Source organism: Diprion similis, chromosome 10 (genome assembly GCF_021155765.1).
Source record: "Diprion similis isolate iyDipSimi1 chromosome 10, iyDipSimi1.1, whole genome shotgun sequence".
NCBI lineage: Eukaryota > Metazoa > Arthropoda > Insecta > Hymenoptera > Diprionidae > Diprion > Diprion similis.
In genome coordinates this window covers 6,261,978-6,323,458 of record NC_060114.1, presented here as the reverse complement: position 1 = coordinate 6,323,458, position 61,481 = coordinate 6,261,978, and the positions used below count along the sequence as shown (strand labels likewise).

General features: G+C 36.4%; 7 protein-coding genes across 8 annotated transcripts in view; all 7 read right to left on the bottom strand.

Annotated features, from left to right (window-relative positions):
* Window positions 1–21,264: 21,264 nt before the first annotated feature.
* On the bottom strand, window positions 21,265–27,362 carry LOC124411097 (UDP-glucosyltransferase 2-like). The gene is made up of 4 exons (XM_046889977.1): window positions 27,272–27,362; window positions 26,159–26,991; window positions 25,489–25,717; window positions 21,265–22,624 (listed from the first exon to the last, which is right to left on the bottom strand). Exons 2-4 carry the CDS (start codon window positions 26,981–26,983, stop codon window positions 22,113–22,115), a joined length of 1,566 nt encoding a protein of 521 aa, XP_046745933.1. The 5' UTR covers window positions 26,984–26,991; window positions 27,272–27,362; the 3' UTR covers window positions 21,265–22,112.
* Window positions 27,363–30,455: 3,093 nt separating this feature from the next.
* Window positions 30,456–33,221, bottom strand: LOC124411098 (UDP-glucosyltransferase 2-like). Its single transcript, XM_046889979.1, has 3 exons — window positions 32,353–33,221; window positions 31,696–31,924; window positions 30,456–31,064 (listed from the first exon to the last, which is right to left on the bottom strand). Exons 1-3 carry the CDS (start codon window positions 33,160–33,162, stop codon window positions 30,553–30,555), a joined length of 1,551 nt encoding a protein of 516 aa, XP_046745935.1. The 5' UTR covers window positions 33,163–33,221; the 3' UTR covers window positions 30,456–30,552.
* Window positions 33,222–35,597: 2,376 nt separating this feature from the next.
* Window positions 35,598–38,417, bottom strand: LOC124410816 (UDP-glycosyltransferase UGT5-like). Its single transcript, XM_046889463.1, has 4 exons — window positions 38,353–38,417; window positions 37,201–38,015; window positions 36,914–37,142; window positions 35,598–36,172 (listed from the first exon to the last, which is right to left on the bottom strand). The coding sequence occupies exons 2-4, from the start codon at window positions 38,011–38,013 to the stop codon at window positions 35,658–35,660; spliced, it is 1,557 nt and encodes a 518-aa protein (XP_046745419.1). The 5' UTR covers window positions 38,014–38,015; window positions 38,353–38,417; the 3' UTR covers window positions 35,598–35,657.
* Window positions 38,418–39,282: 865 nt separating this feature from the next.
* Window positions 39,283–44,037, bottom strand: LOC124410814 (UDP-glucosyltransferase 2-like). Of its 2 annotated transcripts, XM_046889462.1 has the most exons (4): window positions 43,918–44,037; window positions 40,471–41,285; window positions 40,175–40,403; window positions 39,283–39,970 (listed from the first exon to the last, which is right to left on the bottom strand). In XM_046889462.1, the coding sequence occupies exons 2-4, from the start codon at window positions 41,281–41,283 to the stop codon at window positions 39,459–39,461; spliced, it is 1,554 nt and encodes a 517-aa protein (XP_046745418.1). In that variant the 5' UTR covers window positions 41,284–41,285; window positions 43,918–44,037; the 3' UTR covers window positions 39,283–39,458. The 2 variants fall into 2 exon arrangements, with proteins under 2 accessions (XP_046745418.1, XP_046745417.1); XM_046889461.1 differs by lacking the exon at window positions 43,918–44,037 and having other exon boundaries at window positions 40,471–41,351.
* A 3,232-nt stretch (window positions 44,038–47,269) lies between these two features.
* Window positions 47,270–50,027, bottom strand: LOC124410818 (UDP-glucosyltransferase 2-like). Its single transcript, XM_046889465.1, has 4 exons — window positions 49,806–50,027; window positions 48,481–49,295; window positions 48,185–48,413; window positions 47,270–47,796 (listed from the first exon to the last, which is right to left on the bottom strand). The coding sequence occupies exons 2-4, from the start codon at window positions 49,291–49,293 to the stop codon at window positions 47,285–47,287; spliced, it is 1,554 nt and encodes a 517-aa protein (XP_046745421.1). The 5' UTR covers window positions 49,294–49,295; window positions 49,806–50,027; the 3' UTR covers window positions 47,270–47,284.
* A 2,450-nt stretch (window positions 50,028–52,477) lies between these two features.
* LOC124410817 (UDP-glucosyltransferase 2-like) lies at window positions 52,478–54,419 on the bottom strand. Its single transcript, XM_046889464.1, has 3 exons — window positions 53,569–54,419; window positions 53,278–53,506; window positions 52,478–53,069 (listed from the first exon to the last, which is right to left on the bottom strand). The coding sequence occupies exons 1-3, from the start codon at window positions 54,379–54,381 to the stop codon at window positions 52,558–52,560; spliced, it is 1,554 nt and encodes a 517-aa protein (XP_046745420.1). The 5' UTR covers window positions 54,382–54,419; the 3' UTR covers window positions 52,478–52,557.
* A 6,109-nt stretch (window positions 54,420–60,528) lies between these two features.
* The window catches only part of LOC124410819 (UDP-glucosyltransferase 2-like), a 2,460-nt gene continuing 1,507 nt past the window's right edge, over window positions 60,529–61,481 (bottom strand). The window contains exon 4 of the mRNA XM_046889466.1: window positions 60,529–61,267. Coding sequence (XP_046745422.1) covers window positions 60,756–61,267 — 512 coding nt within the window. The 3' untranslated portion in view covers window positions 60,529–60,755. The remainder of the gene's footprint in view (window positions 61,268–61,481) is intronic.

Here is a 61,481-nt window from a genome sequence, read left to right as displayed (position 1 = left end):
CTGCAGTGGTGTGTATAAAGTAGGACGAAGACACCGGATTGCCGACAGACTGCACGGCTGTTTATTCCCTGGGGTTGAATTCCGCTGATTTAGGGTCGAGCCGAATGGGAACTCGCCGCGGATAAAGACGCCCAGACTGTCGTCTCCAGCTTTCGACGATCTCATGACTCTCCCTCTGTGATTAGGGCTGGAATTTCCGCGATTTCGGAGGTTGGCACTACTGGCTGTCTCCTAAAATAACCGGGTTACCAGATCGAAGAGCGTGAAAGAAAATGCACTCGATTATTGATTTGAATATTGATTATGTTACTCGCATAAAAATCCTTCATTTGTAATAATTTTATCAGGAAATAAATGTAAATTTAATTGAGTATTCGTAAGCTATTGATTATATTTGTTAGCTACAGAGATTGTTTTGAAAAACGAAATCGTAAGGTACTGGAATTATAAACGAAAACTCGAGTGTCGATGAGTCGTTTCGAAATTCTTGAAAATCTATTGGTCTAGTTCGATCTCACTATGATCACTCGTTTTGGGAATCTCGAAAGATATTTTTGACTGAATTTTTTTTTTTTTAATGTCGGAACTTTCATTTTTTGGTCATATTTGAAGAATGAATATTTTTTTTTTTTACCACACTTAACCAAATTTCACCAGGATTTTTTGTTCAGAAGTTTGACATTTCTATTCAGATGTGACGTGTTTTTGGTGAAATAATTGAATTGATTCAGTTCTCGCAGATTCCGAACGAAAGGAGTAAACTTTTATTCTACAGTTTTTGAACTCAACTTTAACTGAGAAACAAGTAATTTAGTAAATCCTGAAATAAAAGAAGTCTCAATTTGTCAGAGAACCTTGAAATACTTCTAATCCAGTTAATCTCATAATCACTTCATCGCCTTGAGGAAGTATTGATTTATTCATTAAACGTGATGAGCTCAATTTGACCAAAAACCCAAATTTCATTCAACTAAAAGAAAAAAAGATTTTGAGTCTATACGATTCACTGTAGCATTAACGAAGACGTCCACATAATCCAGCTACTTTAAAAATATTTTTTCAATGTATAGCGACGTGTTTTTTCATTTGATTACATGCTTATCAACACTTTTCGAAAATTTGTTTGATGGAATTAATCAATCCAAACCATAGCAAAAGAAAGTACATGTTTGGCTCTCATGTCACATTTACAGCCATTTTCAGTCATTTTTCGAAAAATTCTTCTCAAATTTCAATTTCCCCGTTTGATAGATTAATTCCCAATCATGTTATTCTAATTTTTGCCTTTTTTTTCGACAGTGGAATATTAAAGTATTTTGTTCTGTTCTGAAAGTTTGAGGGGATTTGGATTACTGTTTAAAACTTTTTGGCGTCATTTCCTTCAGAACTTGTAAATTTAAACGGATAATTTGCAATCTTCATGCAATTATGAACAAGTTTTGGCAATTTTTACTGCTCGAGGGTATTTATTTCTATTTTCACTCTTAAGTTTCTGCCATTTCTGACCGTAAATAGGACCATTTTGTTAGTTTTAGTAAAAATAGAAGCCACCGTTTCAGAATTTTTCAAGTACAGTTTCGTCTTCTTAAATCCATAATTCTGAACACATAATCAGCAATTTTCGGTTTTGGGTTTCTATTTTCCGGTTGATTAATCTTCGGGAGCGAATAAATAAATCAGAATCCCGTGGAAAGATCTTAGCGACAGGTGTGCCAGGATTTGGACTCGAAGTATCGGCTCAAGGGTTAAAAATCACCTCCGGAATTTCTTACGTGCCATTTTCAAAGGAGAAAATTTATCGCCTCATGCCACCCAGGAATTGTATCGCGCGGTTTAAGAGTCCTCTAATAATGGGGATTTCTTGCCTCGAGGAAGAAGCTGGCATATAACTGCCAACAGTAAAATCGAGAGATTTCGCTGTCTCTGGATCTCTGAGCTTCGCGGTGCGGAAAAAAAGGGAAAAAGGGTGGAAACCTGAAACTCGAAAGACAGGAAAGAGATTTAGAGGTAAACGGTAGCCTCAACGACGCCGCAACTATTCACGTCGACTAATGATAACCCAAAGAGCAGCTGCAAACTGTCTTTCTTTCACTCAAACATCTGCGCATGTCACATTCCATGCCAACCCTATCAAGTCTCGATCTCACCAGTTTTTATTCCGTTTAATATTTTTCTAGCGATAGTAGAATTGTTAAGAATTCAATTTTTTCGAATTTTCACCTTTTGATTCGACAATTTTTCAAGTCTCAATATTACGATATTCTTAAGGTTACTAATTTTTTTACAAATCTTGGACAGTTGCTAAGTTATCAATGTTTGAAGATGAGTTTCATCACGAAATCACTTTTCCTTTTTGTTTGTTCTACTTTTTTCGACACTTGAAGAGTTTCAGCAGCCTCAGTTATTGTTTAAATGCTTCAAAATTTGGAAGAGATTTTTTTTAATATTTTCAACTCTGTTTTTTTTCAACATTCCGTTATTCAGACATGCTTTTGTCGTATTATGATATATTTATTTCTACAAACACGTTGTCACTATGTTTATAAATAAATTAAAAAAAAAAAGAAAAAGATAGCGTAACGACTTCGCGATAATTCTTCAGAGATTTAAAAAAAGTTTGAACCGTGAAACTGTTTAATTATTAATCACTCAGAACCGTCGCATGAAAGAGTTACATAAAAAAATGTGAATTATTCTAAACGCTCATTTCAACCGAAACAATCGCGATGAATTTAGAAATGATGAGGTCAAAATCTGGTTGAATTGTCAAGGAATGCTCGATATAAGAAATGCTCCACGTGCATGTACTACACACACCGAACATGTAATACGACCCTGAACTTGTTATTGGGTCACACTTGGAGTGTTGAAGATGAATAAAATAAGTACAAGTGGAATAGGAATAAAAAAAACTCCTTCGTGTAGATAATTCAATTATATCATCAACGCGGACAGATATTTATAGAAATGCAAGTAATCAAGATGACTGGGTCAAGGATATGTCAATTAAGTTTGATTTAATCAAAGAAAAATTTATTGTGCCGGAATTATGGATGATTGTGTAATTTTAGACGGAAATCGCCATTTATACATGTCTTGTATTAGTTTTTTTAATTTTTTTATTAAAAAAATCATTTATTATTCAAGAATCTTATGTGTTTTAATTTATTAATTTCAAACTCGACTTGAAATATTTACCGACAGTCACAGACTTTCAGTTAATATTATTATCAGTTCAGAGATTCGCGACTAATTAGCGGAGGAAGAACAGTTACGGGGGCGAATAAAAATACGTCGTTAAGCTCCTTTCCTTATCCTCTTTACTCCGAGAGGATGAATGTTATAGCTGCAGTGATGAAGATAATTTCTTAGCTTACAATCGCTCGTTGCGCAGCAACTGAAATTCAGCCACACTTCTTCGCTTGCAAAAAACTTGCTTAAATATTGTCCGCAATTTGGTTAATTTCACTTATTTTCTTCAAGATTTACTTTCGTATTTTCCGTAACACAAGCAAGATTTTTCAATTTACACTTTAATTGAAAAATAATTGCGAGCTGCTTCCGTGAAACTAATTTTTTATACAGAATGTTTCCAAGTAAACGCGGAAGTACGTTTGGTTGCCTGCTACCATCAAGGGGAATAAATATCGGTAAAACAGACCTACCGAGTCATAATCACTTTAGTCGAGTCAAGTTATATAATCGCTTTAACGTGGCTCCGGAACGCGATCACTGAATGCTTCAGCGTGGGTTATAAACAATGAAACAACTGCTCGGCCAAATCCATGCAAATTGGTAACAAGTTCAGTCCCAGCTCACTGGTTAAGACTTCAACCACGCTACCTATCGGTAACTCGGTAGGTCTGTTTTACCGATTTTTGTTCTCCTGAGTGATAGGCAACTCAACATACTGCGGTGCTTACTTGGAAACATGCTGTATGTGAAAGCTTTTTTAACTTGTGAAAAGAGATAAAAAGAAGTTGTAATCGAAAGCGCAGAGTTCGGGAAATAAAAATTATGAATATATATGCACAGCGTTTACTTCGCATCGTTGATTCATTATGAGGGAGAATCACATTATCCGGGGTTAAATACCCAGGCAAAATCCTTGTAACGTCGAGTATCACTCGACCACGTTACTTAACTACGCACCGTTGCGTTTCATTACTCACTGCTTGATACGACAGGGAAACGCAATTTCGAAAATTGATGACGTCACGGTAATTGAGTTCGTTTCTGGTCCCGATGAACTCCCCCTGGGAATCGACGCGCTGAAATCAAAATACGAGCTGTGCAACGCCGACGCGATCGGCCAGGTTAATCTTTATCTATGATCTACTTTTGAATAGTTCGATGTGGATTATTTAGCGAATAATTAGTTTCGTTGAAATTTTTTTAATGAAAAATGCAAGTAGTTACTTCGTATCAAAAATTGTCAAGTATGCTCCAAAATGGTCGTAAATGATCACATGTAACAGTCAAAAACACATTGAAATAATCAAACACAATCATTTAAATCAGTTCTAAACGTAAGGATATTATGGTGAATGGTAAAAATTATCTAACGGTCTTCGAAATCATCCATAATCGTGAAAAGTTGTGAAAAATTATCATGAAATTTACAAATTATGCAAAATTAACAAGTTCACTTGGGCTAAAATGGTAATTTGATATTCGAGAATTGCAGTCAGATGTGCAGCGGAGAATGGCAAACTGTTTAAATTACGCTATTACATTATTAACGCTTCGATTGAATAATGAAAATTTGGGTTGGGATAAAAAAGTGAAATGACCATACAATATAAGGGTGAGAAATCGAATGTTCGCAGAATCTAATATCTAATTCGTAGAATTTTTGAACTATAGAATGGCAAAGCATGTACGTGAAAGTGAAAATTTAGATTTGTCAAAGCATAGAAAGCCAAAATATAAAGTCTTTCGAACAAATAAGAATAGCTAAAAACTCTGTCTAAAGTTTCTGTTTCGTTTTTCAACACTTTGCCTTTCCTCATTTGGACTTGTCTGTATCTGGACTTTGTACGGCAAGGGTGTGAGTGAAAAAAAACGTGAAATTCTGTTTCACAGAATCTGAAAATGTAGAAATTCGAAATATAGGAGAGTCAAAATGCAGAAGAGCAAGATGTAAAAAACTATACCATACAATTGTCAGTATGAATAAGAATACAGCAATGTGAAAAAAACAAAATTGTCCGAATGCTCATGATTGTATAATTTTCTTTTCTATATTCTACCTTATTCTACATTTTTTATTTTTTATAGCCTAACTTTCTTCGTTTCAAAATTCTATGAAACAGATTTTTCCGTCTGTGAAAACTGACTACCAAAATTTCCATTTCTAGAAATTACTTCTCCACACGTTTCTACTCTTGTATACTTTCACTTTTTTCCTTGTAAAATCCCTCGAAATAGATTTTCGGATATCTGGAAACTCGATATTCTAACCCTTCTATTATACAACTGAATTCCAAGCGATTCACTTTTCACCTCCACCCTAAAAACTGTTTTGCCGTTCGTTGAGCCAAATCTAAAAACCAGTCAACCCTGTAGAGAAGATCGAATAACGTCCCCCCCCCCCCCCCCCCCCCCCGTCCTCCACTCCGACTTTCAACCCTGTCCTGAGTGACGTTTGGCAACTTCCGACAGTTTTGGGTTTAAACTCGTCAGCGGTTCATCGTTGAGCTGCAAATCATCCGACTCAGTCAATCGGCCGAAAAGTCCGACGTCTGCCTGAGCTGTGCTGCTGGATCAAATGTTCCTATCGTCGATATCCAGTAGGTACGTCCCATATTCACCCTCATCCCTCGACGAATTCGCAGGAGTGGCTTCAGGGCTTTCGTCCTGCTTTCAAATCCTCGCTGTTCTGACGAGTACAGTCTTATCTCGCTCGATTTCTACGCTTGCCAGCTCGATTCACATCCGATATTCGGGCGTAAAAAAACAATATGGCGACGAAACAGCGATCAGCTGATCGGTGTAATTGAATTTTGGGAACAAAGGTACACAAAGATTTTGGTATTGACGTTCGCGTATTTTGGGAAAACATTTTTTATCTAGTTTGTAGATTATTATCTCTGCAAAAAAAAAGTATGAAAGATAAAAATTCGTTATTATAACCTCTCGACATTTTTTACCCGTAAGTTTTGTTAACTCGTGATCACATGTTTAAAATTTGATTTTGAAGTTCAACACGGCTGGTGAAGATCAGGGATTGTCATTGTTTCTTTTCCAACATTTCTAACTGTTGCAATCTTGTAGCTTAGAATGAATTCCAATTGAGACAAGATTTCACTCGAGTGATGCGAACTGAGTGGGAAAAATCTGAAAGCTTTTTTCGAATCATCTCGATAACTGTGTCTCAAAATTTTTGGCAGGATTCATTTCGGAATGAAACTTGAAGTTGTTGGTTTCCAAATGGCTGATGCATGATGCAACGGATGTCATAAATCTTGAAGCTCCGTCTGAATTTCGTGAAATCTGATATTCAAGTATTCTGTTGACTGCTAATTTAGAATTTGGAATTCAATTTGAAATTTTTTTTTTAAATTCAGCGAAAAAAATTGCTCCGAATTTAGTAACTACAAATTTTCACTGCAGGTTAATTCCGAATTCAATGATTCAAATCACCGTAAAGAAACAAAAAAAAAACGTGCCATTTTTTTAAATTATACTCTTCAAGAGTGCTTTAACTTAACTTTGACTTAAAAAAAAAGCTCATTACTTTGATTTTATTTATCAGAAATTTTAAAAAATTGAAGGCTGACTTTTCTCAAACCAGGTGTCTCGTCTTTCGATGTTTTATATTCTACAGGGAAAAATAAGAAAGACAAATTTAGGCCTGAAAACGAACGTTAAAGTCGAAACGTTCATCGTATCGTTAATAAAAAAAAAAAAAAAAATCCCCTACGCAGCGCACGGCTCAATATATTATATTTCAAGATCCCGAAGGAATTTTTTATTTCAGTTCAACCGACTGTCCAAAATCGTCGGCACCGGAAACCGTGTCATTACGAAACATGTTTTACACCGACCACTACAACAACGCCACGTGTAGATAAATTTTGATAAAAAAAAAAATCACTGAATATACGTTAATGAATAAACTTTATGATAAAAAAAAGGGATGGAATCGAATAAAAAAAAGATTAAAAAATTCTATAAAAATTCTCGCAATTCGCTACTTTTCTACTCATTTACTTGGATGTAACCCCTTAAAAACAACATCCCGGGTGGGAAATAGCAGCGTTGCAGCCGTTGGTTTGGAGTCAGGTACGAAAGGAATGGTGAATAACTTGTTAGCCTTGAACTTTAGACAAAGATTGACTCGCGAGGTTTTGCCTCTCTGCACACCCATCTAAATCCTGAATTGTCCCGGGTTGTTGAAAGCGTTCAATGTACTTTCATTTGTGTACACGGAGATAAGATCCTTCTTCATTCCTTTCATCATATTTTTAAGTCAATCTATACCTACGTTTGTCAGTTTTTCTTTTGCTCGTTTGAATTTCAAATATTTCGATCGCGCAGAATTAATAGCTAATTTATTACTGCAATTCTTGTGATGAATTTTAGCCGTCCGATTCAGGATTTAAAATTTTTTTCAATATACAGACTCTCTGAAAAAAGAAAAGCCTTGACTTTCTGACTTTTTTGTTCAATTTGAACAAAAAATATCGAAATTTTTGCTATCTTGTATTTCTTCATAATCGTAAAAAAATATTGACACAAAATAAATAATTTCTGAGTATTTTTGAATCGCTCGGATTTTCTAAAATTTCAAGAAAATTATGCATCATACAGAGAAAATAAGGAGAAACGAATCCCGTTACAATATCAATATTCAGGCTCTGAAAATCTTGGAACAAAAAAGTTTATCCGAAACTCTAAAGCCTGCAGCAAGTTTAACAAAACACGTACAGATGAATAGCAATAAAATTTATCAACAAGATTCGGGGAGAATCGTTAAAACTTCTAAGACTTGACAAATTTTTCAATGCTTTGCAGATTGAGTGTGGAAAACGGGCGCTATTTGAAAACTGAAAGTGATAAAGGCTTGAAAAGTTTTCGCGTTAAAATACTGCTATAAACATTAAACATATATATATACATACATAAGGGGCAGTCCATGTAAACACAATAAAAATTTGACAATGAATTTTCTTTTTTTTTTTTTTTTTTTTTTGCAAGGACAAGTTTTTTTTCATGATGATTTAACCCCTGAAAACTCTGCATGAACTCTGAATGTTCACCCTTCTCGTTTTTCTAAGGATTAATATTTGGGTTTATTTTTTATACATGTTAAAAAATTGATAGATTCAAAAGCAGTATTTGAGAAGAAATGAACAAGTTTCACCATCACTGAGAAAATTCTTAGTGAAAATTATAAATTTTTCGAGCTATTATTTACTGTTGAGTCGCCTTTGGAATATTCTATATCCTAGAAAAATGATGAAAATTTTCTTATTCCGAAGAAAAAGAAAAAAAAAAATTTTCAGTTTGGAATAAATTTTGATCGAAACAAATCAAATTTTCTCTCTAACACCGAGTTATTAATAATGCGACAGGTTACTAGACAAATGAAATGTTTTTGATTGGAAAAAGTACAGAACAATTTTTTCCGACTGTCCACAACCCCTAAAAAGTTTGTACAGAATACAAGAAAGATTGTGTAAGAAGCTCATTTGGTTTTTCACTTTTTTTCACATTTTTTTTTTGAATTTGTGAAGAAACACATTGTGACACTTCAATCATTATTTCTGTCATGAGGTTTGTATTCAACCCAAAGATCACTATCCGTAACACAGCAATATATCATCCGGGAATTTTATTCTCCTAAATTAAAAGTTCACGTTAAATAATAACTCTTTCATGAGAATGAATTATTGATGAAACGGTCATCGCATATACTTCTTGATATAACAAGTCTGGATCTTCTTCGTGGAAAAATTTATTTATTTATTTCATTTTTTAACCCGAACAAACTTTCCAGGGAATGCCATGGTGGTAAATTCCAAATTATATCTTTCCAAAACACCCTACTGTACACTAGAGTGTTTAAAAAGAAAAAAAATCGACTCATCTTTTAACAAAATAATGGCTTGATAACTGCGCAAATCTTTATTCAGACTTTTTTTTACAGAGCTTTAAATTTCCTAAGAAAAAATCTATCCCTTTTTATTATTGTACAGTGATTATATTACAAACAATAAAAAATTCCAAAATTCCAAAAAAGAATTTTTCTCACGTTTTTTAAATAGAAATAGAAAATTGAGAATCGCCACCCTTAAATAATAATATTAAGGGTTCAAATTTTGACAAACCCTTTGTTTAGGGATGCTTCGACGATTCTTCGATGTTCTTTAGCGATAAAAAAAAAAAAAAAAAAAAATAGTCCATTTTTTAAACACTCTGCCGTACACGCAGGGCTGGCGGAGGGTCGGGGGGTCGATGGGTTCCCGGGTTCCCGGCGAGGGCTCCGCTTTCCCTCCGGGTCCTCCGCGAGAAGCGCCAGAAGCGGAGGGAGGAACGCCTGCGAGGGTTGCCACCGGCTCAGTTCGATAGGGGATGCCGAAGAACGCGCGTCGTTGTTCAGCGCGGCTCGCTTTCTACCCGGACTTGACATATTTTATTGGTGACAGCTCGGGACGCGAAAATTCGCAGAGTCGGTCGCTACGCAGGGTGAAAGTGCGGCTCCGGTGGTGAGATCCGAAAACCGTATTCTTCATATTTTTGAGTTTTAGATTTTTCGAATTTTGTAGAAACTTTTTTTTCTTCTCTTTTTTTTTTTTTTTTTTTTTACTGAATTTTACCCTTATCTTCAATAAAGTTGGATAGCTGAGTGTCTTCTGAGTGAGATCCGAAAACGGTATGCTTCATATTTTTGAGTTTTAGTTTTTTTGAATCTTATAGAAACTTTTTTTTTTTTTTTTTTTACTAAATTTCACCCTCATCTTTAAAAAAGTTGAAGCTGAGTATCTCACGCGTCTTCTTGAATATCGTTTTTATCTGTTAATTTTCGGACTTGCAAGGAGAGGAGAAGAAAAACAGCTGACACCTGTTTTCAGATGTTTTGAGGTAGGCTGAAGAGAAAGAAAATCGTTGAACTTATTAAACTGTTCTCTGTTCGACACATGTGTGATTGCATAAGACCGCGCGAGTTAAGTGGCTGCCCCTCAGGCAGCAGTCGGATTGTATGTATACCTTGCCAGATACGGATTGTCTACCCTTGTTACGTGGGGTGACTTAAGGGGCTAATACTGTTTCTCGGGTGTGAAATGGAGATGATTTTTAAGGACTTGAAAAAATAAAAACCAAGTTAAGATATGTTTTTAAATTTTGAAGATATATTTAGATGGTTTTGATGAGTTGATACAAAATTTTTTATGAAAAAAAAAAAAAAAATCGAGTTTAATCCGAGTTATACGCGACGCCGTGGAGTCTTGAAAAAATTAAGTTGTTAAATCAGCTGCAGTTGAAGAGGTCCTTGGATTGTTGGTTTGTGAGAATAAAAATTTTGACGTTAAATTAGATGAGATTCTCTCCGTACGATGAAATAGGATCTTTCTAAAATCTGAAAATTTAGTAAAATATCAGTGGTTTGGTAAAAAAAAAAAAAAAAAAAAAATCCAATTTTGCATGTAAGAACGCTTTGGAATTTAGCATTTTTTTTCAAATATCAAAAAGATCCTAGTTTATGGTAGATAATATAGAATCTCATCTAGTTTAACGTAAAAAAAAAATTATTTTTTTCGATACTGGCATTCCGAGAAGCTCTATAAATTAACTTGTCAAAGGTGTCTAAATATATTCTAAAAAATTTTAAATCTTTGTTTACTTGGTTTGTTTATTTATATTTTTTTTTCTTTTTTCTTCGAGTTCTGAAAAATCATCTCCATTTTAAACCCTAGAAACTGTACTAGCTCCTTAATCTCTGGTGCTTGGCTCCAGCAACCGATGGTTAACGGGTTTGTTTTTTTCATTTACTTTCTATTTCAACTATTTTCTTACTTGATTTTATCTCACTTTCTCTCTGTAAAATTTTTTACTCCGCAACTGCACCTTTAAATTGAATCTCGATATACATCCGTTTTGGCAAATTGTCTTCTGGCCAATTTTTCAGCTTTCTGAATTGTTTTCTTTTACTTTTCTAAAACAAACTGATTTTTCAACCTTCTTCAGACACACATCTAAAGCTATTTCTTTTATTTTCTGCTGTTGTAAAATAATTATGTTAAATTCGGTCGCAAGTCCTCAATCTTATGCTCACTTATGATGATTTATCTTTTCTTTTTTCAATTTTACTTATAATTTTATTAGTTCGATCGATTAGAAACCGATTCTACTTCTTTCACGAGTTTAACCCAAGTCTCTTTTCTAACCGCTTTTACCGTAATTTTAATTTTGCTGTCCTTTTTCCTTGTCGATTTTCCATTATTCTTTTCTGAGCTTGCCGCGTAAGTTCAACCCTCTTCGTGTTTACTGACATGTCTTCCTGATAACGTGTCAAATGTCAAGTCATGTTAACCGTTGAAGTTCGACACCCACTCCGGTTTAAGTGAAGAATAAATTTTTCACCCGCAAGACATTACTCTCGGTGAAAATATGTGGAAAGTAGCATTTCAGAAGAGAGAAAAAAAAAAAAAAAAAAAAACAAAGTATGAATTTGCGGTGTTAAAACGTCCTTCTCAATACCTTAAATATTTATTGAATATTTGGATCGTATTTTTTTTTCTCTCCTATCAAAATCGTTGAACATATCCTAAAAGTGAGCTGATTCCTTGCAATGCAAAGTATGACAAGGTGGCAGGAACTTAATTGATTAATGTACACATTTCTCTCTAGCTTTCTTCTTATTTTTTCTATTTTTCCTTTTTTTTTTTTTACTCAATTTCGTAGGTGCAAAAGGTAGAAAGAGATTTTAGATTAGGTTTTGCTGAAATGAAATTATTATTATTATTATTATTATTATTATTCTATATTGAAGTGCTGCAAAAACGATGCCCAGTTCTTGTCACCATTCGAAACGGGACTGAATCTCGGAGTTGATATTTCAACTTAAGGGGACATTCTGGTCTAGGGGCCTAAATCTCAGGCATAACCCTAAGTGAGATGAAAAAGACAGACAAAAAATTCTTACCATTCCATTTTTTTTAAAAGACCTTTATTGATGTTTCAAGAGTACAAAAAGAGAAAAAAAAAATAATCAAAACTGCAAAAAGTTACAGGGTGGTAAATTGGGGGTTATAAAAAAAAGGCGCGTCATGGTCGACGTGATTTTGACTCTTGTAGTGTTTCGAAAGAAAAAAATTCAAAGACATTCTTTATTAGTATAGACGTCTCGATAGCGCAGATAATGGAAAGAGAGAAAAAAAAAAAAATTTCTTCACAAAATGCCGACGATTTGTAAAAAAAAAATTTTTGCGCTCTTGTTTTTTGTCCATTCCAAATTTAAAAAAAAAAACAATAAGTAAATTTCATTTTTAAATCCGTGCTTCCAACCATAGAGTCATATAAAAAGAACATTTCAACCAAATTTCAAGTCAATCGGTCGATCAGAATTTGAGATACCATGTTAACCGTATCGAAAAAAGTAGTTTCGAAAGAAACGCGTTTAAAAATTCGTTCCAGCTGGACCGGATTAGTTGCCACGTTACAAAAATAAATGTAACTCCGAAAATAATTTGAATTTCCAAAAATCCTCTCAGAATTTTTTTCTTAAAGGTCTAAATTTTGAAAATATGGAGAAAAAAAAATCGATTTTTCCAAATTTCTATACCAGAATACCCCCTTTAGGCCATCGAGACAAAACGGCATCTTGTACAGCTGCGACAATGGTGATAACACTAGGTGTGTACACGATGGGGGCGGATATAATTAGAAGGCTCAATTAGCGCTGGTTAAAAGCGTATATAGCTTACGACTCCGTGAGCAAATATTAGCGGCGGAAACGTGTCGGAAAATTTCGCGAAATGCAAATATAGTGTAGTCACCAGGGATTGGTAAAAAACGAGAATCGAGATTTAACGAGGAAAATTTAACTCCTCCGGAATTATATGATGTATTCCTTGCCAACTCGGTGAATGATTGGCGGCGATACTTTTCATTTTTACCGAGGATTTGTTTCCCGTGACAGTTTAACTTTTGACAATTAGTTTTTTTTTTTTTTTTTTTTTTTTTTTTCAAATCGACTGTTTTTCTTGTCTGTATTTTTTAACAAGTTCCAAAAAACATCCCGATTGATTGTTCGAAAAACGAAAAATTGAACTACATATTTGATTGTCAATTGAAAAAATCTTACATAAATCTTAACCCTAGAATGGTACATTGGGGTACGTTTGTACCCCAGGGTGATTTCAAATCTTACACCAAAATTCTCGAATTTTGAAAATTTTTTAAATGATACCATCGTTTTCATCGTTAAAAAACTAAGAAAATCAAAAAAAAAAAAGGTAAACAATAATGATAATTGTTGACAATGAAAAATTTGCGTCTCAGTGTATAGTTGGTGGTAAAAAAAAAGTGTACCATTCAAGATTTAAGAGTGATTCGGATATGATTTTTCATGCACCGTGTTTTTGACCTCGTTGTAATATTAAATTAAGTTCACAACTTGAAATTTGAAAAAAAAAAAAAAAACAAAAGAAACAAAATCAGTTTTTATCAATGGATCACTTTAACAAAGAAATTAAAAAAAATTTTACTTCTACTCTGAATTTTATGCTCTGATATTTTAACCGAAAACTGAATATTTCTATTTCAAATTTTGACAATCGATTGGAAATGGTTTTTGAGATCTACTTGTCACGATATCGCGGTAAGTTTTTGAACTGACACCGAATTGACACGGAATAATACCTACAACCGAAACGCAAGTGGTTCAGACTTTCCAGGCAACCCTTAGGTCATCCCCCCTCCTTTGTTTTGTTTCTCACGACACCCTCGGCTCCGAGTTTCTAGAACTCAAAGATCTCTCCGATTTCCCAGGGGATTTCCGGTTCTGTGACATCGCTCTGGAATTTCGCCTCTTCGTTTTCAAGGGACAACCAATGCCGTTTCACAAACTTCTGCACCAAATTGAGAGAAATGATATGCAGAGATGATAATGAAGTTGGTTTTTGTCCTAATATAACATAGATTTCTAATCGAAAGTATGTTGTTCGCTAGATAAGTGATGCTAGAACTGTCGATGAATACGAATTTGTGAAACAAAACCAAAATCTATTGCGCGATTTGATGTTTCTTATAGAAAATTCTTCGAAATTCCGATCCTCTTTCCACTAATTTTCCACATCGACAAAGAACTAAGAAATAAAAATGATACACGTGTTAAGAATTTTTCAAATTTGAAAATACTGTGTCAGAATTTGGTCTTTGACAAAAAACGAACGTGAATATTATCTTCATGAATTTCGCTTGTTTCTATTGTAAATATCTTTGATTCTAGTCTCAAAAAAACTGCTTTGACCATTTCTGTTTGAACTATTTGTTATTTTACTAAAATCTCAACATTTGTTTTATCGATATCATCAACTTTCCTTTTTATTTTTTACTTTTCGTTCGCTTCAATCCCACCGCTGTCACCAAAAAATTTTAGTATCCACTTGTTCGTACTAATCTGTTGCATATTTGCCGATTCACTTTACACACGTATATTTAGGATCCATTGATCGTATCTTCTTTCCGAAGAGCCAGTTCAAAATCTGAGCAATTTATCCATATCGTATTACTAAAAATTCATATGGTGCGTGGGCATGTAAATTCGAGCGTATAATAACGATGGCAAATAAAGTTTAGCGAAACAACTGGTGCACGTTTGCTTAATAAATCAGAAAAATTTCGCTTTCGTATGATGTAACAAATAATTTCTCGGTGCCTCTCCGGCTATCTCGTTTTCTGTCATATCTCCTTCTCCCAATTTCTTGGAAAAAGCCAATTTCTTTCTTCTTGTCGTTTTTAACATTTTCCCTTTTCTTTCCGGCTCTTTTTCACCGTATCCTTGGAAATAAAAGAATCACTTTCAATATCCTCGATTTTCGGCTACGTTACAGAATATCTAAAATTATGGTTCCGCTGTCCATAAATATGATATCTGCCTAACATTATTTCCAGTTCCGAATTTTTTTTTCTTCTTTCGCCTGCACTTTTCACGTGTCGTTATAAATCAGAAAAAGCAACGATGATGGCGAATCTAAAATTTAATATATCTATTGAACATTTTGTGCGAAGTCTTGAAGTGAGATGGAAATATCGAAATAAGAAGGCGGAAAACTCAACTACTGACTCATCTGCCGAGTAAAAATAAAAAAATAAAACGTATTTCTTTCGGCTCGGAAAACCCTCCTCTTATTTATTCTGACGGTTGACAATATTTTTTTCAGTCTCTTTTCCAGCCGACGAGCTACGTCATATTCTCTACTTGTTTAGGACTCGTTTTGTTAAATTTTTGTTTTTCAAACCCGCGTTGAATTGTTTATGAAAATTTAATGATTTTTCAAACAAAAATCTCTGAACATCAAACAAAGAATAAAAATACGAAGAATAAAAAATTTTGGCAGGAAACAGTTGTTGAGTAATTTTCTTGGTTTTATAAATATTTATGCATCCGATGGGTAAAAAATTGCGAACCCTGAAAAACGAAACCGAGTGAAAAATGAATTTCGTAAAATTTTCATTGAAACTTGTATCGTTAATGGATGGTAAATGGAAAATGGAAATTTTCACAAATTCGCAACGAAGCTGACGTTTTTATTCTATGCAAGACACGAACGAGATGAAACATTTGTAGTAAAAATTCAAACTCATTCTGGGAAAGGTGAAATGGATAAGGAAATGCTTGTTCAGCGCGTTGAACGTCATCGATACGGAGTAAATTTATTCTGAACGCGTAGAAACCGGGTTATAAACGTGCGTCGCTGGATCAAAATGTCGATTGAAAATTGCAATGAAGGATGATTAATCCTAATTTCATTTCTCCGCTTTTGAAGTTTCTTGCTGATGCAAATAATGGTTTCAAAAATAAATCGACGATCTTTACTTATTAATTCTCTCATATATCAACTCGACCATTTCATAGTAGAACATCTAACGAATACTAAATATATGTATATTGAATTCAAAAGGGAAACAGAATTATTAAGTGATGAAAGAAATACCTTTTCCGACGAATAAAACTTCAAAAAGCTCGTTATTATTCAGAAAAACGTTTTTCACCACGATTTAAAATTCATCTCCAATTTTTATTTCAAACTGTCATCCCTCAGCTTACATGAATAACGGCAGAAATTTTTCTTTTCTTTTGAATTGAACAGATATTTCAGCTTTAAAGTTACAAGATAAGTTTTTTCTTCAATATTGTTTTGTTGAAATCACTGGCACTTACGTATTGATTTTTTAAACATATTTTTTCAAACGTATCTATCAAATGAATTCATATTGATTTTTTCAACAGTTTGACTAGAACTTTTTCATCTCTGTTTTTTGATTTCAGAGTTTTATAAATTGAAAAAAAATTTTCAACCACGTCTATGAAATTGATCAATTGCATCGAAATTTGAACTCTTTCTAAAAGATTTTAAAGGACCTTAAAAATTTCTGTGAAGTAACGTTTTGAAATAAACGAAATTTTTTTGAACTTCACTAAGCATTTCTATCCATTGAATTGTTATCGTTTCGAAATATTATATCTAAAAAAGCTACGACGAAACGTGACAGACAAAATAATACTTAAAACAAGTTCAGACAAAATGTGACCGCAACTCCAGTACCTGAAATTCTCTGAGGAGAAGTAAATTGTTATGCGTATTCAGAAACAGTTAAGGGAGCATATCCGAGTAGAATATTAAAAAAATTGATTCTCTTTTTATTCAAGTTTCTGCAAGTTTGAAATGTGAAAAATATTGTGTGTAAATTGCATGATGAAATCCGAGAAATGGCAGAAGTTGCGGTTCATTCACCGAACTTTAAACTCGATTATCTCGAAATTAGGTTTTCAGAGTCCGCGTCTATTATTCATCCGCGGCTATTTTTTTAATTCAGTTATTTATTTCTTTATGCTCCAAAAAAGGTGTTAAATTTAGGCGCGAAAACGAACGTTCAAGTCGAAACATTCATTGTTTCGTCAATTACAAAAAAAAAAAAACCCTACGCAGCGAACGACTCAATATATTATATTTCAAGATACCGTTGGAATTTTTTATTTTAGATCAACCGACTAGCGATTGTCCAAAATGAAACATGTTTTACGCCGGCTACTGTAACAAAGCCACGAGTGGATAAATTTTGTTATAAAAATTACTGAATATACTTTAATGAATAAACTTTGAAAAAAAAAAAAAAAAAAAAAAAAAAAAAAAAGACAGATGTAATCGAATAAACAGTTTTTTATATAAAAATTCTCAAAATTCGCCTACTTTCGGATGTGCCCCCTTAAAAATAAACCTCGAAGCCGCTGTAATTTAATCTGAAAACTTTGGGAGAGAAATGTCTTCGAATTTTCTTTCTTCCTGTCATCTCGCGTATTATCATGACGGGAAATATGGAAACGAGGCAATCGCCAAGTTTCGAGCAGAGCGCGCCTCTTCGCTGCGTGTAAAATCGATGATGATAACGCAGCGGAAAAAGTAATCGGCGAGAAAGCGAATAAGTAGTAGATATACAGAAAAGCTTATCGAGGGTATAATAAGTCCGACGGCCACTCAGCTATCGCCCAAAGGGGTAACCCTAATCATTCCATTTCATATATATATACACTGTATTTATTGCGAACGAAATTAAATCCCCGCTCGCTACACGCCTTAAGCCGAGGGATTCTCTCACCCCCGAATACAGCCGAGGGTACGAAACACGTATCATATTCCACACTACGAGGAAATTTAGCGGGTGTGTAGAAAAAAAATTATGAAAATGTTCGAATCGATATTTTACGCGAGTTAGAAAAAGATAATTTTTCTCTTCTGGATAGCAATTTTGTATTAATTTTAATGCAATATTACACGATGCGATGTCTGAATAAGTTTGATGCGATAAGAATTGAGGGTTGTGTGGAGTTTTTAAACAAGTTTCACTTCACAACTTGGAAATGCGATCTATTTCAGAAACCTGCAGCAGCGCCAACTGCCAGTGGCGTCCGAAACTAAAGCGGAACCGTCGAGCCGATGTTATAGAGATTGATGAGATGTTTGATTGGTCTATTTTTTGAGGGGTTATATACAGTTAGGAGGCCCAAAAAAATGGATTTTTCAAAAAAATTTCTTGACTAGACCGTTTAATTTGTTGAAGTGAAAATTTGTACACATATTGTTGTAGCTTTTGACAGTATTTTAACATTTTTTAATTGTTAAAATAATTCTTTTGAAAGCTGCTTCAGCTGATCTTCGGGAGCAGCTCTAAAAAAAAGCACGATTTCTCTGGACTGAATAATATAAAATGAAAAACCAAATATATTTCGTCAGTATAATGTATTAACTTGTAATTGATCAAAGGAATAAGCAAAGTAATCATTTTTTACGAAATGGCGGCTTCTCAAAAAAAAAAAAATCAATTTTTTGACAAAAATTTAGGTCTTAAATTGCTTATAAAATGGAGAATATTTATCGATGAGAAAAAAACCTTCGATTAATTCTTAAAAAATGTATTTAAAAAGCTTGCGTTAACATTTGAGACTGATCGTTTGAGCTGTTTTCGAGAAATCTTGCTCACCGACTTTAAAAACACAGTTTTTAGAATAACGCGTTTAAAATTTTAGAAGCACTTTACATGTGGTAGAAAATTTTTTTTTCCGACTTACATCGAGTTGGCAATATTCACCGAATTGATAAGAAATATTCTGTGTGTGTACTCAAATACATGTAAATTACGAAAATAAAATAAAAAAGAAGTCGATTTTTTGTAAATTGCAACTGTATACAAGGACACGAAGTGCGAATCAAGTCAGTATGTCAAAAAAGTAAAATTTAGATGCCCAGAATGAATCTCCTAGTAATTATTGTTGTTTTATTTATTTGTTTCAGGAAATTCAATAACTGACGAATTGGCCGGATCGTTGAAATCAAAGGTAAGAAAAATAAAAATAAAACTGATTGAAATATCTTGAATAATGTTATTTGCGATAACGAATCAAACCTTTTCATTCGTCTTCTACGTCTATTACACTAAAACCTCTATTACCGCGAAAAAAAATCTCAATTAGAGATCAAAACTGAATGATAACAGAGTTTAAAAAGAAGGCCTTCGACTTTCGAGGAAGCTAGAAAACTTTTGGTTCGATGAAATTTTATCCTACATGAGCAGCAGCAGCGGCTTGGGTGGGAAAGTATTACTCGGTTTATCTTTCCGTTGGAACGGAAACTACGGTTTTAAAACACATACGAATGCGCGATAAAAAAAATTTACGAAGGTTTTTTTTCTCTGCCATGATAATTTTTTCACTCCCTCTCTCTCTCTCTCTCTCTCATCTTTGAAAATTTTAGGCTGAAATTCCATTCCAAATACACATGGTGAGATCATCATCAAGTGCGGAAAGTAAGCGGTTGTTGGAATGAACTTCGAGATACCCTGGCTTAGGTTACCCGCATGCCGGTTAAATCGGGTTTATATATGATAACGCCTATCTTTTTACCCAAAAAGTGGATTACACAGACAGAAAAACGACTATGAGTTGCAAAAGTGGCCATTTTTGTTTCCTGTGGAAATTCGGACGGGCGAGATTCTTCGGATTTAGGTTTATTCGGTATTCCGAAAAACGAGAATATTCAAAAACTGTTCCAGTTTGTTTGATCGGAGATAAAGAATTATCAAATCAAGTGAACTCAAAATTGAAACATTCAGCAAAAATCGACTCACTTTGCTTGAAAATAATTTTTCTTTTCTATGTTCACGCTGTCGTCCGGAATTAATGTGAATTATTGAAAATTGCGAGGGTAGTCATGTTGAAAAAAAATTTGAAAAATGTCCTGTTCCTTTAATATTCCTTTTCTGAATACGGTGTTGCCTGAAAGCGATCTCCGTGTCGTTTCAGACACAACTGCACTTTTCAAAAAAATTCTAAGACTCGTGAGATGAAAAATACTTCGAAAATTTTTTTATTATTTCTTCATTCTTTCTCTGTTTTTGCAGAAACTAAAAGATTTTGTCTCTCTGATTCGTTTTGGACTGTTAGCTTTTTCGAAAAATTCTCAGACTCTAATTTGGCCTGAGAAAAATTTTTCATTGTTCCTCTCGACAAGTGGATTTTTCACGTCAAGTCATACTTTCTCTTGAAATTCCATTTCTGTCCTATTCTCTTATCCTTTCCTCTTTTATCTTCCTCTTATCTTTACCGAGTCCCGAAATTCACGGGATGATTGCATTCTGAGATATCCATCATCGTACATAATGCGGGAACGAATCGTCGTAACTCGGATAACGGTTCCAGGGCCGTGGTAAGAGATACGACAGACTTAGTTTTCCCGCATCCCGGTTAAGTAGGGTTGAAACAATACAACGCTCATCCACTCTCCCGAGAAAACAACCGAGTTAACTGTTGCCGCTACTAATAGTGATGATAATAAAAGAAAAGTTTACCAGAGCTGGGAATTGAATCAATCGAATTAACCTTACGTGAATCAGTATTTTTCGACCTATCGAAACATATTTACGAAACCACAAACTTCAAACTTGAAACAAAATTGTCCCATTTTTTATTACCATGAGTTCGATATGGATTGCATGAACTGATTTTTCAAAATCAATTCAGATTTGGCGTATCGAGAAGCTTTTACGAAACCACGCACTTCAAACTTGAAACAAAATTGTCCCATTTTTCATTACCATGAGTTCGATGTGAATTGCATGAATTGATTTTTCAAAATCAATTCCGATTTGACGTATCGAGAAGCTTTTACAAAACCGCGAACTTCGAACTTTAAACAAGTTGTCCCATTATTTATTACAGTGAGTTCGATGTGGATTGCATGAACTGATTTTTCAAAATCAATTCAGATTTGGCGTATCGAGAAGCTTTTACGAAACCACGCACTTCAAACTTGAAACAAAATTGTCCCATTTTTCATTACCATGAGTTCGATGTGAATTGCATGAATTGATTTTTCAAAATCAATTCCGATTTGACGTATCGAGAAGCTTTTACGAAACCACGAACTTCAAACTTGAAACAAAATTGTCCCATTTTTTATTACCATGAGTTCGATGTGGATTGCATGAATTGATTTCTCAAAATCAATTCCAACTATCCTGTGCTTACAATTTTTTTCCTGCGGTTTTTTTGTTTTAGCAAACAAAAACGGATGAAACCCATTTTATTGGACAATAAATCATCAACATTTGCTTATTCGTATGTGAATATCTATTCACACAATAAGAATCACTTCACGTGTCAAACGGAAGATTCTTAATCATGTTAAATATTGTATAAAGCGTATACTTAGAAATATAAATATTGTTATTAAAACTATCACACCGCTATAAATTTCATGGGGCACATTTCGAAATTCTTGTGAAACACACGAAAAGGAATTGAAATTGGAAATAGATTTTGTTTCTAATCATCTGACTTAGATTCGACTTAGGTGGTCACATTGCACAAAATGCTTTTATCGATTTGAATGAAAACATATCACTAGATTACTTTGAAAAAGTTAAAAACGATCCCAATTCGATTCTCAATTGAGGCGATAACTTGTCTACAAGAAGCTTCGGGCATTCCTGAGTCTCGATTTGATCAAGATTGACCCTTTGAGGATCACATTTCGCAATCGAACAGATTTTCAAAATCATAGGTGATCCGAGGGTTTTCGAGATTGCTGATTACGATCCTGACGTCAGAATTGCAAAGTTCAAGATGGCGAACCGAATATGGCGACTACTTTAGGTTAAGTTTGCGGTTTTTCATTGAATCAATCGGCACAAAACTTGGTACAGGAGAGAAAATTTGATAACGAATCATAGAAAATAAAAAATAAAAAAATTTCGAAACTCGATTTTGGGAAAATTCGGTGCATAATCCTGATTTTAAGATCACGCTGAGGTTCTTTCTGTAACTAACGAACACTTGTTGCTTGATAGTATTTGGTTATCAGTGTAATTTTATCATCTTCGGTCCACTACGAAGTCTTCTTTTTAATTTGAACGTTTTTATTTCGCGTGCTTGAGAAGAGGGTGATTAATTTTTTAACGAAAAAGACTAAAACAAGGAGAACGAGCGTTGCTACGGCTAATAAAAACAAACCGACGTCTATCAAGTAGTACTGGAACCAGTAGAGATGACGACCCGAAGACTTGAGCGGTTCGCCACCGTTTCGGATGACGTATTCGATCCAGTAAATTGCTTCTGCCAATGGAGGAAGCGGACGATCCTTGAACAGTCTCGAAACACGTGCGACGTTTGATTGGTAGTCAGGATTCGTTAGAACCTCGCGTAATGCTTCAGAGAAGCTTTCCTTGCTTAGAGTCTCGTAGTTCAAGTTGACGGCAAAACCGCGATTTGCGTATCCCGCTATATTGGACATCTGATCGGCGAAAAATGGGATCCCAATCATCGGGACTCCCGCGTGAACCGCCTCCAGGGTGCCCATCAGACCTCCATGAGTCACGAAAGCCTTCACATTCGGATGACCTAGAAATTGAAATTTGATTTTTACTGGCACACGTATAAGGATTGAGGAGGTTGGTTGGGAAAATGAAAAATCATGAATTAGTGCTATTTATGTGCTCTGCGATCCCGCAAACCACAATTTTTAAGTTGACCGATTTTGAAAGGGGGTAGGGAGCCAAATTACCGGAAAGGTAGCCCCCCCCCCCCCCCCCCCCCCCCCACGGTGATTTTGTAACACCAGATACGCATTCATTCATTGTCACATTCAGGTTGAATAGTTATTGAATCATTTAATGTAATTTTTTTTCTTTTACCCTACTTGTTTTACAATCAATTACATTCGCGATAACAATAGGCTACATTTCGATATAATTATGTTGTATATCTGATTTAAAAAATTAATCGTACACATTTTTATGTAATATCTTGATTATGTAGGAGAGGGGTGGGCAAAACGGGGCGGGGGGGGGGGGGGGGGGGGGGGGGGGGGCAAATGGGATACCCTTCGAATTTTATAAAAAAAATTTCGTTTTTCAAAATGATTTTTAAATAGTCAAAAATAACTTCTATAAATTTCAAATCAAAAATTTTTTTTTCCTGATCTCTGAAAATCATTTCTATTTTCTCTGATTACAATTAAAAAAAAAATAAAAAAAAGATTCAGCGTATTTGAGACCTCGAAAACTAAGTATTTTCTTAAGTACCTCGTTTTGCCCCCCCCCCCCCCCCCCCCCCTTAAATAAATCCTTAATCTTTTGAGATTTTTATCTCAATTCTAACCCGTGCTGCTACAGGGTTGATTTTCCCATTCAACCAATTTCAAGGGAACGGTAAATCTACTAAACGGATTTCGATGAAATTTGAAATAGAGGGAGTCTCTTGGATCGCTGATTACGAATCTAGACTTAAAATTTCGAATTTAAAAATGGTGGATCCGATATGGCAATACCAAGTCACTTTTGAGATATTTGTGTGCCATAATGTACGCCATATTGAATTTCGAATCCGTCTGGTAGATTTACTGTCCCTTTGAATAGGGTTACATGTTGAAATCAATCGTCTGAAGTCATGACTTGAGAGTTAAAATGAAAATCTGAAAAAATCAGGGAAATATTTATGAACTGTTTCGAGCTGATTTGGGGGACGAGATGGTCAAAATTCGTACATGACGTTTTCAAGGTTCACTCTAGTATTCATGTATGTATTATTGTAACGTTCACAGCTTTTTTAAGAGCTTTTGCTCGTGAAGCCGTGATACTATGAGTCCTTTGTTACGAGTGCAAAACAAAATTAAATGATTTAAATGAATTGAAAGGAACCCCTCTGTTAATTGCGAAGAAGTGGTTCAGGTAAAGCCTCGCCAAAAAAACCCGATCAACTATCCACAGCTAAGCTTGCCGCGTTCCTCCACAGAGCTGGGTAATCGACCACCACCACCACCACGTGCCTAATCACTTTTTTTTATCGTAAGAGGTTTCCTATCTGCAGTCCATCAGACTTGGGATGCTCAAATTCGGTTTTTGGACACGGATTGCTCAGTGCCGTACCTTTATTCGTTTCACTGTTGCTGAAAACTTACTGATCCTATTCGAGTAATCTTTCAATTTTGTCAAATAAGAAGACAAACTATGGTAAATCGGTCCAAGAAATGTAAAGGAAATAGAGTGAACGTTGAAGTTAATTAATTAAAAATAATGATAATAACTATCGCCTGATTTACTACGTTCACTTATCTGATTGATTGAGTTGCTGTAACTCAGTGCTCTTGTGTAGGCTGAGTCCGTCTGTTATGTCGGGTCGTGCGTTGGGTCACTGCCGGTGTGGCCTTCTGAGGTCTTTTCTTTGTGTGCGCAACAGCATCGGGAGGTCGTAGTATGTCTGTGATTATTTTTTTTTATCCAATTATATCTCGACAACGAGTTTCCGCATTTCAATGATTTTAGTCTCAATCGACGTGGCTTTTCCGAACTTAGAACTAATTAGATATTGGCTTTAATCGATTTAGTACTTTTTGAATTATTTAAAAAAACAAAATTCCAAATAATTAAACAAAAATGATGATATCTTGAGGATGGATGAATGGTCTTGAATGAAAATTAGTACCGTGAGGTTTTTTGGGTTGCTAATCACGAATCTAAGGTCAGATTTGAAAATTTTTAATTTGGTGTATTCAAAATGCTGAAAAGAAACTAAAAAAGTTTGGATTTTTATGAAAATTGGTAATCGAAGGTTTGTTTCGTGGCTGATCGCGAATCTGAGGTCAAATTTACGAAATCCAATAGCATCTTGTTACAATAATGCCATCAATTTTGACTCCGTGATGTATCAGGGAGAATTGCAAACTTGTTATCAGAACCACAATGAAGCGAAAGGTATTCAAATTTTGGAAAACTATCAAAACAATCAAAGTAATAATCAAGCTAAAAAACAATGATTTCTTTCAATATTTGGTTACAATCAACTTCACTGACCTTAGCTTCATGATGTATCAAGGTGATGAACATGGTCACTGGAATTGCAAGCTCATCATCACAGCCACAATAAAGCGAAATGTGTTCATATTTCCGCAAAGTATCAACAACTTCAAGACCATTGTTAAGGTGCGAAGTAGTGATTTGCTGTCAGTATCTCGTTACATTGACGTCACATTAACTTCATGTTTGCGGCGAACATTGTTATGGAAATTACAATGTTGCTACGCTGGTGGCAGAACAAGTGGGGAGGCTCATTTTGTGTCTGGAGAGACAAGGAGCGGAAACTCATTGTGCTCTCACGGCTTTGTGTTTGAAGCTAGACGAGGGACCTTACAGACATCGGTGAAGTTGGCGGAATGGAAGCAGTTGAACCGTTTAGTATCTGTCATAGAGAAGTGTATAGTAACTCACGGAGTGTAGCGTACTGTGGAAGCCACGGAACCATTTTGACGTTCGGTGGTAATCCCTTCGGCATTTCTTCCACCTTTCCTTTCCAAAGGACCTTGTAATTCGAGAGTTCGGCAAAACTGTCGTAGACCGCCAATATTTTCTCCTTAGAAAAACTCTCTGACTTCACCATTGACCCCATGCTGAAATACACCACTCCGTTTCTCGAGGAGTTTAAAAATTCCTCCAGTTCCTAGGATCGGAAGAAATACTTGTTAAGTCATACTTTCGAATATTGACATCTTTAAAAATAGAATGCAATTGACAATGATGTTTGGTGAAATATTTTTGGCTATTTTTTTTTTTTTTTTTTCACACTACAGTCTGCTCCCGAAATTCTAGGAGACAAGATGAAATCATGAGTGTCACTTGAAAAACGTGTTTCAGTACTTGCTTCAGATTCTTTTTAGTTTTTACCAAGTGTTCGGAGTTACATTCCTATGATATTAAATCGTGAAGAATTTAGTCTTGTTGAAAAATAATTCGAAGACATTTAAATGACGAGATGCATTCTTTGATATCCTGATGAACTGAATAAAATATTTGAGGAACACTGACGTTACAAAAAAATTTTCAAACTTCACTGACTTCATTCCAAGTATCGATGATGATATGGATACCAATATTTTCGCACCTTTGTGAGTTCCTGCGTTTCGTCGATGTGAAGACCAGCGACATCAACGATGGCAGGATTCGTTGAACGAACACCGTGGATGCTTCGATGGCTATTGACCAGCAGAAGACTGATGTTGAAATAGATATCATTCAGGGACGTAAAGTCGTTGATGTACTTCCTAGCGATTGGTTCGGATACCGTTTTGTCATAGTAATAGAACAAGAAATTGGAGTGAAGAGTGACGACCAGATTCTCCAGGCGTTCCATGAACGTCATGTCGTTAGTAAAGGGCGCCAATTGGCAAGGTATGAAGCTGGCAAGCGGGCTCTCGTTGACCGGACCATAAGCCCATGGATACATGACGCTGGTCAAGATGCCGACCACCGGAAGCTTCAGCTTCTGAGCCACTGCCAAGTAGCAATTGGTCCCAAAGACCTCGGTGAGCATGAGGTCGTACTTTTTATCAGTGTTGATGACGTTCTGCAGCTGAGGAAGCCGCATCAGGTTGCAGAGGTCGTTTGGTTCCTGGTAGGAAATGAAGTCTACCGCCTTAACTCCCGTCATCGTTCTGGCGAATGACGCAGTCATGTTGTTCACGTAGAAGTGTAGGGTTCCTTTCAGGCTGATGTGGTTTAGTCCTTCCACGGGCTCCTTCGGGGGAAAGTGACTTACAACGTCAATCGAGTGACCCGCACGTGCCAAGCCAATCAGGATTGGCTCGAACATTACGTTGTGGCTTCGACCTTGGAACGGAAATATTGCAAGGATCTTCGAACCCTCCGTTATACAGACGCCCGCCAAAATCACCAGGATTGTTCCCAATTTCATGACCGATCCGTCCATGTTTTTGTCTATAAACGTCACAGAAAAACACCTTTTTTAAGTAAAACTATTTTTGAAAGGATGTTTGCGAAGGTACTGACTCTATGCCGAAACAATTCGTGACTAATCATAATTGATGCAAGGAAAGGGAAAATGATTGCATCGTGAGATTGCATTGTTAGCCCGAAATGCAAATTCTTATTTTGTTGAAAAAAAAAAAATATATGTCAATAAATCAATAAGTGCGTTCATGTAAAAGAGGATAAAGCATCTGAGAATGTTGTTTATGAACTTGAGAGTCGCACTTACTTTTCTTTCGGTAAAAGTTATTCAGTAACTTGTCGTTGCTACGAATCGCCTGGTTTTTTTTTTTCACTATTTCGTTTTTACACGTCGGCGTTTAGTGAAAGAATCTCGTTACCGTCTCTTGCACTGTCCAATTCTATTCCATTGTCAGCTGTAGCGTTCTTGTATTTTTTTCTAGTTTCTCCCGATTATTAACTCCTGTTGTGTGACGTTCATTATCTGTAAGTACTTTATCTGTATGGATATACGCGAAACTGCGCAACTCAAAGAGCTCAAATAGAAAGCATTATAGATAATGCTATTGTCTTATGAGAAACGTTAGCACGAAGTCCATCTGTTCAGATGACTTAATAAATTCATTTCAATACATACAAATCATGTATGGAACATGTAATAAAAGATGTGTAAAACTCGCACATCTAATGAATAACAAGTAATCGTGTCTAATCCAACAATCAGTGTGATTTATTATTCAGTTTACTATAAAAATAATAAACTAAAAACCCTGTTTTATTGCGTTTACGGATTTTGTTTTTCAAAACAGATTCATCCCGTGACGAAATATATACAAACTGCGAAGTAAAAACGTATGTATTTTAAATGGCAAAAGTCAGGCTCTTTGCATGAGGGTTTACAGTTTAGATAGTCGGCTGGAGTCTTAGGTGGATTATTTTCAAATTAATTGGAGATAATTTGGAAGTAGCTAAGATAAAATTTGTCAAGATTATAAATAAGAACCACTCTGATATGTAATATTGGCTCTTCATATTGGTGAAAAAAATAATTTTTTCTCTCATCTCTTAAATTGATTCGGTATAAAATAATCGTTTTTAATTAGATAAAATGAGAGATTATTTGATGACAATTTAAAAAGCAGTAATAAGAAATGTTTTAAGGAAATTTTTTAATGTGAAACTTCTACATAAATGAGCTGGAAATTAATGTAACATCTCCGAACATAATTATTGCCAATTTATAGCGTTGTGGTGGTTTAATTATTAATATTAAGAGCCACCCTAATCGTCAAGATGTTACATTATTAGTTTTACATCGTTGTTAGTACAAATACATAAATTTTTACTTACGATTCACAATTTTTCTCTTAGGAAAAAATACATGATATTTGAAAATAATTTTAAATTTTCTTCTTTCAAGGAAAATATAACATTCAACGTTGGAAGTTATGATTAAAACATTTTTGTATTTACAAATTAAACAAAGTTTATATTTTGCATACTTTTAAAACGTACGTGACCGAAAACTATAGACTTTATTTATTGCAATGAGTATTTAATAATGCAACACTAACTTTTGAGTAAAGCATAATTACTCGATTGTTTACTGAGTTTTATAAATAATTTTGGAAACTTGTTCTTTGACGCGGCTTAATAATTCATTGTTTGGCTCACATATATAATCGAGACTCTTGTTTCTCAGAGAAATTCCGAATCTGTTATCGTTGAAGCAACCGTCTTTGTCAGCGGCGAGAAGTTAACTGGCAACGTAAATCTATTGCTCAATATTGATAAGACAATATTTAATCTGGTGCAGGTTTGTTTCATGGACACAGTTTGATGCATGGCCTCGTAATCGTCGAACGATACAATCACTGAATATTGCTTTTTAGTCCTAATCTGAAATCATTTTATTATCAGGAACAAACTGTTGAAACTGTTACTTTCAGTTTCATCTGGAATCTACGAAATTCAAAAATATTGTCCGTAGTATCTTAAGAGCAAACATTTAAAAATGGGGCTGGATCATGTTTCTCTAGAGAACCTCTAGTTTGGTCGATCACTTGAGTTGTGAGCCTTAAATTTGGTAGAATTCATAAATTATTGATGGTCCAAAGTATGTCTTGCATAGGAATTGTCGTACAAAACAGTAAACAAGAATAAATACGTGAAGTCGAATCTTGTTGCAATACTAAATTTATTTTAAGTCTTCTGAATTCAATAAATGTTTCAACTATCGAGGAATCCCAAGTAGGTCGAACCCTCCGATTTTGAGATCTAATTCGTATGGGGAATTTCAAGAAATTTCGAACATAATCAATTTTTTCTCTTTCACCGGATTCAAAACTTACAGCAATTTGAATAAAACCAACGCTGAAATTTCTTATTAATGAATGGAATCATTTCAGCGTTGGTTTCATTCAAATCCATCAAGCGCATCCAGAAATCATCCCGTTGGGTCTCCACCTTTGGGGGTAGTTTTCACCCCTCTAAACCGTTTATTAGCAAATTAAAAAAAATACATAGTACAAATACTTAGTTTTCCACGCACTAAAACGTATATGAATTTGATCAAGATCGGAGGGTTCGACTTACGTAGGGTTTCTTGCAAGTACAACATTTGACACCCACTTTTCTGACAATTCGATAAACTTAGAATCTCGATTTACTATGCTCTATAAAAATCATGTATTTCAATTCTGATTCTATTATTTCATGTAACATTTCGGTCAGCTTAAGTATTGTTTTTAACTCGATTTTAATGATCAGCCAGTGAATAATCAACCTTTGGCTTACATGATAAGGGCTCATTCGTTAATTACGCAAGGAAAATTTTAGCCATTTTTAACCCCTCCTACCCCCATAAGATTTTACCTATAGTGTTCATTTATAAGCTTCAAAGTGTATAAATATGAACACATTTACGATTTTAACAACTTACTATAAAATAAAAACTCTTACAATAACAATATATAAATGAAATTGTACATTAAAAATGATAAAATAGATCTCATAGTTTGTTTGGAACGTCTGAACAGAAATTTTTTCTAACTTTTGAAACTGCCCTTCAATTTTCTACGCGATTTTAGTTTCCTTAGACATTTCTGTAAGGACATTTTGTCTCGATGGAAAACTTCTATCATGGACATTCCGACTTGTAAGATATTACGCAAGATTGACTCCCCCCCCCCTACCTTCGCTGAGATAAGGTCATGTATCGATTTTTAACCCCCCCCCCCCCTCCCTCCTCCTTGCGACTTTTACGTAATTGATGAATAGCCCCTAATTGAAATAAAAATTTTACTGACTTTTGATAACGGATCGATTAATGTTATCTCAAAACCGCTAATCACATTCAGATGCGCTCTAGAGGTCAAATTAATCTTTGTCCAACTTGGATGATATCATGTTTCAATCAACATTAATCTGGTTTTTACGCAGTTATTATTTTATGGCCTGATAATTTAATATTTCAAGTGAAAGTTGGAGGACCGATCAAATTTCAGTCAAGTCGATTTTTGCTTATATCTTTCCGACTGACTCGTTGCACTACAATTTTTTTTGTTTGACTGACACATTGCGATTTCCCTTTTCCCAAATAAACTTGGTTAATTTTTTGGAGACCGTGTATAAAACAACGAAAACAAGCAACGTTATGGTAAATAATAACAGAACGACGTCTATCAAGTAGTACTGGAACCAGTAGAGATGACGACCTGAAGACTTGAGAGGCTCGCCACCGTTTCGGATTACGTATTCTATCCAGAAAATGGCTTTCTTCAATGGGGAAACCGGACGGTCCTTGAATAGCCGTGAAACACGTGCGACGTTTGATTGGTACTTGGGGTTCGTCAAAACTTCGCCTAACGCTTTGGAGAAGCTTTCCTTGCTCAAACTCTCGTAGTCCAGGTGAACTGCGAAACCGCGATACGCATATCCCCTTATATTCAACGTCTGGTCCGCGAAAAACGGGATCCCAATCATTGGGACTCCTGCATGAATCGCTTCTAGGGTTCCCATCAATCCTCCGTGAGTGACGAACGCTTTTACTTTCGGATGACCTATAATGTTTTATCAATTTACTATAGCGTCATGGAAAAAACTGCCGAATGTATAAGAAGAGGTAAAAAGTTTTCAAAAGTTGTAAAATGAATTGAAATGCACACAAAATTTACGGTGATTGTTTAACAGAACTCTTTTAGAAGGGTTTCCCTCGTTAAGAGAGGCCGAATGCTACGATCTCAGGATTTTCAAACTATATGGACAGAAATATTTCTTACGTCAAAAAACATGTGTACAACGATTCATAACTCGATAAAGCCCCTCCCCTTTGGGGCTTATGGCATTTCATGCATTCGATTTTTGTCCGAAGACTCAATGCACTGATCTTCATGAAACAAATCATGGGTACGTTACCATTTTTTTGAACCTGCGTAGGGCCTCTTGTGCCCAAATTAATTTACACAAGTAGTCCAACAAATGGTATCGTACTCATGATTTGTTTCATAAAGATCGGTGCATTGAGTCTCAAGATAAAAAATTGAATGCATGAACTGTTATTTTTTTACTCACCGAAAAGAGGTAAGGAGTTTTTAAGTTGAAAAACATTTCTGAGTGGACAATTTGAAAATCCCATGACAGGGTCACTTGGCCCCTCTTAACCAGGGATACCCTTTTGTCGAAGAAACTTACGAAGTACAGCAAACTGAGGAACCCAAGGGACCATTTTGATGTTTGATGGTAATCCCTCCGGCATTTTGTCCGGGTTTCCCTTCCAGAGAACCTTGTAATCCGTAAGTTCAGCAAAACTGTCGTAAATCGCCAGTATCTTCTCCTTCGAAAAACTCTCGGACTTCAGCATTGACCCTGTACTAAAATACACCACACCATCCTTTGCGGAGTCGAGAAACACCTCCAGTTCCTGAAAACAGCGAAAATCTAAAACTATTCGAGTGTGGAACAAGAATTGAGCATGTGCAAAAGAGAGTAACGGACTGCTCTTACAACTTGATGCGCTCAATGAACCACTCAATCACATCGTCCTACTAATATTTTCATCAGAATCATTGAAACTCGTGTCAAACTGAATTTTTCTGAAGATTCACCTCAAGTATCTGTTTTCTGCATATTGTGTCCAGACTTTGGTATGGCATTTGAATATATTAGAATCCTGTTAACTTTTGTATCTCTGTCTCGAGTTTATTTCGGAATCAAGTAAAATGCTGTAGAATCATTCGGAATTAGTGAAATATTTGAGGTCGAATCTGTGATATTTTGTATAGTAAAGTCTTCTGGAAGTGAATAAATGAATTCAGTTTGATTTACATGGCAATAACCGTATTTTCGCACCTTAGTTAGAACTTGGGTTTCGTCGATGTGAAGACCAGCGACTTCAACGATGGCAGGATTCGTGGGTCGGACGCCATGAATGCTCCAGTGGCTATTGACTAGCACCATACTCGTATTGAAATAGATATCAGACAAGGATGGAAAGTCATCAATGTACCTTCTAGCTATTGGTTCAGAAACCACTTTGTCATAGTAATAGAACAAGAATTTGGAGTAAAGGATCGTGATCAGATTTTCCACGCGTTCCATGAATCGCATTTCGTTGGTGAAGGTGGTCAGCAGGCAGGGTATGAAGCTGGGATGCGTGCTCTCGAAAAATGGATCCTGAGTCCAGGGAAACATGGCACTGGTCTCGACGTTTACCACCGGAAGCTTCAGCTTGTGTGCCAATGCCAAGTAGCAGTTGCTCCCCAACACCTGAGTGAGCATCAGGTCGTATTTTTTGTCGGTATTGATGATTTCCTGCAGCTGCCGAAGCCGCATTAGGTTGCAGAGGTCGTTTGGTGCCTCGTACGAAATGAAGTCAATTGCCTTTGTTCCGATCAGTGACTTGATGGATGTCGTTGTCATGTTGTTCACATAGGTGTGGAGTGAGCCCTTCAAACTAATGTGGTTCAGTCCTCTGATTGGCTCTTTAGGAGGAAAGTGACTTACAACGTCAACCGAGTGACCCGCACGTGCCAAACCAATTACTAGTGGTTCGAACATTATGTAGTGGCTTTTTCCCTGGTACGGAAATATCGCCAAGATCTTCGCACCCTCCGTGACGCAGTTGAACACCAAAATTGCAAGTACTATCCGGAGTTTCATGATTTATCAGGTGATGTTTATTTCCTGCAATTTCCCAAAATCTTCGAGGCGTAAGTAACTCAACGAATTTCACGAGCAATAGAAATTCTGCAGAGGAAAAAAAATATTTGAATTTTTGAACTATCCAAAAAAAAAAAAATTCACCGAATGTTTGCATTTGTTTGCCACAGAAAATAAACAATTTCAAACAAGACTGTATCGTGAAATAATTATGTGTTGAAAAATTATCCAAAATGAACTTTTTAGAATTTAAGAAATGATTGAAAGTTGCACTGATATGATTGTCGACGTTACTTTTATAACCGAAATTCCTAGTACGAACGCTAATGGGAAATAAAAAATACTGCTGTACCTCAAATCAAGACTCCAATTGATCGTACTGTTCCCAACGAGATAATAAAAACGTCCGCCTTGACCCGATAAGGGAACTTGACTAGCAACGCATATATTACGTGATTCTGATAAGGGGGCAATGCAGAGAAGTCATAAAATGGTGTGACGAGGTGTCTTGCCTCGTACTTATTAAGGAGATGAAGGATGGAGACGAGAGACAAGGGAGAGTGAATGCACGTGTCCGAGTCGTAAGTTGAACGTAGGGTGTATTTGACGTCTCTGGAGAGGCCTTAAAAACTTTTGTACAATGTGGTTCGTCCCACGTGGCGGCCCGGCCGATTAGCGTTACCTTAATCCTAGTATCTTAAAAATTACTGAGTGTGTGTGAGTGCGATGGTGAGGTGGAGTGGGAGGAGATGGGGATTAGTGACGTCGGGGCTGCAGCGGGGCGGTCGGAGATCGTGAATACGTGTGGTGGTCTGACCTTCTATCTCGCTGGCGGTTTGGTCCGGTCTTTTCTCCTGGGTACTTCCTTTCTGTTCCGAGTCCGACACTTCAGTGGATACTCGGGCCGGCCCGGCGCGTCTTCGGGTGTCCCCGGACCGGTTCGGCCATGTTCGGCCATGTTCGGCCTCGCTCCGCGGGTTCAGGGCTTATTGTGACGTGCACGCGGTGGTGCAACGTTATTAATGATATTATCATGCTGATTTCATAGAAAGTCTTTGAAATGTGTGAACACTTTTTTGAATCATGTATTTATAGTTTTATATGACGTGAGTAAAAAATTTTGGAAATATTGTAAATCCTGTAATATTTCTTGCACATTGGATGAAATCATTTAAACTTAGTTATATCATTCTGTGAAATTGGTACGTCTTACCACGAGTCGAAATCCATTCGATAACGCGGATAAGCAAGAATATGGTGCAAGATTAACAAATTGTTCTGCTCGGTTTCGGTTCAATTTTATCATTCCAGGTTCACTCCTACTACTTTTGAAGACCGTTGCGATAATCTCAGATGAAATTGAAAAGCACTTCCGGAATCTCTTAAAGACGTCATCTGTACGCTACACTTGATATGCTTTTTGGAAGACCATTAAAATATCTACAGAAGTTCCCTCGACGTATCACGTTTTTTTTTTTTTTTTTCCTCTCTCATCCATCGTAAAGGAAGCTTACTTCGATTCTCTCTTTCCACTTGCGGTGGTTGGAATGAAAATAAAGAATCTCGTTCCCCGAGACAGATCAGAAATACGAACCATTAGGCAACGTGCGCGCCTTTTCTTTAAACCCTCTCATCACGCGAGCCAAGCAATGCGCGGGTGGCATGAGGCTCACAAATGAGGATAAAATCCACGTGATGCACGATTGAAGTTCTTCGATTTTATTTCGTCACAGTTTTCTTCATTTCGAATTATTGCGTAGCACGTGACCGTTTTATACAGATCTATGTAGTTAAACATATTTTTACGATATTGAATACCTGCGCTTGATAAGATAGTGACTAATGGAGGAAAATCGGGTCAAGCGAAGTGTTTTACTTGGAGGACGTTCGTTACTGATGAAATTACCTTTTGTTCTCGAAATCCTAAGGTGTAGCATTCCGCTTATGTTGAAAAAATCGATTCCTTACCAAAGAATTGGCAAAAGTATAAATTTACCGAAAGTGAACCTTCAGCTACGGTTAAATTCAAACCGATATCTTCCCTGTCACTTTTAAGATTCAACTATAATGTTATGGTGTGCTTTCGTATCAGGCAAACTCTTTCTTCGCAATAAATCTTTGAAATTTATTTATAATATAGATTTTCGTGAAGTTCTTACTTCCTTTTGTATGAGATACGTTAATTCTATTGAAATATGCATGAAGAAATGAGTAACAATAGTGAAAAATAAAATTACTAATCTCAAAAATACTTTATAGCTCAGAATAATTTGCTGTCTTTTGTTACCTGGGGTTTCTACCCTAAATAATTGCGAAAATGTTCTTCAAGTTTGAAAAATGAGCTAGTGCAGAGTAAGCCAAAATGTGATACCTATATACCAACAATGAATAACAGTTTTTGACGACAACCATGGTGTCAAAAATTGGCTTGTCCAAAATGGGATAACCTGGACTCCACGTTTGTTTGCATGACAATATGTATCAGTAGATTAGTTTTACTTGGTCTTTTGTTTGGTTTGACACGTTGAAGTTTTTGTCGTACCAATGACAATACACAGTATTTTTCTAATTGAGAGGAATAGACCAATTGTGACTAATGCCGTGAGAGTCAATAAGAACAAAATAACATCGATCAGATAATACTGGAACCAGTAGAGGTGAAGGGCTGAAGACTTAAGTGGCTCGCCACCATTGCGGACGATGTATTCAATCCAAAAAACTGCTTCGTCCAATGGAGAAAGTGGACGATCCTTGAATAGTCTCGAGAAATACGCAGCGTTTGTCCGGTACTTCGGGTTCGTCAGTACCTCGCTCAAAGCTTTCGAAAACGTAGCCTTGTTAAGGTCCTTGTAGTCTAGATGAATAGCGAAACCACGATGCGCGTAACCCGCCACGTTGAATGTCTGATCCGCGGCAAACGGTATCCCAATCATTGGAACTCCCGCGTGTATCGCCTCCTCAGTCCCCATCAAACCTCCATGAGTAATAAACGCCTTCACTTTTGGATGACCTGGAATAGTTTTCGAAAAACTGTTGTCAAGTGGTTTTGCCAGTTACACTCTAATATGTGCTCATTGTGATTTCAACGCTATGATGATCACTTTGATAAGGAAAGCACGCACCTAAAGTCCAATTCAAATAACAGATCACTAGAGACTTATATTTACGTATCAATTCGACTGTTTCGGGGTAAAAACCCTTCGAGTTTTCCTCTCAAAAGTAACCAAACTATTCAAAGTGAAATGTCCCGACTGAGTTTGATTAAAAAATTTTACGTCGTTACCAAGAATTCCTAGAAAAAAAATCAATTCTAGAGACATCATACCGGATATTTCGATCCAGTCAGTGCAACTGTGAAAATTTGGCCAATTTCTGTGAGTGGTAACCAATCTGTAAAAATTTTTTCAAAATTTTGAAAAAGTAAAAAGACGCTCCACTTTTTGCCAAAATAAGGCATCAACTGCCCAAGTTTCATTCTGATTGCTTGAGCGGTATAGGAGTTTTGCATCCCCGCGTTTTCTAGGTGTACAACGCGTCTTTATAAGCACCTTAACTTGACGAGTGGTTTGCGCCTCTGAAACGGCTAAATTGAACGCATGAAAAAAATGCCAAATGTTTCTACGTGTTTTACGACATGTCGTAGAATGATGAAAATAGGTGTCATACAACAAGCATACCATCCTTATCCAAGGCTAACAAGTAATTTGAAAGACTACTTGAGAGTTATCAAATCGATTCGACGAACACTTACGGAGAACTGCGTACTGTGGTGCCCACGAAACGATTTTCACATTGGGTGGAAACGGCTTGGGCAGATGATCCGCGTTACCCTTCCAAAGGACGTTGTAATTGGGATGTTCCGAAAAACTCTGATATATAGCGGATATCTTATCCGACGAGAAGCTGTCAGACCGCACCATCGTGCCCATGCTGAAGTAGACCACTCCATCCTTAGACGAGTTTAAAAACCCTTCTATTTCCTGAGCAGGACAAAATTGTTCATCAGTCCTGCCGTAAATATGCTCATTGAATGCTCACCTTCGACAAAACTTGGGTTTCATCGATGTGCAGACCTGCCACTTCAACAATCGCTGGATTCCCTGGACGGACGCCGTGGATGCTGGGATGACTGTTAACCAGCATCAGGCTCATGTTGTTGTACAAATCAGTCAACGGCGGTATGTCCTCGACGTACTTACGAGCCAACGGATCGGAGATTGTTCTCTCGTAATAGTTGAATAGGAAAATTGAGTATAAATGAACAATCGTGTTCTCCACGCGTTCGAGAAAGCTCATCTCGTTCGTGAAGCTGCCTAACTGGGACGGTATAAAGCTGGGATTTCCGTCGCCGAAGAACGGACTGTAACCCCATGAATACATGAACCCAGTTGTGACCCCGACGACTGGAATCTGCAACCTGTGAGCCACAGCAAGGTAGCAGTTGGTCCCGAAGACCTCGGTTACCATGACGTCGTATTTAGTTTTTGTATTTAGTATGTTCTGCAGTTGAGGGAGTCGCATCAGGTTGCAAAGGTCGGATGGTTCCCGACCGCTGATGAAGTAAATCAGGCTGTGAAGTCCGTTCATCTCTTTGGTGAACGATACTGTTATGTTGTTTACGTAGAAATGTAGCGATCCCTTCAAGCTTATGTGGTTAAGTCCCGGCACTGATTCCTTTGGAGGAAAGTGACTCACAACGTCAACCGTATGGCCTGCTCGTGCTAGGCCGACCATCAGTGGCTCGAACATTATGTTATGACTTCTACCCTGGTATGGAAATATGCCGAGGATCGTTGCCGCGTCCACGGCGCAACAGGCGATCAGGAACACGAGTACAGTTCGACATTCCATCTCTGAAACAATAGCGCATTCTAAGAATAATAAATTTATTTTGACAAGAGAGAAAAATCATGATCCGTTTCTACTTTCTACTCTTTCGAATCGTATACACTTCATTCCAACTATGATTTTGAACCAATTGTTAACTAAACCAACAAGTAAAATAATCCATGAACTGTTGGTAATGCCGCTGTGTTCACGATTGAATTAGTAGATCATTCACGATTGTACAAAATGGTTGTTCATACATCAATATGTAATATTAAACGCCACTTTGATGTATAGTGATAGTTTGAATAGGTTTTTGACAATTTACCGATGATTTACATTAGCTGTCAGCAGATTTATCACCTTTTAGTTTACACCAGGCTTTTGCCCACTCAGATCACGATGAAACGAGAATGTTAAACTTGATCGCAGGCCAGTACGGAACTGCACGTGATAGGATTCTGGTAATCTTGGTAGCCCGATTAATAAACGTCAATGGTTATCAGTAGAAAACGAAATGCCTTCTTCCACTCATTAGTTGATTTTTATTGGCACGAACCCAGTATTATCTCACTATTTCGTCAAGGTTAACATACATCGGACCACGTATAATTTACGATCCGGGAGTAACAGAGATAACGAAATAATATAAAATAATATCTGGGCGATATCACGATGATCGAGCATTTTAAAAGTCGGTGCTAATTAATTAGATCTTTTTCACAAGTACTGCTGGTATGAGTTGATATGTACTGCAACAGAATACTTGGAAGTGAATCTGCAAAGTGGCAATGAATTTCTGGTTGCAGGCTATTTTTGGCACGCTATGGTGTAACAAAGGTACTGTATCATGGACCAAATCGGACAGCGACGGGCATTCTTATCCAATATTTCACTCAAACTTGCTTGATTGATCCGATAATATTAACTCGTCAATATTAATCGATTTTATCAACTCTAATTCATGTGTCTATCAGACGAATCGCATATCAACTATCAACAATGTATTTGGTGCATTGAGATTGTTCAATCTATAACAGGAAATGATCGTGGGGGTAACTCTTTCACCTAGCACTATGACACTAGTCATTATCTCACTCGCCATTAGCCTGGTCCAATGCTCTGGTGATGAGCAGCATCAATATAATCCTCAAATCAGTGCTGAGCAAATGGCTGTACAAATAACAGAAGCAAGTCAGCCCCTTTCACGTGAATTTATTATGTAACTCTGGGTGTAAGTTATGATGTATGTGGTGATGAAATTGAAACTAAGAAGTTGAAAGTGCGCAGAAAATCTTCTCATTAGCGGGCCAAAATTAATAAAAGTGAGTTGAAATCATTTTTGTAGGTGAGTATCAGACACTTGTAAACAGTTTTGTAAATAATATTTTTAATGAGTATCTTACAGAAATGATCAGTACAAAAATCTTGACAGATAAATAATGAGCACAAATTACAATTTTCGAGTACTATGAAGTTTTTTTCTTTTTTGGAACGGTCCGAGTTTTGGCGTTTGTGTCAGTACGCAGAACTTTTTTCAAAGCGTAGAACAAACTGACTAGAAGCAGCGTTGGTATGGTTAGTAAGAACAGAATAACGTCTATCAAGTAATACTGAAACCAGTATAGATGAAGAGCCGAAGACCTGAGGGGCTCGCCTCCATTTCGAATTACGTATTCGATCCAGAAAATTGCCTCATCCAACGGCCGCAAAGGACGATCCCTGAAAAGTCTTGAGTAACGTGCAGCATTCGATTGGTACTTTGGGTTTGTAAGTATCTCATTCAGAGCTTTGGAAAAAGTCAGCTGGTTGATGTTCTCGTAGTCGATGTGAACGGCGAATCCTCTATGCGCGTATCCTAACACGTTAAATGTCTGGTCTGCAAAAAACGGAATTCCAATCATGGGAACTCCGGCGTGTACGGCTTCCAGGGTTCCCATTAAACCTCCATGGGTCACGAACGCTTTGACCTTTGGATGACCTGGGAAAATGAACATAAAGTTATAGATGGGTACTAAGGGTCCATCACACCTTCTTGACAATATCAAGCTACCTATGTCGTCTTTGACCGAAACTAAAGGAATAATTTAAGATGAAATATTCTCTATGGATTCCTGAGGATATTCTTAGTGAACTAAAATTGTGTCATACTCGGTATTTACTGTCATGAAAATAATAAACTCACTGAGAACTGCGTACTGCGGTGCCCATGGAACGACCTTAACGTTTGATGGAAATGGTTTTGGCAAATCTTCGGCATTACCCTTCCAGAGGATATTGTAATTGGAAAGTGCTGAAAAACTCTCGTAGATAGCTAGTATCTTTTCCCGTGGAAAAGTGTCAGATCTGACCATCGTTCCCATACTGAAGTAGACAACCCCATCCTTCGAAGAATTTAAATACTTCTCCAATTCCTAAAAAGGACGAAAATCATTGCTTTTGCCACGAATATCTAAGTTTACAATTCGTTCAACACTTCACCTCTGAAAGCACTTGGGTTTCGTCGATATGCAGACCAGCTACTTCAACGATCGCAGGATTTCCTGGACGAACACCGTGAATGCTGAGATGACTGTTGACCAACACCAAGCTCACGTTGTTGTACAAGTCGTTTAACGGTGGTAAATTATCAAAATACTGTCTTGCCAATGGATCGGACACCGTTCTGTCGTAGTAATGGAATAGGAAATTTGAGTAATAATGTGTTATAGTGTTCTCCACGCGTTCGAGGAAGCTCATCTCGTTCGTGAAAGTCGCCAACTGAGATGGGATGAAGCTCGGATTAGCGTCTCCAAAAAAAGGACCGTAACTCCATGGATACATAACGCTGGTTACGACTCCCACGACTGGAATCTTCAGCTTGTGAGCCACAGCAAGGTAGCAGTTAGTCCCGAAGACCTCGGTCACCATAACGTCATACTTCTTGTCTGTGTTTATGATATTCTGCAGCTGAGGTAGTCGCATGAGATTGCAAAGGTCTGGAGGTTCCCTCGCCGAGATGAAATGTGTCATTCCATAGACTCCGTTGCACTCTAGAGCGAAAGATGCTGTTACGTTGTTCACGTAGGAGTGCAGCGTTCCTTTCAAACTTATGTGGTTCAATCCTGGCACCGGATTTTTCAACGGGAAATGATTGACCAGGTCGACAGTATGGCCGGCTCTCGCCAGTCCGATCATCAGGGGCTCAAACATTATGTTGTGACTTCTTCCCTGGTATGGGAATATCCCAAGGATCCTTGCTCCATCCGTTAGAAAAACTGTGCTCATTATTACAATGAGCGTGCGAAGTGACATGGCTGTTAAAGAATGTGATTTACTTGTTTCAATCAGCATGGCGTCATTGAATAATCTTTATTAAATAACAATTTTATATCACCAAATTTTTAAAACGTGAACGAAACATGCATGTTACATCGAGTTTACATTGCAATTACCAACTGCTGATACTAACGTGTCTGAAACTACTCACCGATGATTTTCCGGAGCAACAAAGCTTACGTCGAGTATCTGGAACCCACAATCAGTTGGGAAATAACTGAGGCTGCGCGGCGTCTCACCGGGCAGTGAGTTTCGAACTGATTCCAAGTCCCCTAAATCTCTTGATTCAATTATCATTGTCACGTGGTAACGGCACGTCGTAAACGAGAGACTATGGCGAATTTTTGAAGCAATCGTGTCTTAGATTTTTATCGAACTTTTCGCATGATGAAATGCAATCATAAATTCAGTTGAGTGGTTCAAGATTTTGAACGATGCTAATGATTACTATATTTTACAAAAGCGATAACTGAACCGATAAGCGAAAAATCTGTGATCAAAATTTTCGTCGGTATATTTTTATTATGTTCTGTCATACTCATGTGTAATGGTGTGTTGCAATGGAGTCTACTGGAATTTCATAATATTATAATGATCTCTTGAAGTAAAACGGTTGCGTCATATAGTCCAAGACGACTGGCAATGATATTGGATTTATGATTTACTGGCTATGCATTCTCAACTACAACTGAGCTTCATTGACGATATTGAATACTTTATGATAAGATAAAAATCCGAAGAAAAAACAACTTCAATAAAGACGATAAGAAAATTAAATTTCAATAATAACAATGCTCAAATTTGTCGGTAAATTGTTTAAACAAAACGTTGTTTAACACATTTTTAAGGAATGTCGTTCTTTTTGTTATGTGAAATGAATTTGTTGAGTAAGAGTTCTTTCATGTTTTTGAAAGTTTCGTTGTCGAAAATTTGGAATTTTGAATTCGTTTTCGTAGAGACGTGGTGCATTACAATAAAACAGTTTCCGAAAAATGGACGAATTTATTTCAAACGACAAAGAAAACACAGGCTGAAAATTTCTTGAGAAATGATTTGTTTAAGAAATTTATTGTAACTTTTGAGCAATGTTATTATTGAAAATTTATTTTTCTTATCATCGTGACTGCGGTTGATTTTGTTTTACATTTTAATCTTATCACAAAGTATTCAATGTTATCAATGAGACTCACTTTTGGTTGAGAATGTGTAACCAATACATTCTTAAAATAATACGTAATATATGTCATATATTGGCATAATTACATAAGCGATTCGGATATGTGTAAAATTACGCGTAAGTATTCGTGTGATAAGATGTATAGAGAAATGTCTATTTCTGCAATATTTTGAATACATTGCTAGGTTTTTGTTGTTTCTGATAAACGAGTTCTTATCTCATTAGGAACCATAAAAATGACTCGGTTTACTACGCAAGCTGATTTATTGCTATTACGTGTTTATTATTCCCAACTATTCAAACGATTCGAAGAAATATCAATCGATGAAATCAGTCATCGAGCAACGAAAATTCAAACTTATGAATATCTAATAGAAACTGATTAGATATATATATATTTTTTTTTTTTTTTTTTTTTTTTTTGAGAGAAAAACTAATTCATACTCGTACCGATTTAGACACGAATTGAACCTTCTGATTAGTGGATGATATTAATCCATTACATATGATTCTTAGACACAAGATGTGACACAATATCATTTCGTATTCAAGAAATATCGGGTTAATCATACTTACCGAGTAAAATCGAGATGAAATAAATCCATGAGAGAATAATTTACAAATATATTGCACAATTCAACTTCGGTGAATGAAAATTCTGATGACGAGATTTCTTTCATTCTAGATAAACTATCAGCATGATGAATAGTTTGCAGTAGAAACTCTCGATAATATCTCGACATTTTAGGTATCGATAATTTATTTCTTGGCACTTTACTCAACCTCTTTCAGATCGACCCCAAAGTGTCTCAGCAGTTGGTTGTGAGAAAAAATCGTAAGCATGTCTCGAGGCTTCGATATCGAGTTTTTGATTTTTGAAACGACTAGAAAAGATGCGATCAAAAATTCCTCCCAACAAAATCTAGATTACGATAGTATGTGGTGTGAAAAAAAATTTCAATCTCCTGTGACGAAAGTGTACGCGCAAGAAACTTTCGGCAGAAAATTTCCAGCGTACCGCTTCTAAAGTTTCCTTGCTCATACAATTCCGTCACAGGAGATTGAAATTTTTTTTCACACCACATACTGCCATAATTTAGATTTTCTTGGAAGGAATTTTTGATCACATATTTTTTGAGTCATTTGAAACACAAAAAACTCGATATCACCGAAATTTCACCGAAGTCCCACGTTAAACACGTTGCGCAAGTAAAAAAATGCGAACAAAGTAAAAAAAGGAGAGGAAAAAAAAACAACAGATGTTTGAAATGTGCGGAGGCAAAAAATTTTTAACATCTTAATTCCAATTCGGGATAAGGTGTACATCATTCGGCGATACGGTGGAAATTGGAAAAATTGATTGTGAATGATTGCAAGTATTCTTCCGTTCAATCATGGTTGATTATTGTAATATTACATTTTCGTCTACCTACCTGGAAAAACAGAGTCGAAGTTAACGGAGTTCAAATATTCTTCAGTTCAACGCAGTATGGAGTTGAGATTTTACTTTTTTGCTGTTATTTATGCCTCTGAATCGACGTTGTTGCTGTTGGAAATTTAAAAAACAAAGTTCTCCTAGACGAAAACCTGTTTTCTCTCACTGTGACAAAATAAAGTTCATTGTCAGCCGGCAGTCTGCTTGCGATTAAAGTAACCTAATATATTGCGTGGAAAATGCCAAAAGGGTGTACAATATATATATTTTTTTTGCAAATCGATTTGTCAACAATTATTGAGAAAAAGAGTTATAAATTTTTTCTTACGTTTCAGAGCGAAACTTGAATTTGATTTTATACGCCCTTTTGACTTTAGGAAAAATTTTCGTAAAGCTAAAAGGTCGTTTGTCTTGAGGTAACGCCCTTTTGGCGTTAATACATCAAAATTATGGAATGAATGGAAAAAAAAAATTTATTTCATACGCCTTTTCCGCACAAAACCCTATCCAACTGTTGTAATAAGCTCTTTTGACATTTGGAACGCGATATGACACTGAAAAACAGTCGCACTGATACCGAAGGTATTTATAATTTTATGGTTTTCACAATGAATTTCATTTAATATCGAGTAAAATGTATATTATCAGTTTATCAGAATTAAAATTCATCTGCAAATAAAAATATTGGCACAAACATCGCCAGAGATGAAAATATTACAGTCTCACGTTATGTCGAGAGTTGGCATCAGCTTTGTTTGATGTTTCATAACTACGATCACACATCTTACATCCAATTATATAATCACTTTGAGACGTAGCCTTCAACTGCTAATCGTTTCATTTTTAAACTTTCTCGGTGTCGAGGATCACTAAAGGAGGGAATTGAAAATCTATGGCTCTCCTAAGGAAATTAAAAATTGTTTATCGATAGGGATAAACAAAGGAAAATGGTTACGGCAAAATGTTCTTTTATATAAAAAAAATATATATTTTTTAAAGTAAACTTACGTTAAATTACGTGAAAACAACCTCAAAATCACGGTGAAATCTTCGCAACGAAAGCGAAAACAACGACAACAAAAAAAAAAAAAGACGCCAGTTGCAGCAAAATTTAAGTTACAAAATCTTCGCACAGGTTTTGCCCATCGATCAATCAATCAAATCCAAGTGGCAGCCAGTCACTTTTTACTAAATGACAAGGTTATTGTTAACAGTCACATCTAATCCAATGTAATCCATAATAATTCGCTAAATTCAAATGCTCGTTTGAATAAGTTTAAGCTTTCCTTCGATTTTGGTCGGTATTTCAATTTGTGAGTATACATAATGTGAGTGTTAACAATAACCTTGACATTCACTAGATCATAACTTGGCCGCCATTTGGATTTACTTGATTGTTTTATGATCAACCCCTTTGTTAAGAATTTGTAAAATTTTACCGTATCCGGCGGTTTATTTCTTCTTGTTTTGTATTATGCATTTTTTAGGTAATTGAACGTAAGTTTACTTTAACATGTATATTTTTTTTTTTTTATTTATGTAGAAAAATATTTAGCTATAATTATTTAATATCAATAAAAAAAATTTTGACTCTCCCATTCACTTCGACATCAACAAAGTCTACACATAAATCGCGATAAGATAGAGAAATTCTTTAATAATGATAAAATTTTTGCTTTATCTTTCTTGAATTTTAACCCATTTTAGCTAAATTTTAACTGCTTTGGAATCAGTTCACACTCATTTGGATTTACTCTTGTGAACGTTCAGCGTTTTGAAAAGATCGTGTTTTTTTCCGGCATTAAAAGTTACTAACTAAATTAGAACGGTATTGAAAGCACTGCTTTAAATACACGCAAACCTATACGTGCAAATTTAAATTTTCTTACAAAAAACTGAGCACCACTTCCGTCGAGTCCCAACTTCACCTGATTACTGCAAATCTTGTATACCGATGTGAAATATTCTCCCCACTATATACCGGTTAAATCTACTTGCCAGTTGAACGAAGAAGTCAAACCTTCGACCACATTTTTGTTCATTTTCAAGGACACGCGCGTGCAGACCTTTGATCTCGGAAGATCTTACAATACACGTGGAACATCGTAAGCAATTACAGATGCAGTATCAGCTCCATGATTATCCAACACTCGAGACTCGGCACTATGACGAAGCAAAATCTCTACACTCTTGATATTTTTTATACACGATTATACACACCGAGCAAAGACGGAACGAGATCAATTACAGATGAAACTGTTAAGTTGTTTGGCTGTACAATACTGGTAAAAAAAAAAAGGATTCGCCATGACAGTGTGTTACATCATAAATATATAAGGACAAGAATGGAGAGCTTGAATAACGAAATGTAGAGGAATTGAAAAAACAAACAAAAAAAAATGGCTGAACCAGTGTTCTAAGCCAAAAAAGGCGCCTATCGTATCGAGGTTTTAAAATTATCGTATCTTTTCGAATAAATCGGGTCCTGAAACATGATGATGGATGATCTACATTCTACCCAGAGAAAAAAAAAATTACTTTTTACGAACAATTATTTTACTGTTTTTACTTGATTGAATCTTTTGGTCCAATATGGCCGTAATTATTATTATTATTTTATATATTATTGACTCCAGAAATTATGAGATTGACATTGGTTGAAAAAAGTTTTACTAAAGTCGATATTTATACGGATTTAAAAGTGTTTTTGTTAATATTATAATTTAAATTGATTCGATTATAATATTTAATGCTTGTAAAAGATTTTCTTCAATGAAGAAGATATCTAATTCACTACAACTTTCAGTTTTATTAAATAAAACATTTATTATAGTTCGAATTTATGTATTAAATATTTTCTCATTAACAACATTATTTATTTAAGAAATAACTGAGTATTTTGATTCGTTGAAGGAATGTGTTTTATTATAAATTTTCATTATTATACTTTCTTGACTTTAAAGAAAAAAAAAAAAAAATTTTTTTCTGCCAGTATTAAAACTTCCAACTCCAGAAATAAAAAGCGTGCTCGTTTAAAAACATCAAAAACAATGAAAACATTAGACGAACGTAAATCACGAGTATTTGTATCGGAATGTTTCGTAGCCCCAAACAAATAATTCACTTTTCCAAGACGATAAATGAGATGGATATTTATTACCTTCGATGCCCTTTGGGTCGTTGATTCTCCAATTTTTTTTAATTGATAAATGTGATCGAAACAAAATACTGTGTGATGGCCAAGTCAAAGGTGACAGTTCTTGTACCACCTATTGATTTCAAAATTGTATATTATATTTCTTGTATACAGAAATGTTCATGAAAACTAGATTTCATCAATACACTGATTGTTCACCGCACATATTTTAGGAACTTTTTTTTTTATTTGAAATTTTATGACTTTTTGTGCCAACAATAGCTGAAAGCGTTTTTCTGACAATCATGTAAGCGATGGCAAGAACAATCGCTGCTACATTAAGTAAAAATAGAAAAACATCTAACAAATAATACTGGAACCAGTTCAGATGACGGCCCGACGATTTAAGCGGCTCGCCGCCATTGCGGATGACATATTCGACCCAGAAAATTGCCTCGTCCAATGGCGACAGTGGACGATCCTTAAACAGTCTTGCGGTGCGCATTGAGTTGGATTGGTACTTCGGGTTCATCAGTACCTCTCGCAAGGCATGTGAGAAACTTTCCTTAGTTAGATCTTCGTAGATCACACGAACGGCGATACCTTTCTTAACGTAACTCGCTATGTTGTAGCTCTGATCCACCATGAACGGCAGTCCAACCATTGGAACTCCGGCCTGGATCGCCTCTACGGTTCCCATTAAACCTCCGTGGGTCACGAACGCTTTCACTTTTGGATGGCCTGTCAAATTGATTATGTAGTTAGAATCACGTTGTGGACAATTTTTTATGACAATAAGAACTCGTATGTAACTAGTAAGAAGGTACACAGAAAGTAAACAACGGAAAGACGTTAAAGAGACATTTGAAAAGTGTCTTGTGAACCAACGTTTTACCCCATAACGATATCTTTATGCCCATAAGATGTTCTTCGCGGTTTTTGGACATTAGAAAATGGGTGATAAGACATCTTTCTAGACCACGAATTATGACTGGAACAGTGTATCCATGCCTGACGACATTCCAATCCTAGGCAATTCAGTGTTGAAAGGATTTGATTGGAACCGTGATCTAGCTGTGCCAATGTGAAGGACATTGAAACTCGTACCATTGCGAAAAGGTAAACTTACGCAAAACTGCATACTGAGGGGCCCATTTAACTACTTTCACGTTGGATGGTAACGGCTTCGGCAGGTCCTCCTCGTTCCCCTTCCAGAGCACCTTGTAATCCGAAAGTTCCGAAAAGGATTCGTAGAGGGCAAATATCTTCTCAGGCTCAAATGTGTCTGACCTGACCATCGTTCCCATGCTAAAGTAGACGACACCGTCTTTCGAGGAGTTCAGAAACACGTCCAATTCCTAAGGATGATGGAAATTGTCACAACTGGCGATACCAACTTGAAGAAAAACTTATAAAATATCTTACCTTGGGAAGAACTTGGGTCTCGTCGATGTGAAGACCTGCCACTTCGACAATGGCGGGATTCCCTGGACGCACTCCGTGGACACTGTAATGGCTGTTGACCAGCAGAAGGCTCATATTGTTGTAAATTTCGTTCAACGATGGCAGGTCCGGAACATGCTTCTTAGCCATTGTTTCAGACACAGATTTGTCGTAGTAATAAAAGAGGTACTTCGAGTAAAAGTGGACCATCGTGTTTTCGACGCGTTGGATAAAGCTCATCTCGTTCGTAAATTCCCCCAACTGCGACGGTATGAAGCTGGGATTGCCGTCCCCATGGAAAGGATCATAACCCCAGGAATACATCACGCTGCTGCCGACACCAACCACTGGAATCTTCAATTTGTAAGCCACTGCGAGGAAACAATTGGTTGAGAAGACCTCTGTGACCATCAAGTCGTACTTGACGTCAGTATTGAGAATATTCTGCATCTGAGGAGTATCCAGAAGGCTGCATAGTTGCTTCGATAACAAGGCACATAGTCTGCTAAGTCCGTAGCCAACCGTCGTTACTTTACGGGCATGAGACGCTGTCACATTATTTACGTAGGTCGGCAGTAAGCCTTTCAGGCTTATATGATTATATCCCGGCACTGGTTTCTCTGGAGGAAAGTGACTGATCATGTCAACTGTATGCCCAGCACGTGCCAAACCAATCATCAAAGGCTCAAACATAATGTTGTGGCTTCGACCCTGATATGGAAACACCCCAAGAATCCTTGCTCCATCTGTCATGTAGCAGGCGGCCAAAAATATAAAAATGGTACGAGTGTCCATGTCTGTAAAAAATAACTCTGATCAACATTTTTCAAAAGCACTGGAGCCGTTATCACGGCCCGCTGACTTGCGTGCTCTAGTTATTCTGGGGTTGCGACTAACCACAAGTTCTCAAGGTCATTGTGAAAAACAGCATCTTAGTATACCATGCTTTAGAAATCATTCATCTCTTAGACTCTAAATATTGACGTCAATTACGAAAAAGTAACTCTTTTAACGTACAAAAAACAGAACATAAATTTTCTTATATTCTCAAGTAAATTAACAAGTATTTTTTGTGATCCGATCTTACTAAACATTTAAACGACAATATATATCGCTATTAATTTAATAAATTTTAATTGCTTGTTGCATTTGCTGTTGATAATTGCCTTTGAATTAAATCACAGCACGTTTATCTTAACGATTATTATGTAATGTTTATTGACCAACCAAGTTGATTCACTGTCATTTCATTACACTGCTACTTTGGATTGTTTACAATTACTCACTATCATAGTTTTTTTACTTACTTATAGTTGACGCTACGTGTTCACAAACGAATTAAAAAATTCCACTCACTTCTTGATCATTCGAACTATTGACCGAAATTTTACACGGCTTGGATTTTGCTAATTGAATACGGACTCATACCTCCGTTTGATCCAATGGTCAGTGTTGAACTGAGGTTTGAATCTCATAATTCGACACCTCAATACGCAGGACGTCCGTTTACGTTAGACGGGTGCCAAGTGTCTCTCCCTAAGAGCTGTTGTACACTTATTACTGAGCAAGACTCTGACGTCACGCTTGCAAGCGAAAACTTATCAATACGAGACTTAGGGTCACAATTAGATTGCTATGTCATGGAGATAACGTTAACACCTGTTTATGTAACAAGCCTCCACGCTTCCGATAATCCCGAAAACCACGTAATACATCGGAATACTTCGTCAATACCACTTCCGCCAAATCTTATCCGATGAACGTTTTTGATATCAGAATCGGCGGTCGCCGATCGCGATAAGTTTATTACAAATATGAATGAACACCTACGAGTCGACGCATTTCTTTCTTTTTACCGCGAACAAAAACTTTTGACCTACCCGGATGAAAAATATAAACATATATTACTCCCCGCTCATGATGAATTTCGATATTCAACAAGTTTCATACGTTTATAGATTTTTAGAACTTCACGTGAGCTCTATAATGCCCAATTGAATTAGACCAAAAAAAGGGCTGACCCGTAAAAATTGTAATTAGCGATTTTCTTTCAGAAATCTTTGGAGGGGGGAGGGTTGCTGGCAGTCTACATTTCAGCCGCCATCTTGAATTTACTGAATAATTCGTTTATTTTCAATTTCACACGAAAAATGGTAATTACCAAAGTTGTTTGGAATTAAATTTTCTACAAATTTGGTTCGTGTCAATTTTTTTCCTCGCCTCCGCTCCTCCGCTGCCGCATCGATTTCCGAAGGAAAATCGCTACTCATAATTTTTTTCCTGGTCAAATGAGAATTCGACTGGCCTCATATCAATGCGATCGATGCATGGAGAGCTAAAATATATCAGATCTGATAATTCCAACATCGATGAAATCGTCGGTTCGATCAAGAATTTTCAATGACTCTCAGACCTCGTTTTAAGATTATATATATGACATACACTTTTTGGTGTATATAGACATACAATCAGTGATAAATACGGTTGTCTGTCCATCTTACAAGATTTCGCTATTTTGATTCGTGGAATCGGCTCGCTTTATAAGTATAAATGACAATAAATGACGTAGAGGTGCTCGTGATATTTATGTGAACGCTAGAAATCCGGTGGCGAAAGTGTGAGAAGTGAAACGCCCTGTTTTCGCAGCTGATTAGCCGCACCAAGAGTCAAGTGAGTAAAGTCTGCAGAATGTTTAGACTGTGAGACAGCAGCTGGTATCTATGACAATTCTATGTACATACCTACAAAGCAAGACGTTTTTGCAAAAAATATCTTTAAAGTTTCACCAATTTAGTATCTTGCACGACAGGTGGGTGCAACCATGCTATTGATTGTCTCGTGTGGTTTCAACGAACGGCGTAGATTCGACACCTACAGAAGTCAGCTGATACTGGCAAAAAGCGAAGAGCAAGAGTTGGAATATACAGAAAACTGGGCTCTCATTGAACAACGCATTGCGTAAACAATCCGTCAGCTGCGTGACACGTGATGGAAACGATGTTTGGTATTCTGTATAAGCAATGCGTTGTCGTACAAGTACTTACTGGCCTTGTTGTCTTCTTTTGCAGCCTTGTTACCCTGAAAAGTAGGTTGTATTGTATTATATCTTGTTTGGTTTCTGTTCATTCATTTATTATCATAGGGGATGGACATTTTTTTGCTACATGACGCAAGCTATAAAGTCGAGAGATGATTACTTGAACACTATTCATGGTTTGATGTATTCTTTGAGACATAACCTTGAGTGAAAACTCTGTTTTACGTAATATATCCTGAATATTAAAACATTATTTCCATATTTTAGACACTAAATGCTTTCATTGAAGCAGAGTTGGTATGACATGCGCATGGACAGCTAGTTTTCCAAATGTGAACGACCGAACGCAGGAAATCACTAGAATTCAAGACGTACTTTAATATCGAAAATCTGTCTGGATTTTCATCAACTTATGAGTTATTTTCATTTTTGTAGATACTTAATGATCATACTTAGTTAGATAAGTTTAGGGTCAATGTGACCTCATTGTGGCAGCAGTGCGATTCCGGAGAGATTTGGAAGCTACGGATCAAGTTTCAATCATGTTTTTATTGTGAATTAACAGACATGCAATTGACGAAAAGTTTTTGCACCAAAGGTGCTTATATCTTCTCACTCCAAAGCATGATTGACGGCTAACGAGATGCAAGTAGTGTTCTTCCTATGCATAATGCCGTAAAGTAGGATTTTAATGACCGTGTAAAGATTATGCGTCCAAGGACTGGCGATACCAGTCCGAGGAACACAAAATGCTCATGAGTCCATAAAATATTACGGCCGAGCAGCGAACATCATTTTTTGATCGAGTATACGTAAAGTATATGCCTATTCGGTCGTGTTTACCGGCCGTGAAGTTGTACTTTGGTCTTACGTTGTCCGTAAAGTATGACTTTACGACCGCAAAACACGATCGAAAAAGCATACTTTACGGATACTCTATCCAAAAATACTTATTTCATATTTGAAGGATTCTTTCGAAATCAGGATTCACAACATAAACTTTGCCTACGATAAACACGTGACTACGAGTATTTATCTTTCACTGGAAGATCGCAAGTCTGTTTGCAAACAATGATACGCAGCACTATTTTTACGAAGGTAAATACAACTGCGATAACAAGAATTGTTATGGCTAATAAAAATAGAATCACATCTATTAAGTAATACTGGAACCAGTTGAGATGACGAGCCGAGGATCTCAGCGGCTCGCCTCCGTTACGAATTACGTATTCGATCCAGAAAATTGCCTCGTCCATTGGCGACAGGGGACGGTCCCTGAACAATCTTGAGTATCGGGCTGCGTTCGATTGATACTTTGGGTTCCACAACACCTCACGCAAGGCCTCGGAGAAGCTTACTTTGCTTATATCATGGTAGCTAAGGTGAACGCCAAAACCTCTCTGCACGTATCCCATCACGTTAAATGACTGGTCAGAGAAGAAAGGAATCCCAATCATTGGAACTCCGGCGTGTATCGCCTCCTGGATTCCCATCGCACCTCCGTGTGTTACGAAAGCCTTTACTTTTGGATGACCTTGGGTAATGAATTAAAAATTTATTAGAACCCAATGACCGCTTAGAGTAGTCGCACATCTTGAACTGCATGTAAGGAGACATGAGAGTTTGGATTGTGAATCGTGATATTTTGAGTCATTGTGGTCTAGTATAAGTGACAAAGTTTGACATAAAACTCTATCCAAAAATTTTGACAAGTGGTTACATGGTTGCTGAGAAAAACTTACGGAGAATTGCGTACTGCGGCACCCATGAAACTATTTTTACGTTAGACGGTAGCGGCTTCGGCATGTCCTTCAGGTTACCTTTCCACAGCACTTTGTAATCTGTAAGTTCCGAAAAACTTTCGTACATCGCTAGTAGCTTTTTCTCCGGAAACGTGTCTGACCTCACTAACGTCCCCATGCTGAAGTACACGACCCCTTCTTTGGAGGAATTTAAAAAGCTTTCCAATTCCTAAAATCAATGGATATTATTACTCCTCCAATCTGCGTGTGGACGATCATGAAACACTTGACCTCTGAAAGCACTTGGCTTTCGTCGATGTGGAGACCTGCCACTTCAACGATGGCTTGAGTCCCAGGACGGACACCGTGAATACTGAAATGGCTATTGGCCAGCACCAAACTGATGTTGTAGTAGATGTCGTTCAGGGGTGGAAGATCGTCGAAATACTTTCTAGCCAATGGATTAGATACAGTTGAGTCCCAATAATAGAAGAGAAACCTCGAGTACAAGTAAATCATAAGATTCTCCACGCGTTCAAAGAAGTTCATCTCGTTTGTGAAAGTCGACAGCTGTGATGGAATAAAACTGGGATTCGCGTCACCGAAGACCGGATCAATAACCCAGGGAAAAACCACATTAGTGACTATTCCGATAAACGGAATTTTCATTTTGTGAGCCATAGCAAGGTAGCAGTTTGATCCTAGTATCTCGGTGATCATGACGTCATATTTGGTATCTGCATTGACGACTTTCTGTAGCTGTGGCAATCGCATCAGACCGCAGAGAACTTTGGCTTCATGATTGGAAAGGAAGTTCATCAGGTGATAGACTCTACCGTGGATTGAAGCACTGCCTGCGGTTACGTTGTTTACATAATTGTGCAGCGTTCCTTTCAGGCTTATGTGGTTATATCGTGCCACTGATTTCTTCGGAGGATAATGACTGACAACGTCAACGGAGTGACCGGCGCGTGCCAGACCGATCATCAGAGGCTCGAACATTATGTGGTGACTTTGACCTTGGTACGGAAATATTGCAAGGATCCTTGAGCAATCTGCGACGCACCCAATGACCAGGAAAACGAATATGGTACCAAGGTTCATGGCTATATCAATACAAAAGCAGAATTATCTTCAGAGAAATGACGCAGTAATAATTGCATTGTAAAGTCTCACAAAATCCATGAATGTTGGAATAAGCAACGCTTATGACATGGAATTGATCTTTCTGTATCATGAAATCAGTCAATATGATTTGTACAAAAGAAAAAAATTTTGGAATTCAAATTGGTCTCCTATGACCTCATGACTATCTATAGTAAATCTCAAGATCAAATCTTTATTTCGTTTATAATAATCCTCTTCTTCCTTAATGTATATTAAGTGCTAATTTCTGAAAATCTTTTCAATGCGAGTTCTTGCATCAATTTAGTTAAAAGTGTCGTTGCTCTTTTTACTAATATGGATCGTTGATCGTATGGATATTTGGATCTTGTAGACAGCATTTTCTTTGACCAATGAGGTTGTGGCAAATTTTAAGATCGAATAAAGTCCTTCAGGATTACCTCGTGAGTTGTAATAATTAGTTTCTTATCGGAAATCTTTTGATATTTTATTTAAACTTTCAAAGTTATAGTTATTATGCTTTAGACAGCGTTGCTTTGCTTATCGTTCACTTCGTTCCGATAAATGGAATCGTAGTGTCTTTCCACTCCGAGTCTTTTGATTGGCTCAATAAGATGTTGAGGGTAATAACCGTTGCTGTATAATGTCTCATTCACTATATGTAAGTGCTGCGTTTTTTTGTCTATTCATGCTGCTATTTTTATCTGCGTTAGCTTCTCACTCACTAAGGAAGGTATATATAAGTATACTTTCGACTATGAGAGTGAAAAGAATTGGAACGAAAGAACGATAAGAAAGATAACCCTTATCAGCTGAAACAACAAAAACACTAATAACAAACCCACTCATATTTATAATGTTAATCACTTGTACTTGAATAAACATCTATCAATTCAAGAAAAACACGAAAGTATCCGTTCTTAGCTTCTAAAGTCTGCTTCTGTCTGTTTTACGTAAGTAAGTAGGTTTTGAAGGTTTAAATTGATTTTACGATCTGCACGTGGTAGCACTTTGATCAAATCGGTAGCAAATTGCATATTAGAGGAAAGTCGGCTTAATCGTACTATCGTTGACTTTCCGATTTCGTAAAATCTTTTCCATCCCTCAAATGACACCGAACCAATATTTTTCATACTCTACATTTCGTTAGAAATAACGAGAAAAATTAGCGTAGTTTCAAATTAAAAGTAAAGGGGGGAAAACAATTTTTTTTTTTAATCTCTGCAAACGATACGACTCAGCCAACTGGTATCGTAAGTCGTACCACCCTAAAATTCAAGAAAGTATGAATTATGACCTATTTCAAGTTGAATCTAACGAACATATCAAAATTTCATAATATTTTATTATTATTCATATCGTGTATCATACCTTAAGGTAACATTGCTCGATATTGCACTTTTGGAATGTTCTTAACGTAGTTACGGAACGATAAATCAAACTTATGTCTGAAATAAGTTTGTCTTTGTAATAATATCGACAATAAGTAGCACACGTAAAATAACTTGACTGGATAGTTTTTATTTGTTCATGTAAAATACTTAACTTATTTCTAATTTGAACTTTCTTTTCACTTGACGTAGCATATGAAGGATAATTTCGATCGATATTGTTTATATGAAGTCTTTGAAATCAATTTATCTATCAATATAGCTAACTTCTTTTGAATTTGAACTTTTCTTTGGTAATTTTTGACAAGGCTGTTTGTTGCGTCAGTCTTTATTTGCAGCTAAAACATAAATATTTCTTTGATCCAGGTTTACATCCAGCACAGAATTCATGATTCACTCCCTAGTGTACTCTGGCACCATTTACCATACGAAAATTACAATTGAACGTACCTTAATGAGACGATGTCCCACGCGCCTTTTTTTTTTGGAATGGCGTTTGGCGTCGCCTAGACATAAAGTTTGAATCACGAGATAAGAGTTCGTTGCCACGGTTTTCAAGATATTAAAGTGATACGATTAACCTGACGGTACAACTGAGCCGACTTTACCGTACTCGCGTAGGATACAGCAGTGAGTGTTTAGTTGTTTATCAAAGCTGTAAAAACTGTTCTTGTCTGTTACTGAGTTATAAAATAGCGTCCAGACAGTCTAAACTAAATGTTGATTCAAACTGTTTTATTTGCGGTGAATTTATTAAAATAAGAAACAAGAAATTTTCGTTGGCTTGAAAAATTTAAAGCTTTGTGAAGCTTACGAAGCCTATTTCAACCTGCGAATTCAAAATCAAGATCAAAAATCGGCACCTCACTGTGCCTTTGTTGACTGCAAAAATACTTTAGAAGATAGGAATCTGAAAATAAAAATTTTTGTTACTTGAATAATCAATAACTGTCATTATTATACAGAAAAATCATCAGAATTAATCCCAATTGATCTCAATTCTCATACAAGAATATGATAAGATTACATTTGGGATTTAATACGAGAAAGTCCATAGAAACATAAGAAAATCACTAAAAATATTCATTTTTGAACTTGATTTTTTATCATTTTACATTTGTATGCTATTACTTATTCATTATTCCTGAATTAAGAAGACTCCGATGTTAAGCAAAAATTTTTCATATCATATTTCTTTTTCAAAGTGATATTTCTTCAAATTGGAAAAATTGCTCTGGTTAGTATAAAAGTAATCCTTGATAAAAAAAGAATTATTTTTCCCTTCATAAGTAACGTAGAAGAAACCAAAATTTGACGTTTGGAAGTCAGATCCAAAAATCGCGTAAAAATACGTCGGTTAAAAAAATCCCAAAAAATTTGAAAATCACCGGTTTTCGGAACTACACCCATCACTTCCTTTCGACAATTTAAATAAAACCGTCATGATGGGACCAGGACATCAATTCTTTCGAGTAATTTTGTTTTAATCTACAAGTACGTCATTTCGTTGGTGAAACATCCGTAATACATACTAGATATAACAATTAAAATAACATAAAAATTAGATGTTCATTCGCTATTGCTCAGGAAAGATCAGATTCATACTGTAACCAGAAGATGGTTAACCAGCTGTCTGGGTGAAACGTCGTCAAAATTCGTATAAACAAGATTTTTATAAATGAAACAGAGTCCATCAAACCTCCCCAACGAAGTTTTCGATGAAAAAATACAAAATCAAACGTTTCGAATGAAATTGTTGAGTTCAAAATTTATGCAAAATAATTGGTTGGAAAAAGTTTGCAATCATAGTATCTATACTGATATATTTGAAAGGTAATCCCAAGTTGCGGTTTCTGCCTGCATATTTCAGTCTCATTTACTGAATTCCATTCGACGTAAGATATGTTTATCTATGAAGTCAAGTAAGTAGAATGATGTAACCAACTTACGTTATGAGCAGGTAATTACACAAATAATTGGTATACATTGTGGTGATAAATACAAAATACGTCCTTATGGTTAGCCTATTAGGCCCGCTACGTCATTCGATGCTACGTGTAGTTTACTAAGCTATTTCAGTTAAATCTTAGCACAATGAAGTTGGTTTGGATAGCAACAGAGTAGATACTGACAAAAAAAAAAGTGTGGACAATCGGAATCTAGTTATAACATAACGGATGCATCTTATACTCACTCGAGAAAGCCATCAATTGCTCCTCAGTTTAACATTTGCGTGTTTTTACTCTGCGTTTTCATTGTATATATCAATAACGGAAAGATGATTAGTGCACAAAATAAGAAGAATTTTAATCGTGATTGAATTTAACAGCTATGACTACAGTAGCGTGAAGTCAACAGAGGACCAAACGTGTGTTCTGACCAGAGGTGAGCATAGAACTAGTTTTCAAATGAGTCATGACGTTGACTTGTTTCATAACCGTGATGAATAATCTACAGTCCGGTAATTACTACAAGGCTTGACTTCCCATCGCTGATTACCTCATTTTTGCGAATTCGCGTAGCGAAGAAACCCATGAAATTATCAGGTATACAATTTTAATGATACAAATTGGTATCTTATCCGATGGATTTCAATCCTTTGCTCACTATTGTTCGCAATTTTTTAGTCTGAACAAAGATCTTTATCGAATTTTTCCGAATTCAATGGTTTCTGATGTTGCGATACGTTCCAATTTGATTCACTTTTTACCTGTTCATGAAAGTTTGCTGAATTTGTTGCAGTCATCAAAGCACCACGGCAGAAATTTGTTTAAATGATCAAATGCATTTCTGACAATGTTCTCAAAAATTGATTGAAATTCTAAGAAATAAAAAAAAAAAAATTTCTTGCGTTCATGAATTTAAATCCTCGTTCTGGGTCTCAGTATCATCCGTAATCCGATACGTCACGAGGCCGAGCGAAAGTATTCCATAACAAAGCAATCCACAGTCCTTGAACAGAAATGAGATAGAGTGTACTACATACCTGTATTAAAAAAAAATGTGAACGTTGATCAAAGCCGCAACAACACTGAACAATAATTATATCGTCGTTTCTCTGCTGTAAACGCATAGTCGGAAAAATGAAAATACTTAACTTCACCTGATAACAAGGTAAACATCATATCTTACTCATCTTACATCATCTTCTCTTACTAGGGCATCTGATGAAAAAACGACCAACAATAGCTATTTATGTGGCATGCCTGTAAGCCGCCTGTTTTTTTGGCAAGGATAAAGATTTCAGGACGAGCTGAAGGCGAGCCGGAAGCGAGTACTGAAATTATCCGAGCCAAAAAACGGTTTACGGGCATGCCACATATAATATTTTTCACGGTATGGGCATTGAAAAGCAAAACGAAGAGTGAGGTTATGTCGCGATCTGTTCGACGAAGCTACTTTATTCGGCAGTTTGGGATGCGCACTTCGAACTGCGCATCAAAACTGCAGAATAAAGACTTTATTCCGCAACTTTGTTCGCTGCCGTATAAAGCGTCACTTTACGGAACGAAAACTGCCACAAAAAGTGGACTTTTCAATGCCCATGCCGTAAAAAATACCATATGGCTCGGCTTTCCCAATGAAAATGCCGATGTCGCACACATGTGAGTGCATTAAATACTGGGAATTTTTGTAAGATACATGCTCATTGTAATACGTAGCGCTTCTATTGGAATGAGAAATATTACAGCAAGGATAAGCGTCGTTGTGGACAGCAAAAAAGGATTTACATTCTATCTAGCTCAAACTGGTCATATCACTTAGTGCCACGTATGGCCAGCAAAGTAATTAGTGAAATCCTGTCATACTAAAGCAGCGAACAACTGATTGTCGTAAGACAACCCTGCTCTTTAGTGACTTTCCTGTATTATAGTTAATGTTAAATTTCCATAAGAAAAAAAGTTTAGGGTACGGACTTACCCCCAAGTTGACGGTGTTGAGGTTTTTCTTTGTAAGAGCCTACCTCTAAGGACTTGTGTTTCTATAACTGTTCGTAGCAAATTCATGGAAAACTGCGTATTGCCGCATTCATGAAACTATTTTGACATTCGATGGTAATGGCTCTGGTATATCCTCCAAGGTCCCATTTTAGAGTCCTTTGTAATTTAAAAGATTTAAAAAACCTTCGCAAATTTCTACTATCTTCTCTACTGAGAACGTTTTCACTACTCACTAGTGACACAGCATACTGAAGTAGACTAATCCGCCATTGGAGGATATATAATATAACTTAAATACGTTTATAATTCATGAAAGGGATGAAAAATGTTTCTTCAAGAACAAGAATGTGAAAGGATTAATTGAACATTTATTCAAAAATGCTACTCATTATAACATATAATGTCGATCTTATGAACGAGCTTTATATTGTACATCGTATATTTTTTTTTTATAACCAATTTAGAGAGCTAATCAGGTGTATTCATCACCAAAACTGTCCCTTATTCAGAGTTGAGGTTGCCCTCTGTGTATGAATTAAGGATTTTCACTCAAAATCTATCCCTATCTCAATGGTAATCTGTTCGTAAATCATCATGAATAACAAGTACACAATAATGACTGATTATTATCGAATTTATGGACTAAATAACGGTAACTGTTACATTCAATGACAACAGATCATAAATCTCTTGTATCAGCGGAGACAATTCCACGCTTTGTCGACATCTCTTAATATGATGATGATTTTCAAACTACGAATTGAATATTGAAAATGAACTTTGTGTAAATGGTGATGCTTTTCTAAAATGTGAAAGACCAATTATGGTGGACGTTGTAAAGTAGGCTTAGAATATACGCTGATCAAAACATTACAGATAAGTAGTGAGTTATTCAGGTTCGATGTGACATAACCAAATCCACTCACCCAAAAGCTTGAGTCTGCGCTAACGAGACTCGAGAGTACTTACTTACTATTTTGGAAGATCAACTTAGACTTAATATTCTATTGTGCACACGCGTCTAGGAAGATTTATCTTTAACATGATTCTCACAACTTTGTTCGCGAGCAATAAGACAGAGTACTTTTTTTACGAAGGTGAATACGACGATCGTGGCAAGGATTGTTATAACCAATAGAAATAGACTCACGTCTATCAAGTAATACTGAAACCAGTTAAGATGACGACCCGAGGATCTGAGTGGCTCGCCTCCGTTACGAATTACGTATTCAATCCAAAAAATGGCCTCATCCATCGCCGATAGAGGACGGTCTCTGAACAGTTTTGAGTAACGTGCTGCATTAGATTGGTACTTTGGGTCCAACAGTACTTCTCTTAAGGCCTTGGAAAAACTCGCTTTGTTTATATTGTCGTAGTCAATGTGAACAGCGAAGCCTTTCTGCACGTATCCCATTATGTTAAACGTCTGGTCAGAGAAAAACGGGATCCCAATCATTGGAACTCCAGCCTGTATTGCCTCCTGGGTCCCCATCAAACCTCCATGCGTCACGAATGCCTTTACCTTTGGATGACCTGAGGTAATTGATTGAAAATGACTTGTAGTGCTCGCATCGATTTTACTACTTGCACATCTCAAATCACAGCAATGTAGATCATGACTCATGATGAATATATTAGAAGCAATTAATGAAATGTAAATACTGCAAAAATTTCTTAAGAGAATTTTGAAAACATCGAAGACATGCGGCAACTACGGGATCGTTAGTTAAGCATCGGGACCATAGCA

Bases quoted from the DNA above. Each gene is read 5' to 3' on its own strand.
- LOC124411097 (XM_046889977.1), bottom strand. From the start codon at position 26,983: ATGGACGGATCGGTCATGAAATTGGGAACAATCCTGGTGATTTTGGCG. The intron at 25,718-26,158 runs GTGCGAAAATAT...TTCCGATCCTAG, and splicing joins AAACGCAGGAACTCACAAAG to GAACTGGAGGAATTTTTAAA. The intron at 22,625-25,488 runs GTGAGTTACTAT...TTCAATTTCTAG, and splicing joins TCCACAGTACGCTACACTCC to GTCATCCGAATGTGAAGGCT.
- LOC124411098 (XM_046889979.1), bottom strand. From the start codon at position 33,162: ATGAAACTCCGGATAGTACTTGCAATTTTGGTGTTCAACTGCGTCACG. The intron at 31,925-32,352 runs GTGCGAAAATAC...CGCTGTTTTCAG, and splicing joins AAACCCAAGTTCTAACTAAG to GAACTGGAGGTGTTTCTCGA. The intron at 31,065-31,695 runs GTAAGTTTCTTC...AAAACATTATAG, and splicing joins TCCTCAGTTTGCTGTACTTC to GTCATCCGAAAGTAAAAGCG.
- LOC124410816 (XM_046889463.1), bottom strand. From the start codon at position 38,013: ATGGAATGTCGAACTGTACTCGTGTTCCTGATCGCCTGTTGCGCCGTG. The intron at 37,143-37,200 runs GTGAGCATTCAA...TGTCCTGCTCAG, and splicing joins AAACCCAAGTTTTGTCGAAG to GAAATAGAAGGGTTTTTAAA. The intron at 36,173-36,913 runs GTAAGTGTTCGT...AAACTATTCCAG, and splicing joins ACCACAGTACGCAGTTCTCC to GTCATCCAAAAGTGAAGGCG.
- LOC124410814 (XM_046889461.1), bottom strand. From the start codon at position 41,322: ATGCTGATTGAAACAAGTAAATCACATTCTTTAACAGCCATGTCACTT. The intron at 40,404-40,470 runs GTGAAGTGTTGA...CGTCCTTTTTAG, and splicing joins AAACCCAAGTGCTTTCAGAG to GAATTGGAGAAGTATTTAAA. The intron at 39,971-40,174 runs GTGAGTTTATTA...TCATTTTCCCAG, and splicing joins ACCGCAGTACGCAGTTCTCA to GTCATCCAAAGGTCAAAGCG.
- LOC124410818 (XM_046889465.1), bottom strand. From the start codon at position 49,293: ATGGACACTCGTACCATTTTTATATTTTTGGCCGCCTGCTACATGACA. The intron at 48,414-48,480 runs GTAAGATATTTT...CATCATCCTTAG, and splicing joins AGACCCAAGTTCTTCCCAAG to GAATTGGACGTGTTTCTGAA. The intron at 47,797-48,184 runs GTAAGTTTACCT...TCAATTTGACAG, and splicing joins CCCTCAGTATGCAGTTTTGC to GCCATCCAAAAGTGAAAGCG.
- LOC124410817 (XM_046889464.1), bottom strand. From the start codon at position 54,381: ATGAACCTTGGTACCATATTCGTTTTCCTGGTCATTGGGTGCGTCGCA. The intron at 53,507-53,568 runs GTCAAGTGTTTC...CATTGATTTTAG, and splicing joins AAAGCCAAGTGCTTTCAGAG to GAATTGGAAAGCTTTTTAAA. The intron at 53,070-53,277 runs GTAAGTTTTTCT...TCATTACCCAAG, and splicing joins GCCGCAGTACGCAATTCTCC to GTCATCCAAAAGTAAAGGCT.